This window comes from Mauremys reevesii, linkage group 4 (genome assembly GCF_016161935.1).
Source record: "Mauremys reevesii isolate NIE-2019 linkage group 4, ASM1616193v1, whole genome shotgun sequence".
NCBI lineage: Eukaryota > Metazoa > Chordata > Testudines > Geoemydidae > Mauremys > Mauremys reevesii.
In genome coordinates this window covers 147452828-147524316 of record NC_052626.1, presented here as the reverse complement: position 1 = coordinate 147524316, position 71489 = coordinate 147452828, and the positions used below count along the sequence as shown (strand labels likewise).

The 71489-nt window shown below is 45.7% G+C and overlaps 6 protein-coding genes across 7 annotated transcripts in view; all 6 read left to right on the top strand.

The window, feature by feature from the left end:
- The first annotated feature begins 476 nt into the window (after positions 1-476).
- On the top strand, positions 477-4493 carry LOC120403415 (olfactory receptor 1019-like). 2 transcript variants are annotated; one of them, XM_039534483.1, is made up of 2 exons: positions 477-489; positions 3550-4493. In XM_039534483.1, the coding sequence occupies exons 1-2, from the start codon at positions 477-479 to the stop codon at positions 4491-4493; spliced, it is 957 nt and encodes a 318-aa protein (XP_039390417.1). The 2 variants fall into 2 exon arrangements, with proteins under 2 accessions (XP_039390417.1, XP_039390416.1); XM_039534482.1 differs by lacking the exon at positions 477-489 and adding an exon at positions 2794-2809.
- An 8713-nt stretch (positions 4494-13206) lies between these two features.
- LOC120403454 (olfactory receptor-like protein OLF1) lies at positions 13207-14142 on the top strand. Its single transcript, XM_039534523.1, has one exon. The coding sequence runs from the start codon at positions 13207-13209 to the stop codon at positions 14140-14142; it is 936 nt and encodes a 311-aa protein (XP_039390457.1).
- A 19987-nt stretch (positions 14143-34129) lies between these two features.
- On the top strand, positions 34130-35074 carry LOC120403483 (olfactory receptor 1038-like). Its single transcript, XM_039534555.1, has one exon. The coding sequence runs from the start codon at positions 34136-34138 to the stop codon at positions 35072-35074; it is 939 nt and encodes a 312-aa protein (XP_039390489.1). The 5' UTR covers positions 34130-34135.
- Positions 35075-47704: 12630 nt separating this feature from the next.
- Positions 47705-57058, top strand: LOC120403406 (olfactory receptor 1019-like). Its single transcript, XM_039534467.1, has 2 exons — positions 47705-48295; positions 56120-57058. Exons 1-2 carry the CDS (start codon positions 47705-47707, stop codon positions 57056-57058), a joined length of 1530 nt encoding a protein of 509 aa, XP_039390401.1.
- Positions 57059-65339: 8281 nt separating this feature from the next.
- LOC120403442 (olfactory receptor 1019-like) lies at positions 65340-66278 on the top strand. Its single transcript, XM_039534512.1, has one exon. It carries the CDS (start codon positions 65340-65342, stop codon positions 66276-66278), a length of 939 nt encoding a protein of 312 aa, XP_039390446.1.
- Positions 66279-70948: 4670 nt separating this feature from the next.
- Positions 70949-71489, top strand: part of LOC120403446 (olfactory receptor 1019-like) — a 939-nt gene continuing 398 nt past the window's right edge. The window contains exon 1 of the mRNA XM_039534516.1: positions 70949-71489. This exon is cut by the window's right edge and continues 398 nt beyond it. Within this exon, the coding sequence (XP_039390450.1) occupies positions 70949-71489 (541 nt within the window).

Below are 71489 nucleotides of genomic sequence, written 5' to 3'. Positions count from 1 at the left end.
AAGAAATCCAGACTGTTTGTAACTCAGAGTGACCCCATAAAGTTCCTCCTGAATCCTTTGTTAGTAGAAATTAAAATTAATATGGATTGGACCCAGCTGAATGTGTCAAGAGTGGAGCTAAACTGTTTGCCCTTCTCTCTGCCTATTTTAAAAGCCTGGATGGAAACATACCAAAGCCCCTATGGTCGGACCAAATGAGATATAGCAGACACTGTATTAGGCGGGGTTGGTTTTGGAATCAGGGATTATGAATACGGTAGATTTAGAGATAATCAGAAATAAATTGAGCGCTTTATCACAATTACAGGAGAGTCTCCTACACAAGCAGGCAGATGCTAATGTGGATTTAGCACAAATAGGCCTAGGCAATCTGAAAGCGACATGGAATCTGTGGAAATGGTTAAACACCGCCACCTGGCTGCTGTACAAGGAACAGCTGGAATTGGGAAACTGCCTTAGCCATGGGGTGCACTGAGATGCAAATTCTTAGTTTAGCATCACTCGAACATGAAATGTTCTGAGCAATATCAGGAAATGTTAAAGTACTGGAACACCTTTTAAAAAAATGGAAACAATCTTAGATGGGGAGGGATAGCTCAGTGGTTTGAGCATTAGCCTTCTAAACCCAAGGTTGTAAATTCAATCCTTGAAGGTGCCATTTAGGGAACTGGGGTAAAAATCTGCCTGGGGAATGGCCCTGCTTTTAGCAGGGGGTTGGACTAGATGACCTTCTGAGGTCCCTTACAATTCTATGATGCCTATAAGTATGAATGGATACAATATGTCTCCAGCATGATTAAGTCTGAACTGGTACTAGGAGAAATTATTGTCAAAATTGCCCATCAGCAATCTGTGGAGGCAGAGCTATGGAAAGTCAGTCCAAAGCTGGAATGCAACTTGTGCCTAAGTTAACAAATAATGTGAAATTCAAAGCAAAAGCATTATCCCCACATGCTTCCAGCAGTCTTACTGACCAAACTTCTTAGGTCAGGACACCTCCCCCAGTCCAACGGCTGCTTCCTTTATCCCTTCAGATGCAGTGAATCAACAGGCAGAGAAAGAGAGGGAGAGTAAGTGGTGTCTTTTTATAATCCGATCCTCCTTATGAGAAACATTTCCACCTGGTTACCTGGAGACAAAATATCTATGTGCAAGGATGTTTCCTTTCTGCTTTTTCCTCACCTTTTTTATCAGGACAATACTGATCAGCAAATTATGAGTTTTCAAATGATACATTATAAGACATACATTAAAAGTGATTCCCATTACGTTTTAGCATTTGTTTGGGGAGAGGTATTGGAAACCATTCAGGCCAGATCTTTGCTCTCTAGTATAGTTTTGGCTTTTCAGAGTATTCCCATTGACTCATAAGTAGCAAGCAGCACTAGGTTTGGTGGGGGTGCTAAGTGTTTTGAAGGATAAAGACCTTATTTGCAAGCTCTTTGAAGTAGGGATCTCTCTTCAAACACCAAAGCTATGTGTTATTGTCCTGCAGAGCATGTAAAAACGTAATAAGTCAGTCTACTCTGAGTTTTTGAGTTGGTGACACACACAGTGTGAAACCAGGAGAACTTTGCCTGTTTCTACAGGGCTCTGATGCACCTGCACTGTGGGGGTCCTAAACACTCATTTAATTACCCATCACCAACCACTTGATGTTTTACTTCCCTTCATATTTTCAGTGTTGTGACTTGTTTGTGTGTGGCTTTGTTTTGCTGTCTTCTTCTTCCTCCATACCTATGAACTTTTAAAAATGTATATTTTATCTAGGTTTAGTATGCACAATAAATGACCTCGATATTTGTGCTGCACGAAACGTTCAATCTGAACATGGATTTCCTGTTTTACAGAGAAGCACCAAATTAACAATGGAGAGCAGATGGCTGTGGTCTCCTCCTGAGCTCCTCTGGTCATCATGTGGTCTCCATCAAGCACAATGCATGAACCTATCCTTCCTTCCTACTTTGGGGAATAACCTAGCAAGGGAAGGACATAGAATACCATGGTGATTGGCATGTGATAGATAGATAGATAGATAGATAATCTGGAGTAGCTAATCTGGAGTACTGTTACATGTCTTATAGGTTTTACATTTCACCTATTGGGGTTGGGACAATGAGTTGATTCTGAAACAATCAGTATGTTTCAGGTGTATCTAACTTTCTGTTCCTTTGATACCAGACTTGTTGCTAAGACTGGTTGAAAAAAATTTTGAGAAGTTTTTTTGATTGGAAATTGGATTTTCAATTGAACTATTTTTTTTCCATGAAATTATCTTTTCCCTGGAAATTATAAGATTTCCATCAAAAAGACAAACTCCCCTCCTCCCTAAACCATGGCTGTAGGACTCTGGTGATGTTCCAGGGCAGTTCAGCTAGAGAAGAGACCATCATGGATCATGGGGGATGTAGTCCAGCCTAGGAGCCTGGCCCATTCAAGAGATTGCTGGTGTGTGGTATCTGATACACCCCCCGTGTTATTTCCAAGGAAAAAAGCTTTCAGTCTCCACAAACAAATCCCCTTTGTGGATCAGTTCTATGCAGTACCCGGCTTGCAATGAAAACAGCAGGATGAAATATACCCCTAACCTGTAACTCTGGTAGAAATTACATCATTTAATAATACAGTAGGAAAGAGTGGGCTGAATTAATCCCCAGGGCATGAAATACACCAAGGTGGCTTTGGTTCACTGAACCCATTAATTAGTTGTTAGAGCTCTCTGAGCTCAGGTATTCCCAATTGCTTCAGGAATCATGTCTCATAGATCATAAATCTCACCATAAAACTTCCCGAATGCTCCAAACTGGCAGTTTCTGACAATGAGGAAACGCCACCACATCTCTCTCTCTCTTCTCAGCAGGTATGTGCGATTGTCCTGAATTACAGTCTCAGAAACACGCAGACACGATGGTGATCAGCAGGTATTGAATTCAAGACCTCCAGCATTAAAAGCCTCAGCCCCAACTTCTACCCCTTTGGCTAACCGAGTGTCTTCCTTGTTTGGAAAAATAGCCAATTATATATTCACTGAAGCCAGTGCTTTCCAGTGTGTCTCTGGGTTTTCATACGGGCTAAAGTAAATGCCAAAAAACTTTATTAGCACAGTAAACAACTTTACCTGAAACCGACCTGCCATGCCACAGAACACACCTTGCTCAGGGAGGGTGGAAAGATTGACACTCCTTTCCTCTCACCCCTTCTTTAGCTAACAGATAATCTCTTCAGACTAAGATGGTTTTCACCCTGATTGTCTTACAGCAGAGTCACAAGTCACTGTTTGCTGCACAGATTAGTGAACAGGAGTGTCCCTGTGTGGGGTTTGATTAACCTGTGTGTCATTCTATTTATGCAGTGTGTATTTTATCAAACAACTGAAATGACCAGCTGTGAACATCTGGCTCTGTGGACTAAGCTCTTCCCTCAGTGGGTACTGACATCCTTTGAGAAACTGATGTCCATTTATCTTCACTTACTTCATTACAGAGAAGGGACAGGTTTTCTGCACCATCCACCTGCCCACATCTCTGCAGCTGCCTGATCTGTGTTCAGAGGAGATGGAAAAGGGAAATCACTCGGAGGCGACTGAGTTCATTCTCTCAGGACTGACAGATCATCCGGAGCTGCAGGTTCCACTGTTTGGGGTGTTCCTACTGATTTATGGTATCACCCTGTTGGGGAATGGGGGGATGATCTTGTTAATCAGGATTGATCCCCGACTCCACACCCCCATGTACTTTTTCCTCAGTAATTTGTCTTTCTGTGACCTCTGCTTATCCTCGATAATTTCCCCTAAGATGCTGCTGAATTTCTTAGCAGAGAGGAAAAGCATTTCTTACTCTGCCTGCGCTGTGCAATTGTATCTCTTTGTCGCTTTTTCAGATGTTGAGTGTCTCTTGCTGGCTGTGATGGCATATGACCGTTACATGGCCATCTGTAAGCCGCTGCACTATATGGTCACCATGTCCAGGCAGCTTTGTAAACAGCTGGTGGCTGGGGTGTTTGCTGTGGGATTGGTGGATTCAATTATATACACGTGTTTTACATTTCGGCTGTCATACTGCAGCTCCAACATCATCAATCATTTCTTCTGTGATATTCCTCCACTGCTGGCGCTCTCCTGTTCTGACACCCACATCAATGAGATTGTGATGTTTACTTTAGTGTGCTGCATTATAGTGAGCAGCCTTGTAACTGTCCTCCTCTCCTATGTCTATATCACCTCCACCATCCTGCAGATCCGCTCCGCCGAGGGGAGGCACAAAGCCTTCTCCACCTGCAGTTTTCACTTGACTGCTGTGGTCCTGCTTTTTGGCACCTTCCTCTTTACGTATTTGCGTCCCACCTCCAGCTATTCCATGGACACAGACAAAGTAGCCTCAGTGTTTTACACAGTGGTTATCCCCATGTTGAACCCCCTCATCTACAGCCTGAGGAACACGGAGGTGAAGGACGCCCTGAGGAAAACAATGAATAAACTCCTAACCAATTCCTGAATCTGTTTAACTCTGTACTGGTTTAGTGATGGGGAGTGGAAACAGGTGAATTCAATTCCCAGCCCATTGCAATATAATTTCACACAGCCCGTGGGAGTATTGTTCATCATTGTATTGTTATTATTATTAATTTGTTTGTATTCCAACAAGGTCTGCAGGCCACAACTCAGATCAGTGGACAAATCACAGGAAGCATCACAGGTCCAGAAAAAGAGAATAATTTACAAGCTGGTGGCTAGGGGCAGCCACCTAGAGTGTGAGATGCTCAACTTCACGTCTCTGTTCCAGTGGTTATTTAATTGGTTATCCACAGTAGAACAATTTGAAAGGAGAGATTGAGAGCAACCGGATTGCAATAGCACATCCCTCAGGGACATATCCATGTGCATAGTGTGACAGGTTTGTCAAAGAAACCCCTATTGGGACTGTCACCTAATGTGCTGAAATTGCCTCTGATCCTGTTTTCCCTGCCAGCCTGGGCCTCCAGACCCCTACCTTGCTGAGCCAGACACACTAGCCTGCTGCAACACAGACCCAGGGTCTGGACCACACCCCCAAAACTGCAGATCTAGACTGAAACCAGCTCAGCAGGATACATGTCTCCAGTGTGCAGACACCTAGCTCCCAATGGGATCAAAATCTCAAACAAGTCAATTTTAATCTGTATAAAGCTTATACAGGGTAAAATGATAAATGTTCACCCTCTATATCATTGCAAGAGAGATATACAAAACTCTTTCCTCCCTCCCCCCAGTAACAATTACTTACACTGAGTTTATAAATAAACAAAAGTGATTTTATTAAGTATAAAAAGTAGGATTTAAGTGGTTTTAAGTAGTAACAGACAGAACAAAATAATTCACAAAGCTAAATAAAACAAAACATGCAAGGCTAAGCTTAATACACTCAGAAATAAGTTTCAAATGTTAACTTCTCACTCCCGTCGTTACTTCAGGTAAAATCCTTCTCAGGTCCGATGCCTTTTCTGACCTGGGTTTAGTCTGTTCTCACCCACCTCTGTTGTTACAGTCCCTCTGGAAAAGTAACACCTTCCAGATGGATTCCAGTATCAGGTGACATGGTCACATGTCACTGTAAGACGCCAGTGTGACGTTGCACCCCATAAGGCTTTATGGAAATATGCTTATGAATGTAAATATGACATGGTTGGAATATGTTTTATGCTACACATGCCATGTAACATATCCCTGCAAAGATTCTGATCTACTGAATACATTCCTCCTATTTGTATTCCTGTATCATTTTTGTATTCAAAGTTGTGAATATTGGTTATGTACTTGTTTAATTTTAAATAGCCAGAGTGAAGCAGTTGGTCAGCTTCCTGAGAAAAAATTATTCCCAATAAGTGCCCCGTCAAGAAACATTTAAGCCAACAGTGAACTTGGAGACATCAATCCACATGTGAGCTTTCCCAGGCATGTGGCTTGGCTGGTAAGGAACTGAGTCATGCATGGATATGTGACTTGCCCATGTGACTCCAAAACTCCATCTTGGAGTTGGGATTCTACACAGGGGGAGGGAGGGGTGTCCACCCACAAGAGAAACTCTATTTAAACACTTTGGAGACCCTCCATTTTGTCCTTTGGGGCTGGAGAGGCTACCTGAAAGAAACTAGTACAAAGGACAGTAACTACAGAGGGTGTGAGTGATGGCTGGACCCAGACTAGAAGGAGACTAGTCTGTAAAAGGGACAAAGCTCTTAGGAGTATTTGTAACACTTTGTGAATAGTATCAGGTCAATCCAAACGGTATTGGTTTTGACAATAAATTATTAGTCCAGAAGAAATTCACCCATTTCTAGACACCTTTAAGTAATTTCCCAGCGTTGGGACACAAAGCGACATTTGGAGAGGTGACCAACAAATAAAGTGTAATACATTCACCTCAGTTTTTGTATCATATTAAAAAGACCTCTCGGCAGAAACAGCAATACAAACCAGCTGATGCTCTGGCCCTCTGTGTTCCATTTCCACAAGGAAAGACACGGCAACAACATTAATTGCATGTGCTGTGCACACTTGTTGTCCTGGGAGCAAACATGCTCCAGGGATCAAATCTCAAAGTCATCAAACCCAAATTTAACCTCTGCCACCCAAGGAAGCAGCTACAGAGGTTTCAAGGGTAATGTTGGTGTGGTTAGGAAACAGGGAAAAATTAGTCTCTAAGTCTGATTTTAGGGTTCTGAGCAGGTACTGCTTCCCTCCGTCTCAACTCAATGTAAGTAAAGGGAGGTACCACCAAGTCATGGGCAAACAAGTCAGTTTCAGAGCACTTCAGCCTTTAATTGAAATGACAGTGAGACATTCATGGGAGGGGAAGGAAGGAACTATCCTGAGAGGAGAAATTTCAACTTTTCTGAACATATTTACCTATCAAAAGAAGGAAAGAGCTTTACCAAGGGAGGAAGAAGAGTGACTGGAAAAGGAGAGAAAAATAGCTTTAATAGGAAGGGAGAAAACTCCCCCATCTATTCAGGGAATGTCTATACTAAGGCCATTACATTGACTCAGCTATGGTGTGCAGCAGTGCCATAGTGTATATGCTTTTCAAATTGATGGAAAGGTTTTTCCTTCGATGTAGTTAATCCACGTCTCTGAGAGGCAGTAGTTCAGTCAATGGAAGAATTACACTGAGGGTCAGTACAAGCTAACTGCCTCGCACAGAGTGTGAAAAGTTTTCCTGTCCTGTGTGACGGAGCTCTGTTGATCTAATTTTAAGCATAAACCAGGCTTCGGAGAAGCTGCAGATGGAAAAGACCAATTGGGAAGTCTAGTCCTGTCTCCCCGCTAGGGCAGCAGAATCCCCGTCAGTTCTCTTTGGTTTTTTTTTTTTTTTGTTCATGCTAGCTGGAAATATTCCAGCTATCCCAGCATCCCAGGAGAGATTATTCTGTATTCTGATTAAGCTCAGTGTCAGGCTGTGTGTGTGTAGTGGGCACTCTGTCTCTGTGTGTGTGTTTGTTGTGCAGTGGGCACTGTGTGTGTGCATGTGGGGGGGTACAGTGGAGCTGAATGTCAAGTGTAGGCAGGTGCATGTCCCTTGCCCTGCCCACTGCTCAGGCTGGCATCCCCCCTCCTCCCAGTGCAGGGCTCCTTGTCAGATCATAGAATCATAGGACTGGAAGGGACCTCAAGAGGTCATCTTTTCCACTCCCTTGCATTCAAGGCAGTTCGAAGTATTATCTAGAACATCCCTGACAAGTGTTTGTCTAACCTGCTCTCCAAAGTCTCCAGTGGTGGAGATTCCACAACCTTCCTGGACAAGTTATTCCAGTGCTTAGCCACCATCACTGTTGAGATGTTTTTCCTGTTGTCCAACCTAGACCATCCTTGCTGCAATTGAAGTCCATCAGTTCTCGTTCTATCCTTCCTGCCATCCCCCATTGTTTTGCAATTTATTCCTAAACTCTGTGTTATGGGTTGGGTAACAGAAACCCCTTTGGGACTGCCACCGGATGTGCTTAGACTACCTCTGAGAATGTTTTCCCTGCCAACTTGGGTCTTAAGTACTTTACCTTGTTTGAGAGAGACACACTTGCCTGCTGCAAACACAGACCCAGGTCTGAACAAGGTCCCCCACAAGCTGCAGGCTTCACTGAAAACAGCTTAAGGAGTATTCCTGTCTCTAACACTCAGATGCCCAGCTCCCAATGGGGTCCAAACCCCAAATAAATCTGTTTTACTCTGTATAAAGCTTATATAGGCTAAACTCATAAATTGTTTGCCCTCTATAAAACTGATAGAGAGATATGCACAGCTATTTGCCCCCTCCCCCCAGGTATTAATACATACTCTGGGTTAATTAATAAGAAAAAGTGATTTTATTAAATACAAAAAGTAGGATTTAAGTGGCTCCAAGTAATATCAGACAGAACAAAGTGAATTACCAAAAAAATAAAAATATAAAAATAAAACACCCAAGTCTAAGCCTAAGACAGTAAAAACCATACGCAGGTGAATCTCAGTCTCAGAGATGATCCAATAAGCCTCTTTAACAGACTAGACTTCCTCCTAGTATGGGTCCAGCAATCACTCAGACTCCTTTGTACCAGTTTCTTTCAGGCATCTGCTTGGGGTGGAAAGGCTATCTTTTGTGCTAGCTGAAGACAAAATGGAGGAGTTTCCCCAGGGGCTTATATACTATCTCTTGTGGGTCTTTCTCCTTTCCCGTCTCCTATGCAGAATACAGCTTCAAGATGGAGTTTTGGAGTGACATGGGCAAGTCACATGCCCATGCATGAATCGGTTCCTTACACGCTGACGCCAAATTCCCAGGAAAGCTCAGAAGTGAATTGGTGTTAGCTTAAGTTTTTCTTGATTAGGCACTTACAGAGAATAGTCTTTTCTCAAGAATATATCCAGTAGATCATAACCTTTGCAGAGATATGTTACATGGCATATCTAGCATAAAACATATTTTAGTTATGTCATATTTACATTCATAAGCATATTTCTATAAAGCATTATGGGTTGCAACGTCACACCCTGTTTCATGGGCTATAAATTATAGGAAATAAAATTAACAAAATAATCGGGAGGGAGCTGGCATGCTTGGAGATATTTTGTTGTAGCATCTGCAGAGTTGTTGCAGAGATCATCTTTGTTAACCACCAGTTTGGGGAATATCCTACTTTTTGGAGTCTGCCCTGACCTTGGCATTTTCAGTGAGGACTGCCCCAGGCACCTCCTGTTCATAGAAGGCTTAGAAGTCTGGAGTAGGAGTTCTGAGCATGATTCCTGGAGGAAGTAGGGGCATAGTGTTTCCTGGTCACATACCTGGAGTGACAGACTTGGTAGGTTCTGAATAAGGAGATTGTTGGCTGTTGGTTGTTTCTACTGGTGTTCAGAGAAGCAGGACTTTGTGTATATTCTTTGTAACCCCTCACACACAGATTATACCAAAGAATAGAGCTGACTTGTATTATCAATTTTTCCTCCTTATACAATCAACCCTGCAATGCCTCACAGGTTGGCACCACTTAGGAGAAGGGGGCACCAACATGCCCTGGAGCACTGATAATACCAGCCAAGCCTGCACACCCCTGGGGGAAATTTCTGCTAACATAGTGAAGAAAGGAAGAGTCATCACTGGGTCTGCCATGGATCTCCTTGGGGGGAGGTAATGATCACAATGTCCTTGTGCATCTGCACCCATGGATCAGTGCATGGGCCCATCCCTATGGTGTACTCACCCTTCCATGTCAATTGGACACTACTGTCTGTCAGCACCACACCTTTGATGTTACTGGGATAGTTTCTAGGGTGGTGACTGTGACATGCCAGGGTCCAACCCAGACTAATCAGCACCTGCCTGCAACCTTGCAAAGCCTTGCTGAAGTGGCTTCCACCTGGGCCAATCACAAACAAATCACATCCTGAGCATGTGTGTGTAACTGCAGCCTGGCCAGGAATAGTTGGGTTACACTCAGGCTCTCACCACCCTTGGTTATACTGCAGGGTGACCCCAGCACGCTCCCCAGTCTTTGATTTCCCTCCCAAAATGTACACCCTGTGTTGCCCAGTCCCCTCCTGGACAATACAAGTTACATTGTCCATTATTTCTTTAACAGCACTAATATTTATGCAACTTAGCGTCTCAGACACTTCTATTTGAACACACTGGATTAGATAAAACAAAACAAAAAAACACCCCAAAGTTTATTGACTACAGAGATAGTGAGTGCAAATAAGGAGGCACAGAAGTTAACAAATAAGGTGAAATTCAAAGCAAATGTTTCCTCACCACATGCTTTCAGCAGTCTTACTGACCAAACTTCTTAGGTTAGGACACCTCCCCCAGTCCAGTGGCTGCTTCCTTTATCCCTTCAGATGCAGTGAATCAGTGGGCAGAGTCAGAGAGAGAGAGAGAGAGAGAGAGAGAGCGGTGCCTTTGTATGTCTGCCCCTTCTTTTCATAGTCCTCTCCCCGTTTTGAGAAACATTTTCACCTGGCACCAGAAGACAAAATGTCTATGTAGAAGGAGGTTCCCTGCTGTTTTTTCCTCACCTTTTTGGGCTTCCATTGTTTCCGTTTCTCCTTGATGACTTTGGTTACTCTTTAGATAAAAAATGAAGCAGAGCACGCATTTCTTTGTTTGAGACAGACCAGTTTGCCAGCCCGAGTTTGGAACATGTATTAATAACCTGATACTGTGTAATCTTGTAACTTTATGCACCGTAACTCCTCACTTAACATTGTAGTTATGTTCCTGAAAAATGCAGCTTTAATGTAAACAGGGGTGGTTAGGTTCCAGGGAAAAACTTTTTGCCAGACAAAAGATATTATATACATTTAAAAAATATTTTAAAAATCAATTTAATACAGGTATAAGTTTTTAAAACAGTTTTAAAGGAACAGTTTAATACTAAAATCATCATTGCTGAGCAAGCATTGGGAGGTGCCCCTGCCTAACCCAACACGGGCACAGCCCAGTGGCACTGCAGACAATGAGGCAGGCAAGGAGAAGCAGGTTGCACAGCAGCAGCGGGAGCTTCCCCTACTGTGATGCCCCAGGGGTGGGGGGCTCAACACTCGGCCTGCCCATTCCACCTCTTCCCTCAAACCCCCACCCTTAACTTGCCTCTTCTCTCCTGCACGTCCTACCCCTTTACTCCATACGCCCTGTCCTTGCTCCTCCCCCTCCCTTCCCTGCCTCCTAAACACCGCTAACCAGCTGATTGCCGTGGGCGAGGTGGGGGGAGCAGGGTGAAGGCTCTGATCTGTGGGGTCTGCCAGCGGAAGGCGCTGTGGGGGGGCGTATGGGAGCTGATACGGGGACTGCCAGCTGTGGACAAAGCAGGCAGCCAAACGACGTTATAGCGGAGCATTGCACAACTTTAAACGAGCAGGTTCTGTAATGGATCAGGAAAGTAAGATCAAAACAATGTTAAGCAAGAGGACGTTAAGTGGAGAGTTACTGTACATAATCAAAAATATTGTATTAATATTTACGATGAGAGCATGACTATTTCTCGTTGACTCATAGCTTTATTTAGCATCTTGAAGCTGAGCTCTGTGTGCAGATAATATGCAAGCAAGAGGGATAGTTCTGTGAACTGCAGAAATCTGTAGCACTCTGTGGTATCCTCCTGAGCTCCTCTGGTCATCACGTCATCTCCATCAAGCACAATGAGTAAACCTATCCTTCCTACTTTGGGATGTGACCAAGCAAGGGAAGGAGTACTCTTACATGTTTTATGGGTTTTACATTCAACGTATTGGGCCAGGACAATAAGGTGATTTTGAAACCAGGAAAGACTGAGAAGGTATCAGTTACAGCCGCAAACAATTAGTACATTTCACCTGTATCTAACTTTCTGTTCCTTTGATTCCAAATTTGTTGATTTTTTTTATGAGACATGTTTTTCATGGGAAATTAGATTTTCCATTCAACTATTTTTTCCATGAAATTATCTTCTACCTGGAAATTATAAGCTTCCCATCAAAATACCAAACTCCCCTCATCCCTAAACTGTGGCTGCGGAACTCTGATGATGTTCCGGGGAAGTTCAGCAAGAGGAGAGACCATCATGCATCATGGGGGATGTGATCCAGCGTGGGAGCCTGGCCCATAGAAGAGATTGGTGCTGTGTGGTATCTCATGCACCCCTGTGGTATTTCCGAGCAAAAAGATTTCAGTCTCCACAAACAACCCCCCTTTGTTGATCAGCTCTATGCAGTACCCGGCTTGCACTGAAAACAGCAGGATGAAATATACCCCTATCCTCGTACACTGTAACTCTGGTAGAAATTGCATCATTTTATAACACTGTAAGAAAGAGTAGGTCAAATTAATCCCCAGGGCACCAATTACACCAAGATGGCTCTGGTTCACTGAGACCATTAATTAGGTGTTATGGCTCTCTGAGCTCAGGTATTCCCAGTTGCTTTAGGAATCATGTCCCACATATCACACATCTCAGTATAAAACTTCCTGAATGCTCCAAACTGGCAGTTTCTGTCGCTGGGGAAACACCAACGCATCTCTCTCTCTGTTCTCAGCAGGTACGTGCGATTGTCCTGAATTACAGTCACACACACACACGGACACCATGGGGATCAGCAGGTATGAATTCAAGATCTCCAGCACTGAAAGCCTGAGTCTCAACTCCTACCTCTTCAGCTAAAGGAGCGACCTCCTTGGTTGGAAAAAATAGGCAATTACATAGTCACCGAAGCCAGTGCTTTCCATTGTGTCTCTGGGTTTTCATACAGGCTAAATGCCCAAGAGTTTAATTAGCAGAATAAGCATCTTTACCCCAAACCGACATGCCAAACCACAGATCTCCCTTTGCCCAAGGAGGGTAGAAAGATTGACACTCCTTTACTCTCAGCCCTTCTTTAGCTAAGGAATAACCTCTTCAGACTGAGATGATTTTCACCCTGATTCTCTTACAGTAGAGTCACAGGTCACTGCTTGCCACTCAGATTAGTGCATGGGAGTGTTTTCCTGTAGGGCATGATTAACCTGTGTGTCATTGTATTTATGTAGTGTGTATGTTATCGAACAACTGGAATGACCAGCTGTGAACATCTGGCTCTATGGACTAAGCCGTTTCCTGAGTGGATGCTGATGTCCATTAAGAAACTGATCTCCATTTATCTTCATCTACTTCATTACAGAGAAAGGACAGGTTTTTCACACCATCCACCTGCCCTCATCTCTGTAGCTTTCTGATCTCTGTTCAGAGGAGATGGAAAAGGGAAATCACTCGGAGGTGACTGAGTTCATTCTCACAGGACTGACAGATCGTCCGGAGCTGCAGGTCCCCCTCTTTGGGGTGTTCCTACTGATTTATGGTGTCACCCTGGTGGGGAATGGGGGGATGATCTTGTTAATCATAATTGATCCCCGACTCCACACCCCCATGTACTTTTTCCTCAGTAATTTGTCGTTCTGTGACCTCTGCTTTTCCTCGTTAGTTTGCCCTAAGATGCTGCTGAATTTCTTAGCTGAAAGGAAAAGCATTTCTTACACTGCCTGCTCTGCGCAAATGTGTCTCTCTATCATTTTTTCAGATGTTGAGTGCCTCTTGCTGGCAGTGATGGCGTATGACCGTTATGTGGCCATCTGTAACCCGCTGCTCTATACGGTCACCATGTCCAGGCAGCTTTGTAAACGGCTGGTGACTGGGGCATATGCTGTGGGGTTGGTAGATTCAATGATTCAGTGTTTTATATTTCGGCTGTCATTCTGCAGCTCCAACATCATCAATCATTTCTTCTGTGACGTCCCCCCACTGTTGCCACTCTCCTGTTCTGACACCCGCAACAACGAGATTGTGATGTTTGCTTTCGGGTGCTGCATTATAGCAATCAGTTTTGTGACTGTCCTCCTCTCCTATGTCTATATCATCTCCACCATCCTGCAGATCCGCTCTACTGAGGGCCGACACAAAGCCTTCTCCACCTGTTCTTTCCACTTGAACGCAGTGACTCTGTTTTATGGCACCCAACTCTTCATGTATTTACGTCCCCCCTCCACCTATTCCATGAACACAGACAAAGTAGCCTCAGTGTTTTACACGCTGGTGATCCCCATGTTGAACCCCCTCATCTACAGCCTGAGGAACACAGAGGTGAAGGACGCCCTGAGGAGAGCAATGAATAAACTCCTAACCAATTCCTGAATCTGTTTAACTCTTTACTGGTTTAATGATGGGGAGTGGGAACAGGTGAATTCAATTTCCAGCCCATTGCAATGTAATTTTGCAGAGCCCATGGTAGTATTGTTCATTATTGTATTGTTATTATTATTAATTTGTTTGTATTCCAACAAGGCCTGCCGGCCTCAACTAAGATCAGGGCTTTATTAGGGATTATTCCAGGAAAATTCCAGGAAGCGCCTGTTTCATATGTGTGAATATTTGTGATGTGCTTCAGAAACACAGATCTATTTGTATTGGGAAAGTAGAGGGGGGCATCAAATCTATCTCCCTCCGATTTGTCGTGGGTTTGGTTTCATTATGCAGTTGCAAGTATGAAGTGTGTAATTTCTTTGGCTGAACCAAAGGGCTTTTTGCACACCCTCCTGATCCCCTGCAGCCCTTTTTGTCCACTCTGGGGTTGTTGTTGAGATTGTCGCCTGGTTTGTATCCATGCACGTGGAGGAGAAAGGTGATTTCCATCACAATGGCCTTTCTTTTAAGTTAAGGGAGCGACAAAACTCATAAGAACAAGGGTAACATTTCCAAAAGAGAACATGGTGTCTGTGCATCCTTTGTGAGAATCTGCACTGAACTGAATACAAAATAATATGGAGAGGATGAGTTTTGTCTGCCATATAAATTAAACAGAAAGAAAAAGTTATATCAGACACTGGATGTTTATAGCTACGAGGTCTTACTCTTTATTTGGCTGGAAAGTATTATTGACTCTGAAGAATAGGAATTCTGGGAATTGTACAGCTCAGGTTACTGTGAGTGAGAAATGGATAGAGCTGGGCCAATAGCTGATTTTTTAGTTCATGGGTGGTTATAAAAATTGAAAAACAAATTCAGTTCAACCTGAACCAAATCTGAAAACTCCCTAAATGTTTGGCAAACTGGAAAACATTGACAAAATTTGCCTGTGGGATCGAAGGAAATATTTAGCATGACCAGAAATGGAACATTTCTTTTCCTTCCTGGGTACTTTTTAATGTAAAAGCAAAGACACTGACAAAAATGGATGGGAATGGAAGAGACAGTAATGGTGCTGCTTCTCTTGTAGACTTTAAACAAGTGATCCAGGTGGGAGATCCAGGTGGGAGATCCAGGTCAATCCCCCCCCCCTCTGTCTGATGAGGGAGAAGCTATTTGAAAGTGGGTCTCCCACTTTGCCAGGCAGTACCCTGGTGACTGGGCTCTGTTCTGTCCTGCATCGTTCTCAGGACTGGTCTATGCTACCATTGTAAATTGATCTCAGTTACGCTACTTCAAGTTGACCAAGTTAGTCTGACTTACAGCGGTGCCACACCGTGCTATGTCACCGGGAGAGTTACATCACTGAAGTAATGTAACATACATCAGTCGACAGTCTTAGTGTAGCCCAGCCCTGAGAAAGATCCATGATGGAACATAGCGTCTGAGGGAGGTGGAGTACCCACCCATCGACTTAGCATGTCTTCCCCAGACCTGCCCAATCAACACCATTTCATCTATCGCAGTAGTCTCGATTTAACCAGTAGTGTAGATTTGCCCTCAGTCTGTCCTGTTGAAGTTGTTGCATTGTAGATAAAACACAGGAAGAATCACAGGGCCAGAAAGAGAGAATGACTCTATAGACAAGTGGTTTGGAGCACCCACATGCTCAATTTCATGTCTCTGTTCCAAGGGTTATATAATTAGTCATCCACCGTAGAACAACTTTGAAAGGAGAGACTGAGAGCAACCCAGACTGGAATAGCACATCGCTCAGTGGCTGCTCCCTGTAAATACAGGAAACCCAAGTGCACATCTTTACCCAGCACTGAACAGAAGGGGGAATTGAACCTGGATCTCACACCTCACAGGAGAACACCCTAAGTACTGAGCTAAAAATTACAAAGAGAGGGAGCATCACCACCTCCTACTGGTGGCTGCTTCACAACCGGCACCTAAATCCTCCTCACCCACACACATTGTTTTGAGACAAGGCTATTAGGAGACTTTGTAACACATTTGTGAATAGTTTCAGGTCAACCCCAATTACATTGTTTTTTACAATAAATTATGAATCCAGAAGAAATTCATCCATTTCAAGATACTTATGTGTCCCAACGCTGGGAAATTACTCAAAGAGACATTTGGAGAGGTGACCAACAAATAAAGTGGAATACATTCACCTCAGTTTTGTATCATATTAAAAAGACCTCACGGGAGAGACAGCGATCCAGATGAACTGATGCTCTGGACTTCTGTGTTCCATTTCAACAAGGAAAGACACGGTCACAACAATAATTGCATGTGCTGTGCACACCCCTTGTGCTGGGAGCAAAGATGTTCTAGGAATCAAATCTCAAAGTTATCCCAGGAGGCAGCTCCAGAGGTGTTAAGGGTAACATTGGCATGGTTAAAAAAGAGGGAAAGATTGAACTTTAAGGCTGATTTTAGGGTTCTTAGCAGGTACTGCTACCGTCCTCAACTCATGATAAGTGAAGGGAGGGAAAACAAAGAGGTATCACCAAGACATGAGCAAACAAGTCAGTTTCAGAGCACTTCAGCCTTTAATTGAAATGACAGGGAGCCATTCATGGAAGGGGAAGGTAGGCATTATCCTGAGAGGAGAAATTTCAACTTTTCTGAACATATTTACCTCTCAGAAGAAGGAAAGAGCTTTACCAAGGAAGGGAGAAAAGTAACTGGAAAAGGAGAGAAAAATAGTTTTAAGAGGAAGTTGGAAAACTCCCCCATCCATTCCGGGAATGTCTATAATAAAGCCATTACATTGACTCAGCTCTGGTGTGCAGCAGTGCCATAGTGTAGTGGGCACTCTGTGTGTGTGGTTTTGGTGTGCAGTGGGCACTGTGTGTGTGTTTGGTGTGTAGTGGGCACTAAATGTGTGTATGTGGTGCGGGGTACAGTGCTGCTGAATGTCAAGTATAGGCAGGTGCGTGTCCCTCGCCCTTCCCACTGCTCAGGCTGGCATCCCCCTCTCCTCCCAGTGTAGGGCTCTTTGTGAGATCATAGAATTGTAGGACTGGAGGGGACCTTGACAGGTCATCTATTCCAGTGGTTCAAAGCAATAACAGAGAGAGCAAAGTAATTTGTCATACAAAATAAAACAAAACATGCAAGTCTAAGCCTAATACAGTAAAAACTAAATGCAGGTAAATCTCACCCTCAGAGATGTTCCAATAAGCCTCTGTTACAGACTAGACTTCCTCCTAATCTGGGTCCATCAATCACTCACACACATGTAGTTACTGTCCTTTGTTCCAGTTTCTTTCAGTCATTTCCTTGGGGTGGAGAGGCTATCTTTTGTGCCAGCTGAAGATAAAATGGAGGGGTCTCCCAGGGGCTTAAAAAGACGTTCATTTGTGGGTGGGAACCCCTTCCTCTCTCCTTTGCAGAATCCAGCTCCAAGATGAAGTTTTGGAGTCACATGAGCAAGTCACATGTCCATGCATGAGTCAGTTCCTTGCAGGCCGATGCCACATTCCCAGGAAAGCTCAGATGTGGATTGACATCTCTAAAATTTCATTAAAAGCAGCAAAGAGTCCTGTGGTACTTTATAGACTAACAGATGTTTTGGAGCATGAGTTTTCGTGGGTGAATACCCACTTCGTCACATGCATCCGACGAAGTGGGTATTCACCCACGAAAGCTCATGCTCCAAAACGTCTGTTTGTCTATAAGGTGCCAGAGGACTTTTTGCTGCTTTTACAGATCCAGACTAACACGGCTACCCCTCTGATACTAAAATTTCATTGTTAGCTTAAGAGTTTCTTGATTGGGCAGTTACTGAGAACAGTCTTTTCTCAAGAAGCTGACCAAATGCTTCACTGAGGCTACTTAAATTCAAACAAGTACATAGCCAATATTCATAATTTCGAATATAAAAATGATACATGAATGCAAATATGATTACTATATCCAGTAGATTATAACCTTTGCAGAGATACGTTACATGGCCTATCTAGCATAAACCATATTCCAGTTATGTCATATTTACAGTTATAAGCATACTTCTATAAAGCATTATGGGGTGCAACGTCACATTCTGTTTCATGGACTATAAGTTATAGGAAATAAATACAATTAATAAAAGAATAATCGGAACGAAGCTGGCATGCTCGGAGACATTTTGTAGCAGGATCTGCGGAGATACTGCAGAGATCTTCAGTGTTAACCACCAGTTTGGGGAATATCCTACTTTTTGTATTCTGCCCTGACCTTGGGATTTTCACTGAGGACTGCCCCAGGCACCTTTGGGTCACAGGAGGCACAGAAGCCAGGAGGAGGAGTTATGAGTTCCTAGAGGAAGTAGGGGCATAGTGTTTCCTGGGTAGACATGTGGAGTGACAGACTTGGGAGTTTCTGAATACAGAGATTGCTGGCTGTTGGTTGCTTCTACTGGTGTTCAGGGAAGCAGGACTTTGTTTACATTCTTTGTAACCCCTCCCCCACGGATTATACCAAAGAATAGAGCTGCCTTGGTTGATCAATTTTTCCTCCTAATACAATCAACCCTGCAATGCCTCACAGGTTGGCACCACTTAGGAGAAGATGGCACCGACATGCCCCGGAGTATTAGGCTTCAGGCCTGTATGGTAGTATCTATGTGGTAGTCCTAATGTAAAGATTATTAAATTTTATGCCTAGACAGCAGTATTTTTGTATCATTGCTCATCTAAAGATTATTATGCCATATGTCTCCATGGCACTACCTGCGTGGCATTGCTCATCTCAGTATTATTAGGCCACATGCCTTCCGGGCAATACCTGTGTAGCATTATTCACCCAAAGGCCTAATTGGCATTACCCGTGGGTTATTGCTCACCTGCAAGGTATGTCTACAAAGTGTAACTTGGGTGGCATGAGGAGCTAGCCACCATAACTACATGCCTAGCATCTTGATTTGATGTGTACTTGCTGTGGCTACCCCCTGAAGCTGCTTGTACCACTCCAACTACACTGGAAGTAGAGGTGAAATATTGCTGACCTAAAGATGCTCGGGTCACAAACCGACCTGGTGATATCTGTGAGGTGTTACTGCTTATGTAAAAACTATTAGGCCATAAACCTGCATAGAAGCCCCTGTCAGGTATGGCCCACCTAAAGGGTATGAGACCTTAAGCCTAGATGGCAGTACCTGTGTGGTTTTGCTCACAGAATGAACAGTCCTTGTTATGGCTCAAGTGTTTATTAAGGGCAAAATTGATGGCGTTAAAAATGCTGTCAAAATGTCAGTCTCATTTGCACATTTGTTTATATTTTTGCCATTGAGACAAGTTGATCTATGAGGCGGCTCTGCTGGGTTCATCTGGAGTTATGCTGGGAGTGATTATGGCCCACAGTTTTTACTATAAAGCACGTTTTATGTTCAGGTTTCTTACATATTTGAATGTCGTTTATTATAAAATCAAATTCACTCACCTTGTCTACTCAAAACCTTGTCCCTTATTTGTGTATCTCTCAGTGCCCCCTCCTAGCCAGTGGCTTTAGTGCCACAACCTGGGATAAAACTGTATTGTCAATTGTTCTGTCAGGCGGAGTGAGCCGTACGAGACCCAAACAAGAGGAAGTGCTGGGAGTGATGAAATAGCCTGGGCAGTGTGACAGATGTTAGACAGATGTTAGACAGATGTTTGGCAGTCTTATCTTTGCCAAACATACCTCTACATTTTTTCTCCATGGTATGAGAACTGTGGGCCAGATTTATCAGATTACTCTGGCCGTTTTGTGCTCTTCTAGCAAAGCAAAGTATCTAGAAACCTACTTTAGTTAAGCCTAAGGCCTTGTCTACACTTGCAGATGTAGAGCGCCAGGAGTTAAACCAGCCCTCGGAGACAGCAGCTGGGAAAGTGCTGACGTGTGTTCAAACCGTCAGCTGCAAGCGCAGTGGCGTGGTCACATTTGCGGCACTTGCAGTGGCATTCGGAGTGGTACATTATGGGCAGCTATCCCACAAAGCACCTCTTCCCGTTCTGGCACTGAGGCTTGTGGGAAGGGGAGGGGGGCGCGGGGCATCCTGGGTCCTGTCCCACTGCCCCCTGATGCATCACTTCACATCCCAGCAATCCCTGTACTTCTGTCCACTTTTGGTGCCATCTTTCAGCAGTTTTTGTACTGCAGGCTCTGTCTTCCCTTTCGGTCTGCGGGAATGGATCCTGAACTGCTGAGGAATATGCTGATGGGTCTCACCAGCACGTCACAAATTGCAGTCGAGTTACTCCTTAAGCTACAAAGTGACAGTGAGGAATCTGACAAGGATGTCGACTCGCATGACGCATACGACACGAGATTGCTTGTGGCGTTCACGGACATGCTCACCACAGTGGAACACCGTTTTGGGGTTCGGGAAACAAGCACTGAGTGATGGGATCACATCATCATGCAAGTCTGGGATGACCAGCAGTGGCTGTAGAACTTTTGGATGAGGAAAGACACTTTTATGGGACTGTGCACTGAGCTTGCCCGCACCCTGCGGCACAAGGACACAAGATTGAGAGCTGCCCTGCCAGTGGAGAAGTGCGTGGCGATTGCAATCTGGAAACTGGCAACTCCAGACAGCTACCGATGGGTCGCTAACCAGTTCGGAGTGGGCAAGTCAACCATTGGAATCGTGTTGATTCAGGACCATTAATTGTATCCTGCTCAGAAGAACTGTGACTCTGGGGCACGTGCATGACATTGTGGATGGCTTTGCACAAATGGGTTTCCCTAACTGTGGAGGGGTGATAGACGGGACGCATATTCCCATTCTGGCACCAGACCACCTAGCCTCCAAGTACATAAATCGGAAGGGGTATTTCTCTATGGTTCTCCAGGTGCTTGTGGATCACTGTGGGTGTTTCATGGACATTAACACAGGCTGGTCTGGAAAGGTGCATGACGCACACATCTTTTAGAACACAGGACTTTTCAGGAAGCTGCAAGCCGGGACTTTCTTCCCGGACCAGAAGATTTCCGTAGGAGAAGTCAAAATGCCCATTATGATCCTTAGAGACCCCACCAACCCTTTAATGCCATGGCTCATGAAACCATACATGGGGAGCCTTGACAGCAGCAAGGAGGGGTTCAGCAACAGGCCGAGTCAGTGCAGAATGGCTGTTGAGTGCTTTTGGCTGTTTAAAGGCCCGCTGGCGCTGTCTGTATGGGAAGCTGGACCTGGCCGATGACAATATCCCCACGTTTATATCCATGTGCTGTACCCTCCATAACATTTGAGAAGGGAAGGGAGAAAGCTTCACTCAGGCAAGGACAACTGAGGTTCAACACCTGGAGGCTGAATTTGAACAGCCAGAGAGCAAGGCTTTTAGAGGGGCCCAGCATGGGGCCATAAGGATTAGGGATGCCTTGAGGGAGCAATTTGATGCTGAAAGCCACGAGCAATGTTTGGTGCCCTGCACAGGAGTGAAGTGCAGTGGTTCCAATGCTAGTAGCCATCTGTGTTTGCTGTGTATGATGCACTGACTTGCAGTGCCTATTGCTTTCCTGGCTACAGTATCTTTTACTTAATGCAATAAAGAATGTTTCCCAAACCAAAAAATTCATTTATTGAAAAGAAACACAACTGCTTGGGAAACACACATGGCATGACACATCTGTGCTGTGTGGGAGGAAGAAAGGGGGTGGTGTGGGGAACGGGCCAATCACAGATTTGCGTATGTCCTTAGCATATTCAACCTTCCTGTCTGGAGTGCCGTGCAATGAGTGCTGCACTTCAGGCTGGCTAAAATGCATGGTGATGGGGGTTGAGTGCAGTGGGTAAGGGTTGTAGTTTCCAGGGCTGGGCAGTGAAGCTAAAGGTGTTGGAGGCAGCTGGTGGTGATAAGAAACAGGATGTTGGGGAAAGTGGGTTGGTGGTGACATGGGGGTGCAAGGGAAAGAGTTTTGGGACAAGGCTTGTGGGGGGCGCGGGCATGGATCTGCTCCGTATGCAGTGCTATGAGCGCCTGCATCAAGTTTGCTTGGTGCTCCATAATGCTTAGGAGCTGATTCTTGGTTTCTTGCCGGTGAGCCGCATTTTGCTGGCGGACCCTCCTTTCACTCCCGCCACTCCTGAGCTTTTTGATTTTCAGTAAGGGACTGCTGCATGACTTCATGCAGAAGATTCTCCTTGCTTCTTACGGCCCTCCTGAGGCTGTGCAGCCTTTCGGCCGTTGATAACAAGGATGGCTGGGATCTCAGGTTTGCATCTGTAAAGCCAAAATGCAACATTTTACAGAGGCAGCATTGTTCACACCAGACGGAGCAATGATTTGGCCGAACTTAAAGAGAAGCACAGTGCACACAATAGCACAAACTGTCTGTCCCAAGGAGAGCGCACATAACCCACAAAAGCCCCAAAATGGTGAGTAACCACAGGGCTGTACTGTCCTCTGGGGTCCTGTGTCCTGGGGAGAGCCCACAGCTGCAGGGGACCCCTATACTATACACTGTCCCCACATTTTCCACAGGCTGGGTTTCTCCTGAAAGTTATCTCATTGCTGAGGGTGACCTGGGAAGCATGGGAGGGTCTTCTACTACAATGAAGCTTCTGCCCTGCTAATTTCAGTGAATGTTTGCAATGTCTTTGAAACACATTCAGATTTTAATGATGCACAGTGGACCCACTTTAACCACACTTCGAGACTTGCTTGCCAAGTTACGCAATCTCAGTTTGGCAGGCACAAACTTTCTAATCATGCCCACCGGGAGCTTATTAACATGGTCAGAAGCTAATACCGTTTCTGGAGAGATGGGTCAATTACACTAAATTTATTGCCTCAGGTCCTGAGATGGAGGCACCTGGAGATGTAACCTCCCTGGAATTTGCATTTTTGTTTTGTTGCCAGAGCCAGGGTGATTATTTTGAAACCAGCATGCATAATTGCCAAGGTGCATTACCTTGTTCCTCATAGGGGAATTAAGGAAATTACCAGCAGAGAATTCCCTAAGAGGGAACGTACAAAGACAGAAACTAATTATTTGATTTGTAACTGCAAAACTGCACAGAAGATACATTGGAAATTCAGAACTGTTGTTCCAGTGACTATATTAGTATCAGTCAAATATTACTATTACTTCTACTAATGTCAGACCTACATATCCACCTCTCTCTATAGCCCGCATACCCTCTGCCCTCTGAGCTTGTAGACCAGGACAGACACATCTTGATTGGATCCACCTTAATACCATGGGAAAACAGTGAAAGAATGTGGACAGAATAAATATGTTTTAAACTGAAACTTCTATCACAGCCACAGGTTACGAAACAGGCTCTCCCATAGGATAGAATAATTCCCTTCGCTGCAGGAATGATTGGAATATTCCGACTTGTGGCATGCAGGACATGAGACTATCTGATCATTATAACCTTTTCTGGCCTTAAAATCTATGGACCCGTGTACCGACTTAATTTCCTGTTTAAAAATAATGCAAAGAGAAGCCTCTGTGTTTGTAACTATTTGGATGAATTCAGAGCGGAATAAAAAATAAAATTAAAACCAGTTGCTAAAGACAGAAAAGACCATTTTAAACATCCACCCACTCCCCAGATAGACAGCGCACGTCATTTCTGATCTGTAGCAACCCTCCTGGCATTTCTATTTCTATTCCTGGATCCCCTGGCATTCCAGTCCTGTCTAGCTTGTCGCTAATCTGCAGGGTTCTCACACATGCCCCCAGCGCTGCATCAAATCCTAATTTGCATTACCTTGGTTTCCGTTACACTAAATGTATAGAATATGCGCATGCGCACACACACACACACAGAGTCTCTACAACACACTTTGGTGGAGAGGGTAGAGAGCCTGGCATTTGGGGTGCCTGTGGCAGGGCAGGGAGGTGAGCTGTAGTGGGGCAAAGACACAATTGGAGGCTGGGGACCGGTTAGAGGAACATTTAGGGCGCTAGCCTGTTAGATGAGGTGAGTTCATGCCCCTGCCCCCTGTCAATGAGATTTTGACAGTGAATAGTGTTTACATTTCTAAGTGCCCAAAAAACTTTGTGAAAATGATATTGGAGCAACACAACCTACAAAGGGTGTGACACTCTAAGGGTACGTCTACACTACCCGCCCACGAAAGCTTATGCCTAAGGTGCCACAGGACTCCTCGTTGTTTTGGAGTGCACTGAGTTTCTCTGCTCCCACACTACCCTTGTGCATCCGAGAGGCATCACACAGACAAGGGAATGTGGAGCAGAGAGTGGCCAGGGACAGGAGTGGGAGCAGGTGTTATGGTGTTGGGCCCTAGAGATAGTGTAATGAACCTGCTGGCTCATGGTCAGGCCCCACCGCCCACCCCACTCCAGAATTAGCTGGAGGAAAAGGATTGGGCCACAGCTCATTCTGGGAGGGGATCTGGTTCCTGTAGGACCACCAGAGAGCACGGTCTTACCCACGTTCCGCATTGTGACAGTAGAGGGGTCCGTGTGAACAGGAAAGGCAGTGACGCCCAGAGGGCAGAAGAGGATCAGGGTCAGCCAGCGAGCTGCTGAAAGTGGGCACTGGCCGGCCAGAGGCAGCAGCCTGGGAGCTGGCTGTGGAAAAGGAGGACAAGTAGCAGGCAGCCTGAGAGCAGGGCCAGAGGCCGGGGATGAGAAGTTGTAAGCTGAGCATTAAAGCACCCGAGGCTCTCAGAAGGCGAAGTGTTTAATGCGGACCCAGCAAGGGATGGAGAACACAGCAAGGGCCTAGGGCTTGGAGGGCCCACCGTGCTGATCTCTGTGTTCATGGTACATGGAGCTCACTAGAAGGAACTGGTAAAGGTAATAATTGGAGATATACCAATCTCCTAGAACTGGAAAGGACCTTGAAAGGTCATCAAGTCCATCCCCCTGCCTTCACTAGCAGGACCAATTTTTGCCCCAGATCCCTAAGTAGCCCCCTCAAGGATTGAACTCATAACCCTGGGTTTAGCAGGCCAATGCTTAAACCACTGAGCAGCAACACCCACCAGTGGAGTTTCGCAAGGGAGTTTGGAAGGGGAGTGGGAAGGGAGTGGGAACCCCTCGCCGGCCATAACCCCTTCCCTGTAGCCCCCCCTAAAATCCTAAAACCTATAAACCAAACTACATTCCAAAACTACTTTCTGTAAACCAGCCTTTCACTAACTAGGAGACAATGCAGGCAGAAGCCCAGCAGCAGAGTGGGGGCTATCCAGTTTATTGCACTGAGTGTAGCATGTATGATTACCTGCCCTGTGGGCGGGTTGCGTATGTGTGCAGTCGGTGCAAGGAGCTCCTGGCCCTCAGAGACCATGTACGGATTTTGGAGGCCAGGGTGGCAGAACTGGAGGAGCTGAGAGAGGCAGAGAGGTATGTTGATGAGGCCTTCCGGGACACTGTAGAATTGTCCCACCTCCGCTTAGACAGCACCTGTGCTGTTGAGGAGGAAGAAGGGCCCAGGGAAGTAGAGCAGTCAATGGGAGCAGAGGGAAACCTTCCCGTAGTTGGGACCCTCCTTCCAGATGGTGCTGGGGTTGCCTCTCGCACTGAGGTTGCCTCTCCGGGGGAGGGAACTCCAGTTTCTAGGAAAAGGCAGGTGTTAGTAATGGGAGATTCGATTATTAGAAATGTAGATAGCTGGGTCTGTGATGACCGGGAGAACCGTATGGTGACTTGCCTGCCTGGTGCGAAGGTTGCGGATCTCTCGAGGCATCTAGATAGACTTATGTGTAGTGCTGGGGAGGAGCCGGTGGTCGTGGTACATGTAGGTACCAATGACATAGGGAAGGGTAGGAGAGATGTCCTGGAAGCCAAATTTAGGCTGCTAGGGAAGAGACTGAAATCCAGGACCTCTATGGTGGCATTTTCAGAAATGCTCCCAGTTCCACGCGCAGGGCCAGGTAGGCAGGCAGAGCTTCAGAGTCTCAATGCGTGGATGAGACGATGGTGTAGAGAGGAGGGTTCACGTTCATTAGGAACTGGGGAAACTTCTGGGATGGGAGGAGCCTATACAGGAGAGATGGGCTCCACCTAAACCAAAGTGGAACCAGACTGCTGGCGCTAAACATTAAAAAGGTTGTAGAGCAGTTTTTAAACTAGGTGATGGGGGAAAGCCGACTGCTGCAGAGAAGCGTGTGGATCGGACACAGACTTCTCTTAGGGAGAGTCTGATGATAGAGAATCTCCAGGTTATAGTCAGGAGCAGAGGAATGAGAAATATAATGTAAGGGCCGGATCAGATGATGAACAGTCACATAAAAAGAATCTGGCACATCAGAAAAGGCAGGCTAATAAACAGGGACAAGTTTTTAAAGTGCTTGTACACAAATGCCAGAAGTCTAAATAATAAGATGGGTGAACTAGAGTGCCTTGTGATAAAGGAGGATATTGATATAATAGGCATCACAGAAACCTGGTGGACTGAGAGCAATCAATGGGACACAATCATTCCGGGGTACAAAATATATCGGAAGGACAGAACAGGCCGTGCAGGGGGAGGAGTGGCACTATATGTTAAAGAAAGTGTAGATTCAAATGAAGTAAAAATCTTAAGCGAATCCACAGGTTCCATAGAGTCTCTATGGATAGAAATTTCATGCTCTAGTAAAAATATAACATTAGGGATCTATTATCGACCACCTGACCAGGACAGTAATAGTGATGATGAAATGCTAAGGGAAATTAGAGAGGCTATCAAAATTAAGAACCCAATAATAGTGGGGGATTTCAATTATCCCCATATTGACTGGGAACATTTCACTTCAGGACGAAATGCAGAGATAAAATTTCTCAATACTTTAAATGACTGCTTCATGGAGCAGCTGGTACGGAACCCACAAGGGGCGAGGCGACTCTAGATTTAATCCTGAGTGGAGTGCAGGAGCTGGTCCAAGAGGTAACTATAGCAGGACCGCTTGGAAATAGTGACCATAATACAATAGCATTCAACATCCCTGTGGTGGGAAGAACATCCCAACTGCCCAACACTGTGGCCTTTAATTTCAAAAGGGGGAACTATACAAAAATGAGGGGGTTAGTTAGACAAAAGTTAAAAGGTACATTGACTAAAGTGAAATCCTGCAAGTTGCGTGGGCGCTTTTAAAGACACCATAATAGAGGCCCAACTTCAATGTATACCCCAAATTAAGAAAAACTGTAAAGAACTAAAAGAGCCACCGTGGCTTAACCACCATGTAAAAGAAGCAGTGAAGATAAAAAGACTTCCTTTAAAAAGTGGAAGTCAAATCCTAGTGAGGCAAATAGAAAGGAGCACAAACGCTGCCAACTTAAGTGCAAGAGTGTAATAAGAAAAGCCAAAGAGGAGTTTGAAGAACGGCTAGCCAAAAACTCCAAAGGTAATAACAAAATGTTTTTTAAGTACATCAGAAGCAGGAAGCCTGCTAAACAACCAGTGGGGCCCCTTGACGATGAAAATACAAAAGGAGCGCTTAAAGATGATAAAGTCATTGCGGAGAAACTAAATGGATTCTTTGCCTCAGTCTTCACGGCTGAGGATGTTAGGAGATTCCCAAACCTGAGCTGGCTTTTGTAGGTGACAAATCTGAGGAACTGTCACAGATTGAAGTGTCAGTAGAGGAGGTTTTGGAATTAATTGATAAACTCAACATTAACAAGTCACGGGACCAGATGGCATTCACCCAAGAGTTCTGAAAGAACTCAAATGTGAAGTTGGAACTATTAACTAAGGTTTGTAACCTGTCCTTTAAATCGGCTTCGTACCCAATGACTGGAAGTTAGCTAATGTAACGCCAATATTTAAAAAGGGCTCTAGGGGTGATCCGGCAATTACAGACCGGTAAGTCTAACATCGGTACCGGGCAAATTAGTTGAAACAATAGTAAAGAATAAAATTGTCAGACACATAGAAAAACATAAACTCTTGAGCAATAGTCAACATGGTTTCTGTAAAGGGAAATCGTGTCTTACTAATCTATTAGAGTTCTTTGAAGGGGTCAACAAACATGTGGACAAGGGGGATCCGTGGACATAGTGTACTTAGATTTCCAGAAAGCCTTTGACAAGGTCCCTCACCAAAGGCTCTTACGTAAATTAAGCTGTCATGGGATAAAAGGAAAGGTCCTTTCATGGATTGAGAACTGGTTAAAGGACAGGGAACAAAGGGTAGGAATTAATGGTAAATTCTCAGAATGGAGAGGGGTAACTAGTGGTGTTCCCCAAGGGTCAGTCCTAGGACCAATCCTATTCAATTTATTCATAAATGATCTGGAGAAAGGGGTAAACAGTGAGGTGGCAAAGTTTGCAGATGATACTAAACTACTCAAGATAGTTAAGACCAAAGCAGATTGTGAAGAACTTCAACAAGATCTCACAAAACTAAGTGATTGGGCAACAAAATGGCAAATGAAATTTAATGTGGATAAATGTAAAGTAATGCACATTGGAAAAAATAACCCCAACTATACATACAACATGATGGGGGCTAATTTAGCTACAACGAGTCAGGAAAAAGATCTTGGAGTAATCGTGGATAGTTCTCTGAAGATGTCCACGCAGTGTGTAGAGGCGGTCAAAAAGCAAACAGGATGTTAGGAATCATTAAGGGGATAGAGAATAAGACTGAGACTATATTATTGCCCTTATATAAATCGATGGTACGCCCACATCTCGAATACTGCGTACAGATGTGGTCTCCTCACCTCAAAAAAGATATTCTAGCACTAGAAAAGGTTCAGAAAAGAGCAACTAAAATGATTAGGGGTTTAGAGAAGGTCCCATATGAGGAAAGATTAAAGAGGCTAGGACTCTTCAGTTTGGAAAAGAGAAGACTAAGGGGGGACATGATAGAGGTATATAAAATCATGAGTGATGTTGAGAAAGTGGATAAGGAAAAGTTATTTACTTATTCACATAATACAAGAACTAGGGGTCACCAAATGAAATTAATAGGCAGCAGGTTTAAAACAAATAAAAGGAAGTTCTTCTTCACGCAGCGCACAGTCAACTTGTGGAACTCCTTACCTGAGGAGGTTGTGAAGGCTAGGACTATAACAATGTTTAAAAGGGGACTGGATAAATTCATGGTGGCTAAGTCCATAAATGGCTATTAGCCAGGATGGGTAAGAATGGTGTCCCTAGCCTCTGTTCGTCAGAGGATGGAGATGGATGGCAGGAGAGAGATCATTTGATCATTGCCTGTTAGGTTCACTCCCTCAGGGGCACCTGGCATTGGCCACTGTCGGTAGACAGATACTGGGCTAGATGGACCTTTGGTCTGACCCGGTACGGCCTTTCTTATGTTCTTATGTTCTTATGGGGACAATAGAAGCAAAGGAAGAGCTGGACATTTCCTTGCATCGGGCGGGCCCCCATTGTGCCTGTTCGGCACAGCCAGCCCAGATCTTTACAGGTATTTAGGTGCCTAATTCACATTGAAATCAATGGGGCCCAGATATGAAATCAACAGACCTATTAACGTCAGTGGGGCTTACAGCAGGCCCATAGGGAACAGCACCTCCTCCTGTCCAGGTCCAGTCATCTCTGCTGCCTTCTAAGAGGGAGGGGGAACATGACCCTATCTCCCCCCTGCTTCTCCCCCCATTTTGGGGGATAGATCGCAGCCAAATGGGGATTAGCTGGGAGCAATGCTTGGACTCAGAAAGCAAAAAGAAGGCAGTTGTGTCTGATCCACTGCTCACTACAGTGGAAACTTCCCTTGCACTGTCTCCTTAACCCTGCACATTCAAGCAAGGACAATGTGACCATTTGCAGGCATCTACTCCCCTAGAAACTTGGCTGTGCACAAATCCCCAGGCCTAGAAAACATGTCCTGCATCAAAACTATGTGTCCCAATTGTTTATAGGACCCAAGACTTTCAGCACCAAAGCACAGCCCCATACCCCTTGAGTGCATAGTAATTTCTTTTGCTGGTCTTTGTAGTATCTTCTCTTTTTATCTTCTCTAAGGACCAGCCACTAGACGGGGGCAGGGTGCATTTAGCTAGTATGTTACATGCACTCAGAAAGTTTTCCCTGTGCAAAATGCTCCCATAGAACTTTTAATTTACTGGAATCTTGGTGTTTCCAGGTTTAATGGAACATTTCTCTTTCAAAACCTCTTCACATAGAAAGTTTCAAAGGCTGGAGTGACGAGGCATAAATGAACAATAATGGAAAACGCTATTTGCTGAGGCCTAGTCTACCCCAGAAAAGGTTTGCCTGTTTAACTTATATCCATTCTCCCAAAGAAATAACTATATTGGCAAAAGCACTTTTTTCTTTTTACCATTATACCTGCATCTCCATTAGAGGCTGGTTTACACTAGAAACTTAGATTGACCCGGCTTTGTGACTCAGGGGTGTGGGAACATTAAACCCCAAGTGATGTAGTTAAGCCAACCTAAGTCGCCAAGTAGACAGCACTAGCTACCACCTCTCAGGGAGGTGGATTACCTCTGCTGACAAGAGAATGCCTCCTGTCAGCAGTGAAAGTCTTTACCCTGAGGCGCTACAGCGCTGCCACTGTAACAGTCCAGGTGTAGACAAGCCATATGGCTTTGCTGGTGTAGAAATGTTGTTAAAAAAAAATCACACGTCTAACCCACATCGCTATACTGGCAAAAATTTCTAGTGTACAGCTGGCCTCAAGCTGGTCAAATACCAAAACCATAACTTGTGAGAGTTTTAATAAATAAAAGTGCCATTGTCAGCTGGCTATGATTCGTATGGACGTTATAGAGAAGTTAGCCAAAGGAGGCTGTGCGGGTGCAAATTGGCACAGGAGTCACATCCGCTGTGGCTCTGGCCTGTTGACTTCAATTGGACCACTCCAATTTACACCACCCAGCAGCTCCAAATGAGTGATGTCATTCACATCAGCAAAGAATGTGGTATAGAGACTTCAATGGGGCTTCTTTGCTTCACACCACCTAAGGATCTGGCCCACTGACTTCAGTGGATCGAAGCTGATTTATGCCAGCTGGAGATCTGGCCCCATTGAATGACATGGTGTTATGGCCAATGTACATTAGCAGGAGATCTGGGCAATTAACTGGAATAGAGCATTTCTTGTTTACACCTGGTCCACTGGCATCAATAGAGTTATGCTGATGCAGAGCAGCTCGGGCTCTGGCTTTCACATGGCTGGATGGGGAAAACAGTGATGTTTCAAGAACAATAATATGAGTTTGATTCCGATTAGCACTTGCTCCGTTTATGGGTTTGGGTCTGAGGAGCGGGACGAAGGCTAGAAGACTGAAGCTGCTCACTGGAGTCAAGATTTTCAAAAGCGAATTGTGTGTTTGGGTACCCAGCTTGAAGCACCTCAAAAGGACGGGACTTTCAGAAAGCGCTGAGCACCCACCTGTGACGGGTTGGATCACAGAAACCCCCTTGGGAGCTGCCAACTGATGTGCCGAGACCACTTCTACCTCTGCTTTCCTGCCCTGGCAGCTTGGGACTCCAGAGCCCTGCCTGGTTTAAGCCTGCTGCAAACCCAGACCTGAAACCACGTCCCCTAACAGCTGCAGGCTTATCTGGAAGCAGGTTAAGAAATGTTTCTGTCTTTTACACTCAGATAGTCAACTCCCAATGGGGTCCAAACCCTGAATAAATCCGTTTTACCCTGCACAGGGTAAACTCATAGATTGTTCGCCCTCTATAACACTGATAGAGAGATATGCCCAGCTGTTTGCCCCCGCTCCCCCAGGTACTAATACATACTCCGGGTTAATTCATAAGTAAAAAGTGATTTTATTAAGTATAGAAAGTAGTATTTAAGTGGTTCCAAGTAACAACAGACAGAAGAAAGTGAATTAGCAAGTAAAATAAAATAAAACACGCAGATCTATCTCTAATACAGTAATAAAACTGAATACAGATAAAAACCTCACCCTCAGTGGTGTTCCAGTAAGCTTCCTTTTACAGACTAGGCTCCCCCTAGTCTGGGTCCAGCAATCACTCACACCCCCTGTAGTTACTGTCCTCTGTTCTGTATCTTTCGGGGTGGAGAGGCTCTCTCTTGAGCCAGATGAAGACAAAATGGAGCGGTCTCCCAGGGATTTTTAAAGACTTTCTCCTGTGGATGAACACCCCTCTCATTCCCTGTGCAGAATCTAGTTACAAAATGGAGTTTTAGAGTCACATGGGCAAGTCATATGTCCCTGCACAATTATGATCCTTACCAGCCTAGCCACATTCCCAGGAAAGCTCAGATGTGGATTGGTGTCTCTAAAAGTTCATTGTTAGCTTAAGTGTTTCTTGACTGGGCACTTACTGAGAATAGTCTTTTCTCTGGAAGCTGACCAAATGCTTCACTGAGGCTACTTAAAATCAAACAAGTACCTAGCCAATATTCATAACTTTGAGTAAAAAATGATACATGCATGCAAATAGGATGAATATATCCAGTAGATCATAACCTTTGCAGACATCTGTTACATGACCTATCTAGCATAAAATATATTACAATTATGTCATATTTCCAGCCATGAGCATATTTCTATAAAGAATTATGGGGTGCAATGTCACACTCTGTTAACCATGAGTTTGGGGAATATCCTCCTTTTTGCAGCCTGCCCTGACCTTGGCATTAGCAGTGAGGACTGCCCGAGTCACCTCCGGATCACAGGAGGCAGAGAAGCCAGGTGAGGAGTTATGAGCATGACTCCTAGAGGAAGTAGGGGCACAGTGTTTCCTGGGCACAGACCTGGAGTGACAGAATTGGGCGTTTCTGAATACAGAGATTGCTGGCTGTTGGTTGTTTCTACTAGTGTTCAGGGAAGCGGGACTTTGCATACATTCTTTGTAACCCCTCCCCTATGGGATTATACCAAAGAATAGAGCTGACTTGGATCTTCAATTTTTCCTCCTAATACAATCAACCCTGCAATGCCTCACAGGGTGGCACCACTTAGAAGGGGGCACCAACATGTCCTGTAGCACTGATAATACCAGGAAAGCCTGAACACCCATGGGGGATAATTTATGGTTCCATAGTGAAGAAGTGAAGATTCAAAAAGATTTCAGTCTCCCCAAAAAAATAACCCTTTGTTGATCAGCTCCACACAGTACCCAAATTGCACTGAAAACAGCAGGATGAAGTCTACCCCTAATCTCATACTCTTTAACTCTGGTAGAAATAGCATCATTTAATAACACAGTAAGGAAGAGTAGGTCAAATCAATCCCCAGGGCACCAATTACACCAAGGTGCCTTTGGTTCACTGAACACATTTATTAGGTGTTATGGCTCTCTGAGCTCAGGTATTCCCAGTTGCTTCAGGAATCATGTCCCATAGATCACACATCTCAGTATAAAACTTCCCGAATGCTCAAATCTAGCAGTGTCTATTGATGGGGAAAAACCAACACATCCCTCTCTCTCTCTTCTCAGCAGGTACGTGCTATTGTCCTGAATTACAGTCACACACACACACCGACACCATGGTGATCAGCAGGTATTGAATTCAAGACCTCAAGCACTAAAAGCCTCAGCCCCAAATCCTACCCCTTCAGCTAAAAGAGGCGACCTCCTTGCTTGGAAAAAATAGGTAATTAAATAGACACCAAAGTCAGTGCTTTCCATTGTATCTGTGGGTTCTCATACAGGCTAAAGTAAATGCCAAAAAACTGAATTTGCACTGTAAGCAAGACTTACCCCAAACCAACATGCCAGGCCACAAAGCTCCCCTTGCCCAAAGATGGTAGAAAGACTGAGACTCCTTTATTCTCACCCCTTTTGGAGCTTACAAATAATCTCTTCAGACTGAAACAATTTTCACCATGATTCTCTTACAGCAGATTCACAAAACACTACTTGCTGCTTGGATTAGTGAATGGGAGTGTTCGTGTGTGGGGCATGATTAACCTGTGTGTTATTGTATTTACACAGTGTCTATTTTATCACACAACTGGAATGACTAGCTCTGAACGTCCGGCTCTGTGGACTAAGCCCTTCCCTGAGCGGGTACTGATGTCCATTGAGAAACTGATCATTTATCTTCACTTACTTCATTTCAAAGAAGGGACAGGTTTTCTGAACCATGCACCTGCCCACATCTCTGCAGCTGTCTGATCTGTGTTCAGAGGAGATGGAAAAGGGAAATCACTCAGAGGTGACTGAGTTCATTCTCTCAGGACTGACAGATCGTCCAGAGCTGCAGAACCCCCTGTTTGTGGTGTTCCTACTGATTTATGTTATCACCCTGGTAGGGAATGGGGGGATGATCGTGTTAATCACAATTGATCCCCGACTAAACACCCCCATGTACTTTTTCCTGCGTAATTTGTCTTTCTGTGACCTCTGCTTTTCCTCGATAATTTCCCCTAAGATGCTGCTGAATTTCTTAGCGGAGAGGAAAAGCATTTCTTACTCTGCCTGTGCTGTGCAACTGTATCTCTGTGTCATTTCTGCAGATGTTGTGTGCCTCTTGCTGGCTGTGATGGCATATGACCGTTATGTGGCCATCTGTAACCCACTGCTCTATATGGTCACCATGTCCAGGCAGCTTTGTAAACAGCTGGTGGTCGGGGTGTACGCTGTCGGGTTTGTGGATTCAATGATACAAACGTGTTTTACATTTCGACTGTCATTCTGCAACTCCAACATCATCAATCATTTCTTCTGTGACATCCCCCCACTGCTGGCGCTCTCCTGTTCTGACACTCACATCAATGAGATTGTGATGTTTGCTTTCACAAGCTGCATTCAGGTGATCAGCTTTGTGACTGTCCTCCTCTCCTATGTCTATATCATCTCCACCATCCTGAAGATCCGCTCTGCCGAGGGCCGGCGCAAAGCCTTCTCCACCTGCTCTTTCCACTTGACTGTGGTGGTCCTGTTTTATGGCATCCCACTTTTCCTGTATTTACGTCCCCCCTCCAGCTATTCCATGGACACAGACAAAGTGGCCTTGGTGTTTTACACGCTGGTGATCCCCATGTTGAACCCCCTCATCTACAGCCTGAGGAACACGGAGGTGAAGGACGCCCTGAGGAGAGCAATGAATAAACTCCTAACCAATTCCTGAATCTGTTTAACTCTGTACTGGTTTAGTGATGGGGAGTGGGAACAGGTGAATTCAATTCCCAGACCATTGCAATGTAATTTCGCAGAGTTCGTGGTAGTATTGTTCATTATTGTATTGTTATTATTATTAATTTGTTTGTATTCCAACAAGGTCTGCAGGCCCCAACTGAGATCAGTGGACATATTACAGGAGGAATCACAGGTCCAGAAAGAGAGAATGATTCTATAATCTGGTGGCTAGGGGCACTCACCCAGAGGGTGAGATGCTCAACTTCACATCTCTGTTCCAAGGGTTATTTAATTAGTTATCCCCGTTAGAACAACATTGAAAGGAGAGACTGAGAGCAACCCAGACTGGAAGAGCACATCACTCAGGGGCTGGGGTGTTTTCTGGAAATGCAGGGAACACAAGTGCATAGTGTGATGGGTTTGGTCACAGACACCCCCATTGGGACTGTCACCTGATGTGTTGAAATTACCTCTGAGCCCGTTTTCCCTGCCAGCCTGGACCTCCAGTACCCTGACTTGCTGAGCCAGACACGCTAGCCTGCTGCAACACAGACCCAAACTGCAGATCTAGACTGAAACTAGCTCAGCAGGATACCTGTCTCCAGCACGCAGACACCCAGCTCCCAACGGGATCTAAACACCAAATAAAGTAATTTTACTCTGTATAAAGCTTATACCAGGTAAAATGATAAATGTTCACCCTCTATATCACTGATAGAGAGATATTCAGAGCTTCCCCCCACCCTCAGGTAACAATTACTTACACTGCATTAATAAAATAACTTTTGTTTATTTATAAAGTATGAAAGTAGAATTTAAGTATTAACAGACAGAACAAAGTAAATCACAAAGCAAAATAAAACAAAACATGCAAATCTAAGCTTAATACACTCAGAAATCAGTTACAGATGTTAACTTCTCAGCCTCATTGTTACTTCACGTAAAATCCTTCTCAGGTGAGAGGCCTTTTCTGACCTGAGTCCAGCCTGTTCTCCCCCACCCCTGTGGTTACAGTCCTTGTTTCCAGGTGCTTGCAGGTATCTCTGTGGGGTGGGGAGGTCGTCTCTTATGGCAGTAGAAGACACTCATTGTTTGCTTCCCAACTTGATATAGAACTTCCCTAAGGCGGAAAACCTTTGTTTGGAATTCCACCCCCCTCTGGAAAAGTACCAGCTTCAAGATGGATTCCAGTATCAGGTGACATGGTCACATGTCACTGTAAGACCCCAGTCTCCATTCTTCCTGGGTTGGCCCACACATACACAGGAAGGCTTGCAGGTAAACAGAGCCATTCACAGTTCAGTGATTCTGAAGCACCTTTAATGGCCGCCACTTAATAAGTCTACATCTGTAATACAAGTCTTTATCTTATTCTCCTAACTCCAGACATAGAAATAATTTTTGTAAACCAATAGGATGAACACACCTAGTAGATTACAACCTTTCTAATGATATGTTACATGGGGCACTTAGTATAACTCATACTCCAGTTATGTCATTTTCATAAGCATATTTTCATAAAGCATATGGAGTGCAGTGTCACACGTGGCTTTGCCCTGCACTGGACAGAAGGGAGAACTGAACCTGGATCTCCCACCTCACAAGTGAACACTCCATCTACTGGACTAAAAATTACAACAGGAAGGACCACCACTGCCTCCTATGGTGGTTGCACCTAAATCCTCCCCCCCACACACACACACATAATTTTTTGGAATAAAGCTATTAGGAGTATTTGTAACTCATTTGTGAATAGTTTCAGGTCAGTCCAAACGGTATTGTTTTTGACAATAAATTATTCGTCCAGAAGAAATTCACCAATTTCTAGACAACTTTTTGCCCCAATGCTGGGAATTTACTTAAAGAGACATTTGAAGAGGTGACCAACAAATAAAGTGGAATACAGTCACCTCAGTTTTGTATTATTTTAAAATGTCCTCACGGGAGAGTCAGTGATACAGACTAGCTGATGTTCTGGAGCTCTGTGTTCTATTTCCACAAGGAAACACACGTTAACAACATTACTTGAATGTGCCATACAGACCTGTTGCCCTGGGAAAACAGATGTTCCAGTGAGCAAATCTCAAAGCCAAATTTATCCTGTGCCACCCAAGGAGGCAACTCCAGAGGTATTAAGGGTAACGTTGGTGTGGGGAGCAAACAGGGAAAGATTTCAACTCTTAGTCTGATTTTAGGGTTCTGAGCAGGTACTGCTTCTGTCCTTCTCAACTCAGTGTAAGTGAAGGGAGGAAAAACAAGGAGGTACCACCAAGTCATGGGTAAACAAGTCTGTTTCAGAGAATCTCAGTCTTTAATTGAAATGACAGTGAGCCATTCATGGGAGGAGAAGGAGAAATTATCCTGAGAGGAGAAATTTAAACTTTTCTGAACATGTTTACCTATCAAAAGAAGGAAAGAGCTTTACCAAGGGAGGGAGAAGAGTGATGGAAAAGGAGAGAAAAATAGTTTCAAGAGGAAGGGGGAAAATTCCCCCATCGATTCCGGGAATGTCTATATTAAAGCAATTACATTAACTCAGCGATGCTGTGCAGCAGCGCCATAGTGTCGATGTTTCCCACATTGATGGAAAGGTTTTTCTTTCGATGTAGTTAATCCACGTCTCTGACAGGCAGTAGCTAGGTCAATGGAAGAATTACACTGAGGGTGAGTACGATCTGACTGCTTCGCACAGGGTGTGAAAAGTCCACCCTCCCCCTGTACGACAGAGCTCTGTTGATCTACGTTTAAGCATAAATCAGGCAGGGCTGCCCAGAGGATTCAGGGGGACTGGGGTCTTCGGTGGCAGATCCCGGAGCGGAAGGACACTCCGCCGCCGAATTGCTACCGAGTGTCCCAGAGTGAAGCACCCCGCTCCAGGGGCCCTGAAAAACTCTCGTGGGGGCCCCTACCGGGCCCAGGGCCTGTGGCAAATTGCCCCACTTGCCCCCCTCCCCGGGCGGCCCTGAAACCAGGCCTCAGAGAAGCGGTGAATGGAAAAGCCCAGTTGGGAAATCCAGGCCTATCTCCCTGCCAGGGCAGCAGAATCCCCTTCGGTTCTTTTTGTTCAGGAGAGTTGGAAATATTCCAGCTGTCCCAGCTCCCCAGTAGAGATTATTCTGCATTATTCTGCAGTCTGACCGAGCTCAGTGTCAGGCTGTGTGTGTGTGTGCAGTGGGCACTCTGTGTATGTGAGTTTGGTGTGCAGTGGGCACTGTGTGTGTGTGTGTGTGTGTTTGGTGTGCACTGGGCACTGTGTGTGTGGTGGGCACTCTGTGTGTATGTATAGTGGGTACTGTGTGTGCGTGTGTGTGTGTGTTTGGTGTGCAGTGGGCACTGTGTGTGTGTGTGTAGTGAGCACTTTGTCTGTGTGTGTGTGTTTGGTGAGCACTGGGCACTGTGTGTGTGTGTGTGGTGGGCATTCTGTGTGTATGTGTAGTGGGCACTGTGTGTGTGTGTGTTTGGTGTACATTGTGCACTCTGCATGTGCAGGTGGTGGTGGGTAGAGTGGAGCTGAATATCAAGTGTAGGCAGGTGCGTGTCCCTCACCCTGCCCACTGCTCAGGCTGGCATCCCCCCTCCTCCCAGTGCAGGGCTCTTTGTGAGATCGTACAATCATAGGACTGGAAGGGACCTTGAGAGGTCGTCTAGTCCAGTCCCCTGCACTCATGGCAGGACCAAATATTATCTAGACCATCCCCGACAGGTGTTTGTCTAACCTGCTCTTAAAAATCTCCAGTGGTGGAGATTCCACAACCTTCCTGGGCAATTTATTCCAGTGCCTAACCACCCTGACAGTTAGGAAGTTTTTCCTAATGTCCAACCTAAACCTCCCTTGCTGCAATTGAAGTCTATCGGTTCTTGTCCTATCCTCCCCTCAACACACATTGTTTTGCAATTTTATTCCTAAACTCTGTGTGACGGGTTGGGTCACAGAAACTCCTTTGGGAGCTGCCACCCGATGTCCTGAGACTACCTCTGAGCCTGTTTTCCCTGCCAGCTTGGGACTTCAGTACCTTACCTTGTTTGAGCCAGACATGCTTGCCTGCTAAAAAAAACAGCCCCAGGTCTGAACCACGTCCTGCAAAAGCTGCAGGCTTAACTGAAAACAGCTCAAGAAGTGCTCCTGTCTCCAGCACTCAGATACCCAGCTCCCAATGGGGTCCAAACCTCAAATAAATCTGTTTTACTCTGTATAAAGATTATACAGTTTAAACTCATAAATCGTTCGCTACTACTGCCAGTCAGCACCACACCTTTAGTATTATTGGGATATTTTCTAGGTTGATGGCTGTTACATACCAGGGCCCAACCCAGACTAATCAGCAGCTGTGTCACACCTGCCTGCAACCTTGCAATGCCTTGCTGAAGTGGCTTCCACCTGGGCCACTCACAAACAAATCACATCCTGAGCATGTGTGTGTAACTGCAGCCTGACCAGGAACAGTTGGGTTACACTCAGGATCTCACCACCCTTGCTTATACTGTAGGGTGACCCCAATCACTCCTCAGTCTTCGATTTCCCTCCCGAAATGTACATCCTTTGCTGCCCAGTCCTCTCCTGGACAATGCAAGCTACATTGTCCATTATTTCTTTAACAGCACTAATATGCATGCAATTTAGCTTCTCAGATACTTCTATTTAAACACACTGGATTAGATTGATTGACTACAAATATAGATTTTAAGTGAGTGTAAATAAGGAGGCATAGATGTGAGACATGGTTACAAGAAATATAAAGCTACAATGCAACTCGTGCCTAAGTTAACAAATTATGTGAAATTCAAAGCAAAAGTTTCCTCCCCACATGCTTCCAGCAGTCTTACTGACCAAACTTCTTAGGTCAGGACCCCTCCCCAAGTCCAATGGCTGCTTCCTTTTCCCTTCAGATGCAGTGAATCAATGGGAAGAGGCAGAGAGAGAGAGAGAGAGAGCGGTGCCTTTGGATGTCTGCCCCTTCTTTTTATAGTCCTATACCCCTTTGAGAAACATTTCCACCTGGTTACCAGAAGACAAAATGTCTATGTAGAAGGATGTTCCCTGATGCTTTTTCCTCACCTTTTGGGGCTTCCTTTGTTTCCCTTCCTTCTTGATGACTCTGGTTACTGTTTAGATACAAAATTAAGCAGAGCACACCTGTCTTTTTTTTGCCAGCCTGAGTTTGGGACATGTATTAATAATCTGATAGTGTAATCTTATAACTTCACATACAGTAGCTCCTCACTTAACATTGTAGTTATGTTCCTGAAAAATGCGACTCTAAGTGAAACGATGTTAAGCGAATCCAATTTCCCCATAAGAATTAATGTAAATAGGGGTGGTTAGGTTCCAGGGAATATTTTTATTTGGCAGACAAACGGCACTATATACATTTTAAGCAATTTTAAACATGCAATTTAATACAGGTATAAGTTTTTAAAACAATGTTAAAGAAACAGTTTAATACTGCAATCATCATTGCTGAGTATGAAGCAATGGAGATGTCCCTGCCTAACCCTACACAGGCACAGCCCAGTGGCACTGCAGACAATGAGGCAGGCAAGGAGAAGCAGGTTGCGCAGCACCAGCGGCAGCTTCCCCTACTGTGCAAGCACCAGGGGCGGGAGGCTTAACCCTCAGCCTGCCCACTCCACCCCTTCCCCCAAGACCCCACCCTTAAGCTGCCTCTTCTCCCCCCACTTCCTCCCCCTTTACTCCACATGCCGCATCCTCCCTCCTCCCCCTCCCTCCACTGACTCCTGAATGCTGCAAACCAGCTAATTGCCGTGGGCTGGGGGGGGGGGGAGAGGAAGCAGGGGGAAGGCGCTGATCTATGCAGTCTGCCAGCAGGAGGCGCTGCGGGGGCATAGAGGAGCTGATAGAGGGGCTGCCAGCTGTGGACAAACGAGCAGGTTCTGTAATGGAGCGGTGACGTAAGGTCGAAACAATGTTAAGCAAGAAGATGTTAAGTGGAGAGTTACTGTACATTATCAAAAATATTGTATTAATATTTACGATGAGAGCATGACTATTTCTAGTTGACTCAGAGCTTTATTTAGCACCTTAAAGCTGAGCTCTGTGTGCAGATAATATGCATGCAAGAGGGATAGTTTGTGAACTGCAGAAGTCTGTAGCATGCTGTGATCTCCTCCTGAGCTCCTCTGGTCATCATGTGGTCTCCATCAAGCAAAATGAGTTAATCTATCTTTCCTACCTTGGGGAATAACCTAGCAAGAGAAGGACAAAGCATACCATGGTGATTGGCATGCTACAAATAGCTAGATAATCTGGGATACTATTACATATCTTACAGGTTTTACATTCCATCTATTGGGCCCGGGACAACGAGGTGAATCTGAAACCAGGAATGACTGAGAAGATATCAGATAGAGCGCCAAACAATTAGTATGTTTCACCTGCATCTAAGGCCTGGTCTACACTAGGAGTTTATGTCGAATTTAGCAGCGTTAATTCGATTTAACCGTGCAACCGTCCACACCAGGATGCTAATTAGTTCGACCTAGAGGGCTCTTTAGTTCGAATTCGGTACTCCACCCCGACGAGGAGAGTAGCGCTAAATTCGACATGGCTATGTCGAATTAGGCTAGGTGTGGATGCAAATCGAACTTAGTAGCTCTGGGAGCTATCCCACAGTGCACCACTGTGTTGACGCTCTGGACAGCAGTCCGAGCTCAGATGTTCTGATCAGCCATACAGGAAAAACCCCGGGAAAATTTGAATTCCTTTTCCTGTCTGGCCAGTTCGAATCTCATTTCCTGTGTGGACGTCGTGGCGAGCTCAGCAGCACTGGCAGCGATGCAGAGCTCTCCAGCAGAGGAGTCCAGGGAATCTCAGAGTAGAAAGAGGGCCCCAGCATGGACTGACCGGGAAGTCTTGGATCTGATCGCTGTGTGGGGCGATGAGTCTGTGCTTTCAGAGCTGTGCTCCAAAAAACGGAATGCAAAGACCTACGAGAAGGTCTCCAAAGCCATGGCACTCAGAGGATACTGCCGGGATGCAACGCAGTGCCGCGTGAAAATCAAGGACCTGAGACAAGGCTACCAAAAAATCAAAGCGGCAAACGGACGCTCCGGAGCCCAGCCCCAGACATGCCGCTTCTACGAGGCACTGCATGCCAATCTCGGTGGGTCTGCCACCACTGCCCCACCAGTGACCGTGGACTCTGAGGATGGGATAGTGTCGACGGGCAGTTTCTCGGCGATGTTCGCGGATGGGGAAGATGAGGAAGGGTTTGTGGAGGACGAGGCAGGTGACAGCGCTTACAATACTGCTTTCCCTGACAGCCAGGATCTCTTCATCAGCCTCACAGAGATCCCCTACCAACCCTCCCCGGCCGTTAACCCGGACTCTGAATCAGGGGAAGGATCAGTCGGTAAGTGCTATAAACATGTAAACATTTATTTTTTAAAAAACAGGAATAAAAACTATATGAAAAGAAGGTCAATACATATAGGGATTGAACAGAAATCCTCTTGGGACCGTTCCACGAAGCTCTCATAGAGGTACTCGAAAAGCCTCCGCAGGAGGTTCCTGGGGAGAGGTGCCTTATTGGGTGCTCCGTGGAAGCACACTCTTCCGCACCAGGCCATCCTGAGGTACAGTGGGAGCATTGCCTCGACCAGCATGGCAGCATAGGGCCCTGGTCTGTGCAGGGATTCACGCAGCATGCGCTCTCTGTCTCTCCTAGTGACCCGCCTCAGGGTGATCTCACTCGGTGACTGCTGCATCTAATTAGGGGAATTACTGTAATGTTACTATTGTGAATGCTTGACTTTTCCTTTGCATAACAATGACCGTCGTTTAACAGCCACGTGTTGTAGGCTGCAGAGGAAAAACATACAGGGATCTTTCCTGGGGACAGCTGCGAGGGGCTGGAACAGGGTCAGACTTTATGCTTTCCAGATTGCCTGCAGCAGGAGGGCACTGCTATCCATTAACTGTTAAGCAGCCTAAAGTTTACGGCTTACCAGGCCTGGCTGCTACACGGATTCTGCTGTCCTGCCCCGCTTGTCCGATCTCCAGTGCAAGACCCCAGGCAATGAAAGCGAATGCCGAAAATTCGAACTTGTCCAGAGAGCACATGAGATAGGTGCCCTGTATGGTCTTGTTCACAGAAACAGAGTAGACTGTGTTCACTGTTCGCAAACATGTATCTTTGCAAGGAAATCACTTCCTTTTTCCAATCACACAGCTGTGGCTCTTTCCCGAACTGCCCCGGCATCCCCCTCACAGAGGCTGGCGCAGATTAGGCGGCGAAAGAAAAAGACTCGGGACGAGATGTTCGCTGAACTGATGGCCTGCTCCAGAGCCGAGGCGGCCCAGCAGAGCCAGTGGAGGGAGACCCTCTCTCAGCAGCAGCACTCACACAGCGAACAGGAGGACAGGTGGCGGCAGGAAGACCAGCAGGCGACACAAACGCTGCTTGGACTAATGAGGGAGCAAACGGACACGCTCCGGCGCCTTGTGGATGTTCTGCAGGACCGTAGGCAGGAGCAGAGAGCCCCCCTGAACTGTATCTGCAACCGCCCTCCCCCGCCACAAAGTCCTGTCCCCCCCTTATCCAAAATCACGAGAAGGAGGGGCGCTAGGGGCCGTTAAAACTGTCACTCCACCCCAGCAGAGCGCTCATGTACCAAACAGCTCTCATACCCTAAAGTATGAGAATTGCTTCCCTTCCTGGCTTACCCAATCCAAAATCCCAGTTTCATCCCCCAACTGTGTAGTTGAGTATTAAAAATAGTTTGCTGTTCATTACTGTTTCCATCATGTTTCTTTGCAGAAGACTTTGTGTGAAGGGGAGATAGGGGTTTGTTAATTGCATAGGACAACCACCATTAGCAGGGTACAGACATGGGGGCAGGATCAACAGCAGGTCACACACAGAGTGCAGTCACTAGGCACCCGGGTCACTCTGGGAGGTGTATGCTGCCCCAGGGTCCGAGCGCCTGGCATCCACAAATGGCAAGGCAGGCTGCCCTTACCATGCCCTTCCACCCTAGCCATGAACCTCTCCGATGCCCTGAGCCCCAGACAGAGCCATCATCCCCCCACACCTACTCAGCCTTCCCACACACCCCTCACCCCTTCCTGCAAACCCACCCCTTCCTGCACACACTCCTGTAACCGTCCTCCCCCCAGAGACCACTGTAGGAGCAGGAGCCTGTCAGTCCTCGAGTGTAGAAGCGGTCTGTACATCACTGCACACCGTACCCACCACAGTCTGTGTCCCTGTTTGAACCCTTGAACGCGAATTTGTTAGTAAAGAAAACTTTGTTAATTAAAAATGTTCCAATAACTTTATTTTTAAATGTCTGTTGGAAGGGGGGAAACCTGTTGAACGGGGATGTAACCGCTGAAAAAAGTCAATAGTAACTGAAACAGGGGCAGGTTCAGCTTCTCTGTAAAGAGACTGGACAGTCATAGGTTACCCTGCTCTCTGAGGAACCTAGCTTTCAAAGCCTCCCGGATGCACAGCGCTTCCCGCTGGGCTCTTCTAATGGCACGGGTGTCTGGCTGAGCGTAATCAGCAGCCAGGCGATTTGCCTCAACCTCCCATCCCGCCATAAAGGTCTCCCCCTTGCTCTCACAGAGATTGTGGAGCACACAGCAAGCTGCAATAACAATGGGGATATTGGTTTCGCTGAGATCCGAGCGAGTGAGTAAGCTCCTCCATCTCCCCTTGAGACGTCCGAAAGCACACTCCACCACCATTCTGCACTTGCTCAGCCGGTAGTTGAAGAGCTCCTTGTCACTGTCCAGGGCGCCTGTATAGGGCTTCATGAGCCAGGGCATTAGCGGGTAGGCTGGGTCCCCGAGGATCACTGTAGGCATCTCCACATCCCCAACAATTATTTTGTGGTCCGGGAAGAAACTACCTTCCTGCAGGCGTCTAAACAGACCAGAGTTCCTGAAAACACGCGCGTCATGAACCTTGCCCGGCCACCCGACGTAGATGTTGGTAAAACGTCTCCTATTGTCCACCAGTGCTTGCAGCACCATTGAAAAGTAGCCCTTTCAGTTAATATACTGGCTGGCCTGGTGGGCCAGTCCCAGGAAAGGGATGTGAGTGCCATCTATAGCCCCACCGCAGTTTGGGAATCCCATCGCGGCGAAGCCATCTATGACGACCTGGACGTTTCCCAGGGTCACTACCTTTGAGAGCAGTAGGTCAACGATTGCGTGGGCTACTTGCATCACAGCAACCCCCACGGTAGATTTGCCCACGCCAAACTGGTTCGCTACTGACCGGTAGCTGTCTGCCGTGGCAAGTTTCCAGAGGGCTATGGCCACTCGCTTCTGCACAGTCAGGGCTGCTCGCATCCGGGTGTCCTGGCGCTTCAGGGCAGGGGCTAGCAAGTCACACAGTTCAAGGAAAGTGCCCTTACGCATCCTGAAGTTTCGCAGCCACTGTGATTCATCCCAGACCTGCAGCACTATGCGGTCCCACCAGTCCGTGCTTGTTTCCTGGGCCCAGAATCGCCGTTCCAGAGCATGAACGTGACCCATTGCCACCATGATCTCCGTGGCGTGGGATCCCGTGCTTTGTGAGAGGTCTGTGCCACTCTGACACTTCATGTCCTCACCGCGCTGCCGGAGCCTCCTCGCCCGATTTCTCAGCAGCTCACTGTGGAAGAGGTGGACGATAAGGTGCGAGGAGTTGACAACGGCCATAAGTGCAGCGATGATTGCAGCGGGCTCCATGCTCGCAGTGCTGTGGCGTCCGCGCTGTCACTGACCAGAAAAGTGCGGTAACAGATTTCCCGCCGGCGCTTTCAGGGAGAGAGGGCAGGAGTGACGGTTGAATGACGACAGTTACCCAAAACCACCCTCGACACATTTTTCCCCCAGCAGGCATTGGGGGCTCTACCCAGCATTCCAATGGGCAGCGGGGACTGTGGGAACTGTGGGATAGCTGCCCAGAATGCACCGCTTCCAATATCGACGCTTGCCCCGTTAGTGTGGACTCACAAAGTCGAATTAGTGTCCTTAGTGTGGATACACAAATTCAAATTCATAAGGTCGAATCCACAAATTCGACCTAAGTTAAATTGAACTACTCTTGTAGTGTAGACATACCCTAACTTTCTGTTCCTTTGATTCCAAATTTGTTGCTAAGGCTAGTTGAAAATTTTTCTTGAGAAGTTTTTTTCCATGAAATTATCTTTCCCCTGGAAATTATCAGCTTTCCATCAAAATTCCAAACTCCCCTCCTCCCTAAACTGTGGCTGTGGGACTCTGGTGATGATCCAGGGCAGTTCAGGAAGAGGAGAGACCATCATGCACGATTAGGGATGTAGTACAGCCTGGGAGCCTGTAAAATGGAAGAGATTCATAGTGTGTGGTATCTGATGCACACATGTGCCATTTCTGACTTGATATATGAAGTTCTTAACAAAAAGATTTCGGTCTCCACAAACAAACCCGCTCTGTGGATCAGCTCTACACAGTAGCCAGCTTGTACTGAAAACATCAGGATGAAATATACCTCTAGCCTCATACTCTGTAACTCTCTTAGAAATTGCATCATTTAATAACACGGTAGAAAAGAGTGGGCCAAATTAATCCCCAGGGCACCAATTACACCAAGGTGGCTTTGGTTCACTGAATGTATTAATTAGGTGTAATGGCTCTCTGAGCTCAGGTATTCCCACTTGCTTCAGGGATCATGTCCCATAGATCACACATCTCACTATAAAACTTCCCGAATGCTTCAAACTGGCAGTTTCTGTCAATGGGGAAACACCAACACATCTCTCTCTCTCTTCTCAGCAGGTACGTGCTATTGTCCTGAATTACAGTCACACACACAAACGGACACCATGGGGATCAACAGATATTGAATTGAAGACCTCCAGCACTAAAAGCCTCAGCCCCAACCCCTACCCCTTCAGCTAAAGGACCAACCTTGCTTGGAAAATATAGGCAATTACATAGTCACTGAAGCCAGTGCTTTCCATTGTGTCTCTGGGTTCTTATACAGGCTAAAGTAAATGCCAAAAAACTGAATTTGCACTGTAAGCAAGACTTATCCCAAACTGACATGTCAGGCCACAAAGCTCCCCTTGCACAAAGATGGTAGAAAGACTGAGACTCCTTTATTCTCACCCCTTTTTGAGCTTACAAATAATCTCCTCACAGTGAAAGGCTAAAGTAAATACCAAAAAGCTTAGCAAAGTAAGCAACTTTACCCCAAACCGAAATGCCAAGCCACAGAGCTCCCTTTGCCCAAAGAAGATAGAAAGATTGACACTCCTCTACTCTCACTCCTTTTTGAGCTTACAAATAATCTCCTCACAGTGAAAATTTTTTCACCATGATTCTCTTACAGCAGAGTCACAAGTCACTGTTTGCTGCTTGGATTAGTGAACAGGAGTGTTCATATGTGGGGCATGATTAACCTGTGTGTCATTGTATTTACGCAGTTTCTATTTTATTGAACAACTGGAATGACCAGCTATGAACATCTGGCTCTGTGGACTAAGCCCTTCCCTGAGCGGATACTGATGTCCATTAAGAAACTGATCTCCATTTATCTTCACTTACTTCATTACAGAGAAGGGACAGGTTTTCTGCACCATGCACCTGCCCACATCTCTGTAGCTGCCTGATCTGTGTTCAGAGGAGATGGAAAAGGGAAATCACTCAGAGGCGACTGAGTTCATTCTTTCAGGACTGACAGATCGTCCGGAACTGCAGGTCCCCCTGTTTGTGGTGTTCCTACTGATTTATGGTATCACCCTGGTGGGGAATGGGGGGATGATCTTGTTAATCATGATTGACCCCCGACTCCACACTCCCATGTACTTTTTCCTCAGTAATTTGTTTTTCTGTGACCTCTGCTATTCCTCAACAATTTGCCCTAAGATGCTGCTGAATTTCTTAGTGGAGAGGAAAAGCATTTCTTACACTGCCTGCGCTGTGCAAATGAATCTCTCGGACTCTTTTACTGATGTTGAGTGCCTCTTGCTGGCTGTGATGGCATATGACCGTTATGTGGCCATCTGTAACCCGCTGCACTACACGGTCACCATGTCCAGGCAGCTTTGTAAGCAGCTGGTGGCTGGGGTGTACGCTGGGGGGTTGGTGGATTCAATGATAAACACGTTTTTTACATTTCGGCTGTCATTCTGCAGCTCCAACATCATCAATCATTTCTTCTGTGACATCCCTGCACTGTTGGTGCTCTCCTGCTCTGACACCCGCATCAATGAGATTGTGATGTTTGTTTTCACCTGCCTCTTTACAGTGGGCAGTTTTGTGCCTGTCCTCCTCTCCTATGTCTATATCATCTCCACCATCCTGCAGATCCGCTCCACCGAGGGCCGGCGCAAAACCTTCTCCACCTGCTCTTTCCACTTGACTGTGGTGGTCCTGTTTTATGGCTCCCTCTTGTTCATGTATTTACGTCCCCCCTCCAGCTATTCCATGGACACAGACAAAGTAGCCTCAGTGTTTTACACGCTGGTGATCCCCATGTTGAACCCCCTCATCTACAGCCTGAGGAACAAGGAGGTGAAGGACGCCATGAGGAGAGCAATGAATAAACTCCTAACCAATTCCTGAATCTGTTTAACTCTGTACTGGTTTAGTGATGGGGAATGGAAACAGGTGAATTCAATTCCCAGCCCATTGCAATGTAATTTTGCAGAGCCCAAGGTCGTATTGTTCATTATTGTATTGTTATTATTGTAAATTTGTTTGTATTCCAACAAGGTCTGCAGGGCCCAACTGAGATCAGTGGACAAATCATGGGAAGAATCACAGGTCCAGAAAGAGAGAATGATTTTATAAGATCATGGCTGGAGGCACCCACCTAGAGTGTGAGATGCTCAACTTCACGTCTCTGTTCCAGTGGTTATTGAATTAGTTATCCACAGTAGAACAACTTTGAAAGGAGAGATTGAGAGGAACCCAGACTGGAATAGCTCATCATTCAGGGGCATATCCATGTGCATAGTGTGACAGGTTTGGTCACAGAGACCCCTATTGGGACTGTCACCTGTTATGCTGAAATTACCTCTGATCCTGTTTTCCCTGCCAGCCTGGGCCTCCAGAACCTTGCCTCATTGAGCCAGATGTGCTAGCCAGCTGCAACACAGCCAAAGGGTCAGGGCCTCACACCCCAAACTGCAGATCCAGACTGAAACCACCTCAGCATTCAGGGGCGGCTCTAGGCACCAGCGGGCCAAGCGCCCGCTTGGGGCGGCATCCTGGAGAGGGCGGCATTTGGCTCCGGTGGAGCTCCCGCCGGCATGCCTGCGGCAGGTCCACCGGAACCCGGGACAAGCGGACCTGCCGCAGTCATGCCTGCGCGGGTCCCGTCTTCCCGCGGCTCCGGTTGAGCTCCCGCAGGCATGACTGCGGCAGGTCCGCTCGTCCCGGGCTCCGGTGGACCTGCCGCAGGCATGCCGGCGGGAGCTCCACCCGAGCCAAATGCCGCCCTCCCCAGGATGCCGGAGCCGCGGGAAGAGGGGACCCGCCGCGGGACTGGGGAAGGGCGGCGCAGCGCTTCGCGCTGCTTGGGGCAGCCTACTTTGTAGAGCCGCCCCTGTCAGCATTATACCTGTCTCCAGCATGCAGACACCCAGCTCCCAATGGGATCTAAACCCCAAACAAATCTGTTTTACTCTGCATAAAAGTTATACAGGGTAAAATGATACATGTTCACCCTCTATATCACTGCAAGAAAGATATACAAAACTCTTCCCTCCCTCCCCAACCCCATAACAATTACTTACACTGAGTTTATAAATAAACAAATGTGATTTTATTAAGTATAAAAAGTAGGATTTAAGTGGTTTTAAGTCGTTAACACACAGAACAAAGTAAGTCACAAAGCTAAATAAAACAAAACACAGAAGGCTAAGCTTAATACACTCAGAAATCAGTTACAAATGTTAACTTCTCACTCCCATTGTTACTTCAGGTAAAATCCTTATCAGGTCCGATGCCTTTTCTGACCTGGGTCCAGCCTGTTCTCACCCACCCCTGTGGCTACAGTCCTTTTGTTTCCAGGTGCTTGCAGGTATCTCTGTGGGGTAGGGAGGTCGTCTCTTAAGCCAGCTGAAGACACTCATTTTTTGCCTTCCTCACTTCATATAGAACATCCCTTTGTTTGGAATTCCAACCTCTCTAGAAAAGTACCAGTTTCAAGATGGATTTCACTATCTGGTGACATGGTCACATGTCACTGTAAGACGCCAGTCTGACGCACCCGATAAGTATTTATGGAAATATGCTTATGAATATAAATATGACATAATTGTAAAATGGTTTATGCTAGATATGCCATGTAACATATGTCAACAAATGTTATGATCTATTGAATACATTCCTCCTATTTGTATGAATGTATCATTTTTGTATTCAAAGTTATGAATATTGGCTATGTACTTGTTTAATTTTAAATACCCTCAGTGAAGCAGTTGGACAGCTTTGTTAGAAAAGACTATTCTCTGTAAGTGCCCAATCAAGAACCACTTAAGCCAACAATAAATTGGAGATTCCAATCCACATCTGAGCTTTCCCAGGAATGTGGCTTGGCTGGTAAGGAACTCAGTCAGGCATGGACATGTGACTCCAAAAACTCCATTTTGTAGCTGGGATTCTACGCAGGGACAGGGAGGGGTGTCCACCCCAAAGGATACCTGAAAGAAACTGGAATAAAGGACAGTAACCACAGGGGGTGTGAGTGATTGCTGGACTCAGACTAGAAGGAGACTAGTCTGTAAAAGGAAGCTTCCTGGGTCACCTCTGAGGGTGAGGTTTTATCTATATTCAGTTTTCTTACTGTATGAGGCATAGACTTGCGTGTTCTATTTTATTTTGCTTGATAATTCACTTTGTTCTGTCTGTTACTACTTGGAACCACTTAAATCCTACTTTCTGTATTTAATAAAAATAACTTTTTACTTATTATTTAACCCAGAGTATGTATTAATACCTGGAGGAGCGGGGGGCGAACAGCTGTGTAAATCTATCTATAAGTGTTATAGAGGGCGACAAATTCAAGAGTTTACCCTGTATAAGCCTTATACAGAGTAAAACGGGTTTATTTGGGGTTTGGATCCCATTGGGAGTTGGGCATCTGAGTGTTAGTGACAAGAAAATTTTTTAAGCTGCTTTCAGTTAAGCCTGCAGTTTGTGAGACATGATTCAGACCTGGGGGTTTCTGTGATCCAACCAGTCACATTCTTCCTGGGTTGGCGCACAGGAACACAGGAAGGCTTGCAGGTAAACAGAGCCATTCACAGTTCAGTGATTCTGATGCACCCTTAATGGCCTTCACTTAATATGTCTACATCAGTGATACACGTTTATATCTTATTCTCCTAACTCCAGACATAGAAATAATCCATGTAAACAAATGGGATGAACACACTTGGTAGATTATGATCTTTATAATAATATGTTACATGGGGCACTTAGCATAAAGCATATTCCAGTTATGTCATATTCAGAAGCATATTTTCATAAAGCATATGAGTGCTGTGTCACACGTGGCTTTGCCCAGGACTGGACAGAAGGTGGAATTGAACCGTGAGCTCCCACCTCACAGGTGAACACCCCAACTATTGGGCTAAAAATTACAAAGGGAAGGACCGGCACCTGAATCCTCCCCCATCCTTCACGCATTGTTTTGGAACAAAGCTATTAGGAGTATTTGTAACACATTTATGAATAGTTTCGGGTCAATCCAAACGGTATTGTTTTTGTCAATAAATTAATAGTCCAGAAGAAATTCACCAATTTCTAGACACCTTTTTGTCCCAACTCTGGGAAATTACTTAACGAGACATTTGGAGAGGTGACCAACAAATAAAGTGGAACACATTCACCTCAGTTTTGTATCATATTAAAATTACCTCACGTGAGAGACAGCTATCCAGGCCAGCTGATTCTCTGTCCCTCTGTGTTCCATTTCCACAAGGAGAGACACAGCTACAACATTAATTGCATGTGCTGTGCTCACCCATTGTCCTGGGAGCAAAGATCCTCTGCAGAGTAAATCTCAAACTCATCAAAGCTAAATGTAACCTCTGCCACCCAAGGAAGCAGCTCCAGAGGTATTAAGGGTAACGTTGGTGTGGTTAGCAAACAGGGAAAGATTCGACTCTAAGTCTGATTTTAGGGTTCTGAGCAGGTACTGCTTCCGTCCTTCTCAACTCACTGTAAGTGAAGGGAGGAAAAACAAAGAGGTACCACTAAGTCATGGGCAAACAAGTCAGTTTCAGAGCACTTCAGCCTTTAAGTGAAATGACAATGAGCTGTTCATGGGAGGGGAAGGAAGGAATTATCCTGAGAGGAGAAATTTCAAATTTTCTGAACCTATTTACCTTTCAAAAGAAGGAAAGAGCTTTACCAAGGGAGGGAGAAGAGTGACTGGAAAAGGAGAGAAAAATAGCTTTAATAGGAAGGGAGAAAACTCTTCCATTGATTCAGGGAATGTCTAAGCTGAAGCCATTACATTGACTCAGCTATGGCATGCAGCAGTGCCATAGTGTAGATGCTTTTCACATTGCCGGAATGGGTTTTTCCATTGAGGTAATTAATCCACATCTTCGAGAGGCATTAGCTAGGTCAATGGAAGAATTACACTGAGGATCAGTACAAGCTAACTGCCTCAAACATGGTATGAAAAGTTTCTCAGTCCTGTGCCACAGAGCTCGGTTGATCTAATTTTTAAGCATAAAGCAGACGTAAGAGAAGCTACCGATAGAAAAGCCCAGTTGGGAAATCTAGTCCTATCTGCCTGCCAGGGCAGCAGAATCCCCTTCGGTTCTTTTTGTTCAGGCTAATTGGAAATATTCCAGCTGTCCCAGCTTCCCAGGAGAGATGATTCTGCATTCTGACCAAGCTCAGTGTCCAGCTGTGTGTGTGTAGTGGGGACTCTGTGTGTGTGTGTGTTTGGTGTGCAGTGGGCACTGTGTGTCAGTGTAGTGGGCACTGTGTATTTAGTGCATGTGTGTGTGTTTGGTGTGCAGTGGGCACTGTGTATTGTGTGTGTGTGTAGTGGGCACTGTGTATTGTGTGTGTGTGTGTTTGGTGTGCCGTGGGCACTATGTGTGTGATGGGGGATACAGTGGAGCTGAATGTGAAGTATAGGGAGGTGTGTGTCCCTTGCTCTGCCCAGTCCTCAGGCTGGTGTTCCCCCAGTGAAAGGCTCTTTGTGAGATCATAGGACTAGGAGGGACCTCAAGAGGTCGTCTATTCCAGTCCCCTGCACTCATGGCAGGACCAAATATTACCTAGACCATCCCCGACAGGTGTTTGTCTAGTCTGCTCTTAAAAATCTCCAGTGGTGGAGATTCCACAACCTTCCTGGGCAAGTTATTCCAGTGCTTAGCCACTCTCACTGTTGGGATGTTTTTTCCTAATGTCCAGCCTAAACTGCCCTTGCTGAAATTGAAGTCCATCGGTTCTTGTCTTAACCTTCCCCCTCTCACCCATTGCTTTGCAATTTTATTCCTAAACTCTGTTTCACGGACTATAAATTACGTGAAATAAATAAAATTACCAAAAGAATCAGGAGGAAGCTGGCATGCTTGGAGATATTTTGTAACAGCATCTGCAGAGATTTTCAGTTTTAACCACCATTTTGGGGAATATCTTCCTTTTTGCAGCCTGCCCTTGTTACACCCCAAGGCCCCCTTTCTTAGGGAGTCCATTGGGAAGGCATATTAGCATTGTGTATTGCTAATGCTGTTGCTAGCATTGCAAACCTGTTTGGGGAGTGTTAAAGGTGTGTGAGTGGGGAGTGAAAGTTTTTTTGCAGGTACAAAAGGCCAAGTGGGGCGGGGTGGGGGGAGCAAAGAACAGGTTAATTTAACACTGCAGCTAGGAAGCTTAGTTTATAAATAAAAAGCTAACTTTAGCCCGAGACCAGCTGCTATCTGCCAAGACAGAAGGGGGGAAGTTTAATCCCCCCCCGAACCAGCGGTAAAAAAAAAGTTAAACAAAATGCAGGGGCCGGGGGGAAAAAATGGCAAAGGTCAGCCAGGAACAAAGAAATAACTGTTTTACAGCCCTGAAACCCGTTGTTTGGTGAAAGCTTAAAAAAACCATGGAAGACCGGTTTAATCTGGCAGAAAGGGCACCAGAAGCAGAAGTTCCTGAACAGAGCACCCCACCCCCACCCTGAGGAGCCAGAACTTAAAACCCTTCTGAAAGCTGAAGCAATTTGGAGAGCCCAGTGGATTTTTGGATGGCCTGGGCCCAGGACAGCACTACGGTTCACCTTTCCCCCCACCCTTCTCACTTTACACCCAGACTTGGCCAGTCTGGGTTGTGCATGTATAAGTATGAAAGTGGGTTAGGGCTTGGGGCATTGACGTTTTCTTTCTTCCCCTGAGTAACGTGAAAGTGTTCCCAGCACTCTCTGCTGTTGTTTTATTATTTTATCAATAAAGATTTAAAATTTAGACCCTGGGTGTGCCTCGTCATCTCCTCCCCCCAAAAAATCCTGTGGCCCAGCCTGATCAACTGTGGCCTCAGGCAGATTGGTAACAAAAATCTGTCACATCCTGACTTTGGCATTTTCACTGAGGACTTCCCCAGGCACCTCCAGGTCACAGGAGGCAGAGAAGCCAGGAGGAGGAGTTATATGCATGACTCCTAGAAGAAGTAGGGGCATAGTGTTTCCTGGGCACTGACCTGGAGTGACAGACTTGGGAGTTTCTGAATACAGAGATTTCTGGCTGTTGGCTGTTTCTACTGGTGTTCAAGGAACGAAGACTTTGCGTACATTCTTTGTAACCCTCCTCAAGGATTATACCAAAGAATAGACTTTATAAGCTTCCCATCAAAATACCAAACTCCCCTCCTCTCTAACCCATGGCTGTTGGACTCTGGTGATGTTCCAGGGCAGTTCAGCAAGAGGAGAGACCATCATGCATAATGGGGGATGTGGTCCAGCCTGGGAGCCTGGCCCACAGAAGAGATTGGTGCTATGTGGTATCTGATGCACCACTCTGGTATTTCCGAGCAAAAAGATTTGTCTCCACAAACAACACCCCTTTGTAGATGAGCTCTACACAGTACACGGCTTGCACTGAAAACAGGAAGATGAAATCTACCCCTAACCTCATACTCTGTAACTCTGGTAGAAATTGCATCATTTAATAACACAGTAGGAAAGAGTGGGCCAAATTAATCCCCAGGGCATGAATTAAACCGAAGGTGTCTTTGGTTCACTGAATGCATTAATTAGGTGTTATGGCTCTCTGAGCTCAGGTATTCCCTGTTGCTCCAGGAATCATGTCCCACAGATCACACATCTCAGTATAAAACCTCCAGAATGCTCCAAATTGGCAGTTTCTGTCACTGGGGAAACGCAAACACATCTCTCTCTTCTCAGCAGGTACGTGCTATTATCCCGAATTACAGTCACACACACACATGCATACATCATGGTGATCAGCAGGTATTAAATTCAAGACGTCCAGCACTAAAAGCCTCAGCCTCAACTCCTACCCCTTCAGCTAAAGGAACGACCTCCTTGCTGGGAAAAAATAGGCAATTACATAGTCACTGAAGCCAGTGCTTTCCATTGTGTCTCTGGGTTTTCATACAGGCTAAAGTAAAGGCCAAAAGCTTAATTAGCAGAGTAAGCATCTTTACCCCAAAGCAACATGCCAAACCACAGAGCTCACCTTGCCCAAAGAGAGTAGAAAGATTGACACTCCTTTACTCTCACCCCTTCTTTAGCAAAGGAATAATCTCTTCAGATTGATTCTCTCACAGCAGAGTCACAAGTCACTGTTTTCTGTTCGGATTAGTGAACACGACTGTTTGTGTGTGGGGCATGATTAACCTCCGTGTCATTGTATTTGCACAGTGTGTGCATGTTATCAAACACCTGGAATGACCAGCTGTGAACATCTGGCTCTGTGGATTAAGCCCTTCCCTGAGTGAGTACTGATGTCCATTAAGAAACTGACCTGCATTATCTTCACTTACTTCGTTACAGAGAAGGGACAGGTTTCCCGCACCATCCACCTGCCCACATCTCTGTAGCTGCCTGATCTCTGTTCAGAGGAGATGGAAAAGGGAAATCACTCGGAGGCAACCGAGTTCATTCTCTCAGGACTGACAGATCGTCCAGAGCTGCAGGTTCCCCTCTTTGGGGTGTTCCTACTGATTTATGGTATCACCCTGATGGGCAATGGGGTGATGATCTTGTTAATCACGATTGACCCTCGACTCCACACCCCCATGTATTTTTTCCTCAGTAGTTTGTCTTTCTGTGACCTCTGCTATTCCACGATAATTTCCCCTAAGATGCTGCTGAATTTCTTAGCCAAGAGGAAAAGCATTTCTTACACTGCCTGTGCTGTGCAACTGTATCTCTCTGTTGTTTTTGCAGATGTTGAGTGCTTCTTGCTGGCTGTGATGGCATATGACCGTTATGTGGCCATCTGTTACCCACTGCTCTACACGGTCACCATGTCCAGGCAGCTTTGTAAGCAGCTGGTGGCTGGGGTGTACGCAGTGGGGTTGGTGGATTCAATGATACAAACATGTTTTTCATTTCGGCTGTCATACTGCAGCTCCAACATCATCAATCATTTCTTTTGTGACATCCCTCCACTGCTGGCGCTCTCCTGTTCTGACACTCGCATCAATGAGATTCTGATGTTTGCTATCATGTGCTGCACTGGAGTGAGCAGCCTTGTGACTGTCCTTCTCTCCTATGTCTATATCGCCTCCACCATCCTGCAGATCCGCTCCGCCGAGGGGAGGCGCAAAGCCTTCTCCACCTGCACTTTCCACTTGACCGCTGTGGTCCTGTTTTTTTGCACTCTCCTCTTCATGTATTTACGTCCCACCTTAAGCTATTCCATGGACACGGACAAAGTGGCCTCAGTGTTTTACACGCTGGTGATCCCCATGTTGAACCCATTTATCTACAGCCTGAGGAACACGGAGGTGAAGGACGCCCTGAGGAGAGCAATGAATAAACTCCTAACCAATTCCTGAATCTGTTTAACTCTGTACCGGTTTAGTGATGGGGAGTGGAAATAAGTGAATTCAATTCCCAGCCCATTGCAAGGTAATATCGCAAAGCCCGTGATAGTATTGTTCATTATTGTATTGTTCTTATTATTAACTTGTTTGTATTCCAACAAAGCCTGCAGGCCCCAACTAAGATCGGGGCTTTATTAGGGTATTACCCAAGCAAAATTCCAGGAGGTGCCTGTTTCACATGTGTGAATATCTGTGATGTGCTTTGAAAGCATAGAGCTATTTGTATTGGGAAAGAAAAGGGGGGCATCACATCTATCTCCCTCTGCTTTGTAGTGAGTTTGGTTTTGTTATGCAGTTGCAAGTATGAAGTTTATTATTTCTATGGCTGAACCAAAGGGGATTTTGCACACCCTCCTGATACTCCACAGCCCTTCATGTCCTCTGTGGGGTTGCTGTTGAGATTGTCACCTACTTTGTATCCGTGCATGTGGAGGAGAAAGGTGATTTCCATCACAATGGCCTTTATTTTAAGTTAAGTGACCAACAAAACAAATAAGAACAAGGGTAACATTTCCCAAAGAGAGCATGGTGTGTGTGCATCCTCTTGAGAATCTGCACTGAACTGAATACAAAACAATATGGAAAGGGTGAGTTTTCTCTACCATATAAATTAAACAGAAAGAAAAACTCATATCTGATACTAGATGTATGTACCACATCAGCAGGTTAGCTGTGAGTTCTTACTCTTAGTTCTGTTGCAAAGTATTATGGACTCTGAAGAATAGGGATTCTGGGAATTGTACAGCTCTGGTTACTGTGCATGAGAAATGGATAGAGCTGGGCCAATAGCTGATTTTTGATTTCATGAGTGGTTACAAAAAATTGAAAAATTCAGTTCAACCTGAAAGAAATCTGAGAATTCCCTAAATGTTTGGCAAATATAAAACATTGACAAAAATTTCCTTTGGGATCAAAGGAAATATTTAGCATGACCAGAAATGGAACATTTCCTTTCCTTCCTGGATACTTTTCAATGTAAAAACAAAGATAATGTAGGGCCAGACTGACAAAACGGATGGAAGAGGCGGTAAGGGCTCTGCTTCCCTTGTAAACTTTATCCCAGTGATTAGATCACTCCCGTGGGATGTGGGAGATACAGGTCAATTCCCCCCTCTGTCTGATGGGGAGAAGCTATTTGAAAGTGGGTCTCCAACATTGCCGGTCAGTGCCCTGGCGACTCGGTTCTGTTCTGTCCTGCATCATTCTCACGACTGGTCTACTCTACTGCTGTAAATTGCCTCAGTTACGCTACTTCAAGTTGACTAAGTTAGTCTGACTTACAGCGGTGTCCACACCGTGCTATGTCACCGGGAGAGTTACGTAACTGAAGTTGTGTAACATACATCAGCCGACAGCATTAGTGTAGCTCAGCCCTGAGAAAGATCCATGATGGAACATAGTGTCTGAGGGAGCTGGAGTACAGACTTCAACAGGTGAGAACTCTCCCATTGATTTAGCATGTCTTCCCCAAACCTGCTCAATCAACACCATTTCATCTATCGCAGTAGTCTCGATTTAGCCAGTAGTGTAGATATGGCCTCATTCTCTCCCATTGAAGCTGTTGCATTGTGGATAAAACACAGGAAGAAACACAGGGCCAGAAAGAGAGAATGACTCTATAGACTGGTAGTTCGGGGCACTGAGATGCTCAACTTCATGTCTTTGTTCCAATGGTTATTTAATTTATTATCCACTGTAGAAAAACTTTGAAAGGAGAGATCAAGAGCAACCCAGTTTGGAATAGCACATCACTCAGTCGCTGGGATGCTTTTTGTAAATACAGGAAACTCAAGTGCACATCTTTGCCCAGCACTGGACAGAAAGGGGAATTGAACCAGGATCACCCACCTCACAGGTGAACACCCTAACCATTGAGCAAAAAATTATAAAGAGAGGGAGCATCACCACCTCCTACCGGTAGCTGCTTTGCTCCCCATCACACACATTGTTTTGGGAAAAGGCTATTAGAAGACTTTGTAACACATTGTGAAGAGTTTCAGGTCAACCCCAACTGCATTGTTTTTCACAATAAATTATTCGTCCCGAAGAAATTCACCCATTTCTAGACACTTTCATGTCCCAATGATGGGAAATTACTTAAATAGACTTTTGGAGCGGTGACCAACACATGAATTGGAATACATTCACCTCAGTTTTGTATCATATTCAAAAGACCTCAAGGGTGAGACTGCGAACCAGACCAGTTGGTGCTCTGGCCCTCTGTATTCCATTTCCACAAGGAAAGACACGGTCACAACATTAATTGCATGTGCTGTGCACACCTGTTGTCCTGGGAGAAAAGATGCTCCAGGGAACAAATCTCAAGTCATCCCAGGAAGCAGCTCCAGAGGTATTAAGGGTAATGTGGTTGTGGTTAGCAAACAGGGCAAGATTCAACTCTTAGTCTGATTTTAGGGTTCTGAGCAGGTACTGCTTCCATCCGCAACTCATTGTAAGTGAAGGGAGGAAAAACAAAGAGGTACCACCAAGTCATGTCTGTGCATGTGGTGGGGGTACAGTGGAGCTGAATGTCAAGTTTAGGCAGGTGCATGTCCCTCGCCCTGCCCACTGCTCAGGCTGGCATCCCCCCTCCTCTCAGTTCAGGGCTCCTTCTGAGACCATAGAATCATAGGACTGGAGGGGACCTTGAGAGGTCGTCTAGTCCAGTCCCCTGCACTCATGGCAGGAATAAGTATTACCTAGAAGCAGCAAAGAATCCTGTGGCACCTTATAGACTAACAGATGTTTTGCAGCATGAGCTTTCGTGGGTGAATACCCACTTCTTCGGATGCAAGCAGTGGAAATTTCCAGGGGCAGGTGTGTATATATAAGCAGCAGAAGCAAGCTAGAGATAATGAGGTTAGATCAATCAGGAGGATGGGGCCCTGTTCCCAGCTGAGTGTGAAACAAGGGAGGAGAAACTGGTTCTGTAATTGGCAAGCCATTCACAGTCTTTGTTTAGTCCTAAACTGATGGTGTTAAATTTGCATATGAACTGGAGCTCAGCAGTTTCTCTGGAGTCTGGTCCTAGAGTTTTTTTGGAGGATGGCCACCTTAAAATCTGCTATTGTGTGGTCAGGGAGGTTGAAGTGTTCTCCTACAGGTTTTGTATATTGCCATTCCTAATGTCTGATTTGTGTCCATTTATCCTTCTCAGAGACTGTCCAGTTTGGCCGATGTACATAGCAGAGGGGCATTGCTGGCATATGATGGCATATATTACATTGGTGGACGTGCAGGTGAATGAACCGGTGATGGTGTGGCTGATCTGGTTAGGTCCTGTGATGGTGTTGCTGGTGTAGATATGTGGGCAGAGTTGGCATCGAGGTTTGTTGCATGGGTTGGTTCCTGAGCTAGAGTTCCTATGGTGCAGTGCAGTTGCTGGTGAGAATATGCTTCAGGTTGGCAGGTTCTCTGTGGGCGAGGACTGGCCTGCCACCCAAGGCCTGTGAAAGTGTGGGATCATTGTCCAGGATGGGTTGTAGATCCCTGATGATGCGCTGGAGGGGTTTGAGCTGGGGACTGTATGTGATGGCTTGCAAGACAAGCCCAAGAAAGAAACCAACAGGACTCCACTGGCCATCACATACAGTCCCCAGCTCAAACCTCCAGCGCATCATCAGGATCTACAACCCATCCTGGACAATGATCCCACACTTTCACAGGCCTTGGGTGGCAGGCCAGTCCTCGCCCACAGAGAACCTGCCAACCTGAAGCATATTCTCACCAGCAACTGCACACCGCACCATAGTAACTCTAGCTCAGGAACCAACCCATGCAACAAACCTCGATGCCAACTCTGCCCACATATCTACACCAGCAACACCATCACAGGACCTAACCAGATCAGCCACACCATCACCAGTTCATTCACCTGCACGTCCACCAATGTAATATATGCCATCATATGCCAGCAATGCCCCTCTGCTATGTACATCGGCCAAACTGGACAGTCTCTAAGGAAAAGGATAAATGGACACAAATCAGACATTAGGAATGGCAATATACAAAAACCTGTAGGAGAACACTTCAACCTCCCTGACCACACAATAGCAGATTTTAAGGTGGCCATCCTCCAGCAAATTAACTTTAGGACCAGACTCCAGAGAGAAACTGCTGAGCTCCAGTTCATATGCAAATTTAACACCATCAGTTTAGGACTAAACAAAGACTGTGAATGGCTTGCCAATTACAGAACCAGTTTCTCCTCCCTTGGTTTTCACACCTCAGCTGCTGGAACAGGGCCCCATCCTCCCTGATTGATCTAACCTCATTATCTCTAGCTTGCTTCTTGCTTGCTTATATACACACCTGCCCCTGGAAATTTCCACTGCTTGCATCCGAAGAAGTGGGTATTCACCCACGAAAGCTCATGCTGCAAAACATCTGTTAGTCTATAAGGTGCCACAGGATTCTTTGCTGCTTCTACAGAACCAGACTAACACGGCTACCCCTCTGATACATAAGTATTACCTAGACGATCCCTGACAGGTGTTTGTCTAACCTGCTGTTAAAAATCTCCAACAGTGGAGATTCCACAACCTTCCTGGGCAAGTTATTCCAGTGCTTAACCACCCTGACTCTTGGGGTGTTTTTCCTATTGTCCAACCTAAACTGCCCTTGCTACAATTGAAGTCCATCGGTTCTTGTCCTATCCTTCCCCCGCCCCCATTGTTTTGCAATTTTACTCTGTAGTGGGGTGGTCCCCTGCTCCTGCCCTTCAGGGCTTAAAACAGCCCAGGAGAGGGCTATATCTGGGGCAAGAAGCCTGGGCTGATTGAGGGAAAGCAGGCCCAGCTGTGGCCAGGTCCCAATCAGGCCCAGCTGGCCCTATAAGAGTCAGTGAGCCAGGAGACCAAACGGTCTCTCTCTGTCTGTAGAGGGAGATGGGCCTGGCTGCAGGGAGCTAGACAAGGTACCTGAGTGGAGCAGGACTGGGGAAAGGCAGAGGAGCTGGTGAGCTCCTGCCTGGAAAGCCCCAGGCTGCGGCCTAGCATTAGGCCAAGAGGTACTGGGGGTTGCGGAGGACAGCCCAGAGGTAGGCAAAGGCAGCAGGTCCATACTCCTTTCGCTATGATGCGTGGCTGATACTGCAGTCTGCCCCAGTGAACAGGGGCTAGATGGAGAATGGGCAGTAGCCAATACAGAGGCAAAGTGGGGATAGGTGGGTGGGGTTCCCCTGGGAGGGGGAGACCCAGTTAACAGAGGCATCAGGGTCCAGGGAGGGACTCGGGGCCAGAGGACAGGCAGATCACTGGCCTGCAGAGGGTGCTCCGGGCTGGAAATTGAGCTAATTCCCGAAGACGACCAGCAGGAGGTGCCGCAGGGGTGAGTCGGCCCGTCTACATACTCCTAAACTTGGTTTCAAGGACTATAAGTTATGGGAAATAAATAAAATTAACAAAAGAATCGGGAGGGAGCTGTAACATTCCAGGGTCCAACCCAGACTAAGCAACAGCTTTGTCACCTGCAACCTTGCAATGCCTTGCTGAAGTGGCTTCCAACTGGGCCACTCACAAACAAATCACATCCTGAGCATGTGTGTGTAACTGCAGCCTGGCCAGGAATAGTTGGGTTACACTCAGGCTCTCACCACCCTTGGTTATACTGCAGGGTGACCCTAACACACTCCACAGTCTTCTATTTCCTCCCGAATTTTACATCCTGTGCTGCCCAGTCCTATCCTGGACCATACAAGTTACATTGTCCATTATTTCTTTAATAGCACTAATATGTATGCAACTTAGTTTCTCAGACACTTTTATTTAAACACACTGGATTAGATACAACAATAAAACAAAGTTTATTGACTACAAAGATAATTTTAAGTGAGTACAAATAAGGAGGCATAGAAGTCAGAGATAGTTACAAGAAAAATAAAGCTAGAATTCAACTTGTGCCTTAGTTAGCAAATGATGTGAATTTCAAAGCAAAAGTTTCCTCACCATGTGCTTTCAACTGTCTTATTGACCAAATTTCATAAGTAAGGACCCCTCCACCAGTCCAACGTCTGCTTCCTTTATCCCTTCAGATGCAGTGAATCAAGGGGGGAAGAGAGAGAGAGAGAGAGAGAGAGCGTGGTGCCTTGGGATGTCTATACCCTCTTTTTAGAGTCCTATCCCCCCTTTGAGAAACATTTCCATCTGTTTACTGGAAGACAAAAACTCTGTGTAGAAGGCTGTTCCCTGCTGCTTTTCCTCACCTTTTTAGGGTAGGTTTGTTTCCCTTCCTGCTTAATGACTATGGTTACTGTTTAGATACAAAATTAAGCAGAGCACACATTTCTTTGTTTAAAACAGACCAGTTTGCCAGCCTTGGTTTGGAACATGCATTAATAACACGATATAGTGTCATTTTATAACTTCACATACATTATAAAAATGTATTAATATTTGCGGTGAGAGTATGAGTATTTCTAGTTGACTCATAGATTTACTGACCATCTTATAGATGAGCTCCATGTGTCGATAATATGCCTGCAAGAGGGATAGTTTGTTAACTGCAGAAGTCCGTAGCATACTGTGGTCTCCTCCTGAGATCCTCTGGTCACCATGAGCTCTCCATCAGGCAAAAATAAGTGAATCTATCTTTCCGATTTGAGTGAGTAATCTAGCAAGGGAAGGACATAGGATACCATGGTGATTGGCATGCTGTAAATAGCTAGATTACCTGGAGTACTCTTACATATCTTACAGGTTTTACATTCCATCTACTGGGGCCGGGACAATGAGGTGATTCTGAAACCAGGAATGACTGAGAAGACATCAGTTACAGCTGCAAACAATTAGTACGTTTCTCCAATATCTAGCTTTCTGTTCCTATGATTCCAAATTTATTGCTAAGGCTGGTTGAAAATTTTTCTTGAGAAGATTTTTGGTGTGAAATTGGGTTTTCCATTCAACTATTTTTTTTCCATGAAATTCTCTTTTTCCTGGAAATTATAAGATTTCCAATAAAAAATACCAAACTCTCTTCCTCCCTAAATCATGGCTGTGGGACTCTGGAGAAGTTCCAGGGCAGTTCAGCAAGAGGAGAGACCAACATGCATCATGGGGGATGTAATCCAGCTGGGGAGCCTGGCTCATGGAAGAGATTGGTGGTGTGTGGTATCTGAGGCACCCCCGTGGTATTTCCGAGTCGAAATGTTACGTTTTTAGCAAAAAGGTTTCGGTCTCCACAAAAAAATAACCCTCTGTGGATCAGCTGTACACAGTAACCAACTTGCACTAAAAACAACACGATGAAATATACCACTAACCTCATACTCTGTAACTGTGGTAGAAATTGCATCATTTAATAACACAGTAAGAAAGAGTAGGTCAAATTAATCCCCAGGGCACCAATTACACCAAGGTGGCTTTGGTTCACTGAACACATTAATTAGGTGTGGTGTCTCTCTGAGCTCAGGTATTCCTGGTCGCTTCAGGAATCATGTCTCACAGATCACACATCTCAGTATAAAACATCCCGAATGCTCCAAACTGGCAGTTTCTATTGATGGGGAAACGCCAACACATCTCTCTCTCTCTTCTCAGCAGGTACGTGTGATTGTACTGAATTACAGTCACACACACACATGGACACCATGGGGATCAGCAGGTATTGACTTCAAGACCTCCAGCACTGAAAGCCTCAGTCCCAGCTATTACCCCTTCAGCTAAAGGAGCGACCTCCATGGTTGGAAAATATAGGCAATTACATAGTCACTGAAGCCAGTGCTTTCCAGTGTATCTCTGCGTTTTCATACGGGCTAAAGTAAATGCCAAGAAAATTAATTAGCACATTAAGCAACTTTATCCCAAACCGACATGCCAAGCCACAGAGCTCCCCTTGCCCAAAGATAGTAGAAAGATTGACACTCGTTTACGGTCACTCCTTTTTGAGCTTACAAATAATCTCCTCACACTGAAATAATCTTCACCCTGATTCTCTTACAGCAGAGTCACAACTCACTGTTTGCTGCTTGGATTAGTGAACAGGAGTGTTCGCATGTGGGGCATGATTAACCTGTGTGTCACTGTATTTATGCAGTGTGTACATTATCGAACAACTGGAATGACCAGCTGTGAACATCTGGCTCTGTGGACTAAGCCCTTCCCTGAGCAGATACTGATGTCCATTTAGAAACTGATCTCCATTTATCTTCATTTACTTCTTTACAGAGAAGGGAAAGGTTTTCCGAACCATCCACCTGTCCAGATCTCTGTAGCTGCCTGATCTGTGTTCAGAGGAGATGGAAAAGGGAAATCACTCGGAGGTGACTGACTTCATTCTCTCAGGACTGACAGATCGTCAGGAGCTGCAGGTTCCCCTCTTTGGGGTGTTCCTACTGATTTATGGTATCACCCTGGTGGGGAATGGGGGGATGATCTTGTTAATCACGATTGAGCCCCGTCTCCACACCCCCATGTACTTTTTCCTCAGTAATTTGTCTTTCTGTGACCTCTGCTTTTCCTCATTAATTTGCCCTAAGATGCTGCTGAATTTCTTAGCCGAGAGGAAAAGCATTTCTTACACTGCCTGCGCTGTGCAACTCTATCTCCTTATCATTTTTGCAGACGTTGTGTGCCTCTTGCTGGCTGTGATGGCATATGACCGTTATGTGGCCATCTGTAACCCGCTGCTCTATACGGTCACCATGTCCTGGCAGCTTTGTAAAGAGTTGGTGGTTGGGGCATACGCTGTGGGGCTGGTGGATTCAGTGATACACACATGCCTTACATTTCGGCTGTCATTCTGCAGCTCCAACATCATCAGGCATTTCTTCTGTGATATCCCCCCACTGCTGGCGCTCTCCTGTTCTGACACCCGCATCAATGAGATTGTGTTGTTTGCTTTCACATGCTGCATTCAGGTGATCTGCTTTGTGCCTGTCCTCCTCTCCTATGTCTATATCATCTCCACCATCCTGAAGATCCGCTCTGCCGAGGGCCGGCGCAAAGCCTTCTCCACCTGCTCTTTCCACTTGACTGTGGTGGTCCTGTTTTATGGCATCCAACTTTTCATGTATTTACGTCCCCCCTCCAGCTATTCCATGGACACAGACAAAGTGGCCTCAGTGTTTTACACGCTGGTGATCCCCATGCTGAACCCCCTCATCTACAGCCTGAGGAACAAGGAGGTGAAGGACGCCCTGAGGAGAGCAATGAATAAACCCCGAACCAATTCTTGAAGCTGTTTAACTCTGTACTGGTTTAATGATGTGGAGTAGAAACAGGTGAATTCAATTCCCAACCAATTGCAATGTAATTTCGTAGAGCCCATAGGGGTATTGGTCATTATTCTATTGTTATTATTATTCATTTGTTTGTAGTGCAACAAGGGCTGCAGGCCCCAACTCAGATCAGTGGTCAAAACAGAGGAAGAATCACATGGGCAGAAAAGGAGAATTATTCTATAGGATGGGGGATAGGGGCTTCCACTTAGAGGGTGAGATACTCAACTTCATGTCTCTGTTCCAATGATTATCTATCTATCTATCTATCTAAGTTTGAAAGGAGAGACTGAGATCAACTCAGACTGGAATAGCACATCCCTCAGGGGCTGGGATGCTTTCTGGAAATGCAGGAAACCCAAGTGCATAGTGTGACGGGTTCGGTCTCAGAGACCCCCACTGGGACTGTCACCTGATGTTCTTAAATTTCCTCTGCTCCTATTTTCCCTGCCAGCTTAGTCCTCTGAATCCTTTCTTGTTGAGTCAGACACGCTAGCCTGCTGCAACACAGACCCAGGGTCTGGGCCGCATCCCCAACACTGGAGATCTAGACTGAGACCAGCTCAGCAGGATGCACGTCTCCATCACGCAGACACCCAACTCCCAATGGGATCTAAACCCCAAATAAATCCATTTCACTCTCTATAAAGCTTATACAGGGTAAATTGATGAATGTTCACCCTCTATATCACTGCAAGAGAGATATATGCACTACTGTTTGCCCTCCAGTAACAATTACTTACACTGTTTATAAATAAACAAAAATGATTTCATTAAGTATAAAAAGTAGGATTTGACTGGTTTTAAATAGTAACAGACATAACAAAGTAAGTCACAAAGCAAAATAAAGCAAAACATGCAAGGCTAAGCTTTATACGCTTAGAAATCAGTTACAAATGTTAACTTCTCACTCCAGTTGTTATTTCAGGTAATATCCTTCTCAGGGCAGATGCCTTTTCTGACCTAGGTCCAGCCTGTTTTCCCCGACCCCTTTGGCTATAGTCAAAACTGCCCTTGCTACAATTGAAGTCCATCGGTTCTTGTCCTATCCTTCCCCCGCCCCCATTGTTTTGCAATTTTACTCTGTAGTGGGGTGGTCCCCTGCTCCTGCCCTTCAGGGCTTAAAACAGCCCAGGAGAGGGCTATATCTGGGGCAAGAAGCCTGGGCTGATTGAGGGAAAGCAGGCCCAGCTGTGGCCAGGTCCCAATCAGGCCCAGCTGGCCCTATAAGAGTCAGTGAGCCAGGAGACCAAACGGTCTCTCTCTGTCTGTAGAGGGAGATGGGCCTGGCTGCAGGGAGCTAGACAAGGTACCTGAGTGGAGCAGGACTGGGGAAAGGCAGAGGAGCTGGTGAGCTCCTGCCTGGAAAGCCCCAGGCTGCGGCCTAGCATTAGGCCAAGAGGTACTGGGGGTTGCGGAGGACAGCCCAGAGGTAGGCAAAGGCAGCAGGTCCATACTCCTTTCGCTATGATGCGTGGCTGATACTGCAGTCTGCCCCAGTGAACAGGGGCTAGATGGAGAATGGGCAGTAGCCAATACAGAGGCAAAGTGGGGATAGGTGGGTGGGGTTCCCCTGGGAGGGGGAGACCCAGTTAACAGAGGCATCAGGGTCCAGGGAGGGACTCGGGGCCAGAGGACAGGCAGATCACTGGCCTGCAGAGGGTGCTCCGGGCTGGAAATTGAGCTAATTCCCGAAGACGACCAGCAGGAGGTGCCGCAGGGGTGAGTCGGCCCGTCTACATACTCCTAAACTTGGTTTCAAGGACTATAAGTTATGGGAAATAAATAAAATTAACAAAAGAATCGGGAGGGAGCTGTAACATTCCAGGGTCCAACCCAGACTAAGCAACAGCTTTGTCACCTGCAACCTTGCAATGCCTTGCTGAAGTGGCTTCCAACTGGGCCACTCACAAACAAATCACATCCTGAGCATGTGTGTGTAACTGCAGCCTGGCCAGGAATAGTTGGGTTACACTCAGGCTCTCACCACCCTTGGTTATACTGCAGGGTGACCCTAACACACTCCACAGTCTTCTATTTCCCTCCCGAATTTTACATCCTGTGCTGCCCAGTCCTATCCTGGACCATACAAGTTACATTGTCCATTATTTCTTTAATAGCACTAATATGTATGCAACTTAGTTTCTCAGACACTTTTATTTAAACACACTGGATTAGATACAACAATAAAACAAAGTTTATTGACTACAAAGATAATTTTAAGTGAGTACAAATAAGGAGGCATAGAAGTCAGAGATAGTTACAAGAAAAATAAAGCTAGAATTCAACTTGTGCCTTAGTTAGCAAATGATGTGAATTTCAAAGCAAAAGTTTCCTCACCATGTGCTTTCAACTGTCTTATTGACCAAATTTCATAAGTAAGGACCCCTCCACCAGTCCAACGTCTGCTTCCTTTATCCCTTCAGATGCAGTGAATCAAGGGGGGAAGAGAGAGAGAGAGAGAGAGAGAGCGTGGTGCCTTGGGATGTCTATACCCTCTTTTTAGAGTCCTATCCCCCCTTTGAGAAACATTTCCATCTGTTTACTGGAAGACAAAAACTCTGTGTAGAAGGCTGTTCCCTGCTGCTTTTCCTCACCTTTTTAGGGTAGGTTTGTTTCCCTTCCTGCTTAATGACTATGGTTACTGTTTAGATACAAAATTAAGCAGAGCACACATTTCTTTGTTTAAAACAGACCAGTTTGCCAGCCTTGGTTTGGAACATGCATTAATAACACGATATAGTGTCATTTTATAACTTCACATACATTATAAAAATGTATTAATATTTATGTGAGAGTATGAGTATTTCTAGTTGACTCATAGATTTACTGACCATCTTATAGATGAGCTCCATGTGTCGATAATATGCCTGCAAGAGGGATAGTTTGTTAACTGCAGAAGTCCGTAGCATACTGTGGTCTCCTCCTGAGATCCTCTGGTCACCATGTGCTCTCCATCATGCAAAAATAAGTGAATCTATCTTTCCGATTTGAGTGAGTAATCTAGCAAGGGAAGGACATAGGATACCATGGTGATTGGCATGCTGTAAATAGCTAGATTACCTGGAGTACTCTTACATATCTTACAGGTTTTACATTCCATCTACTGGGGCCAGGACAATGAGGTGATTCTGAAACCAGGAATGACTGAGAAGACATCAGTTACAGCTGCAAACAATTAGTACGTTTCTCCAATATCTAGCTTTCTGTTCCTATGATTCCAAATTTATTGCTAAGGCTGGTTGAAAATTTTTCTTGAGAAGATTTTTGGTGTGAAATTGGATTTTCCATTCAACTATTTTTTTTCCATGAAATTCTCTTTTTCCTGGAAATTATAAGATTTCCAATAAAAAAATACCAAACTCTCTTCCTCCCTAAATCATGGCTGTGGGACTCTGGAGAAGTTCCAGGGCAGTTCAGCAAGAGGAGAGACCAACATGCATCATGGGGGATGTAATCCAGCTGGGGAGCCTGGCTCATGGAAGAGATTGGTGGTGTGTGGTATCTGAGGCACCCCCGTGGTATTTCCGAGTCGAAATGTTACGTTTTTAGCAAAAAGGTTTCGGTCTCCACAAAAAAATAACCCTCTGTGGATCAGCTGTACACAGTAACCAACTTGCACTAAAAACAACACGATTAAATATACCACTAACCTCATACTCTGTAACTCTGGTAGAAATTGCATCATTTAATAACACAGTAAGAAAGAGTAGGTCAAATTAATCCCCAGGGCACCAATTACACCAAGGTGGCCTTGGTTCACTGAACACATTAATTAGGTGTGGTGTCTCTCTGAGCTCAGGTATTCCTGGTCGCTTCAGGAATCATGTCTCACAGATCACACATCTCAGTATAAAACATCCCGAATGCTCCAAACTGGCAGTTTCTATTGATGGGGAAACGCCAACACATCTGTCTCTCTCTTCTCAGCAGGTACGTGTGATTGTCCTGAATTACAGTCACACACACACATGGACACCATGGGGATCAGCAGGTATTGACTTCAAGACCTCCAGCACTGAAAGCCTCAGTCCCAGCTATTACCCCTTCAGCTAAAGGAGCGACCTCCATGGTTGGAAAATATAGGCAATTACATAGTCACTGAAGCCAGTGCTTTCCAGTGTATCTCTGGGTTTTCATACGGGCTAAAGTAAATGCCAAAAAAATTAATTAGCACATTAAGCAACTTTATCCCAAACCGACATGCCAAGCCACAGAGCTCCCCTTGCCCAAAGATAGTAGAAAGATTGACACTCGTTTACGGTCACTCCTTTTTGAGCTTACAAATAATCTCCTCACACTGAAATAATCTTCACCCTGATTCTCTTACAGCAGAGTCACAAGTCACTGTTTGCTGCTTGGATTAGTGAACAGGAGTGTTCGCATGTGGGGCATGATTAACCTGTGTGTCACTGTATTTATGCAGTGTGTACATTATCGAACAACTGGAATGACCAGCTGTGAACATCTGGCTCTGTGGACTAAGCCCTTCCCTGAGCAGATACTGATGTCCATTTAGAAACTGATCTCCATTTATCTTCATTTACTTCTTTACAGAGAAGGGAAAGGTTTTCCGAACCATCCACCTGTCCAGATCTCTGTAGCTGCCTGATCTGTGTTCAGAGGAGATGGAAAAGGGAAATCACTCGGAGGTGACTGACTTCATTCTCTCAGGACTGACAGATCGTCAGGAGCTGCAGGTTCCCCTCTTTGGGGTGTTCCTACTGATTTATGGTATCACCCTGGTGGGGAATGGGGGGATGATCTTGTTAATCACGATTGAGCCCCGTCTCCACACCCCCATGTACTTTTTCCTCAGTAATTTGTCTTTCTGTGACCTCTGCTTTTCCTCATTAATTTGCCCTAAGATGCTGCTGAATTTCTTAGCCGAGAGGAAAAGCATTTCTTACACTGCCTGCGCTGTGCAACTCTATCTCCTTATCATTTTTGCAGACGTTGTGTGCCTCTTGCTGGCTGTGATGGCATATGACCGTTATGTGGCCATCTGTAACCCGCTGCTCTATACGGTCACCATGTCCTGGCAGCTTTGTAAAGAGTTGGTGGTTGGGGCATACGCTGTGGGGCTGGTGGATTCAGTGATACACACATGCCTTACATTTCGGCTGTCATTCTGCAGCTCCAACATCATCAGGCATTTCTTCTGTGATA

Coding starts and splice junctions, on each gene's coding strand:
- LOC120403483 (XM_039534555.1), top strand. CDS start 34,136: ATGGAAAAGGGAAATCACTCAGAGGTGACTGAGTTCATTCTCTCAGGA.
- LOC120403454 (XM_039534523.1), top strand. CDS start 13,207: ATGGAAAAGGGAAATCACTCGGAGGTGACTGAGTTCATTCTCACAGGA.
- LOC120403442 (XM_039534512.1), top strand. CDS start 65,340: ATGGAAAAGGGAAATCACTCGGAGGTGACTGACTTCATTCTCTCAGGA.
- LOC120403406 (XM_039534467.1), top strand. CDS start 47,705: ATGGAAAAGGGAAATCACTCAGAGGCGACTGAGTTCATTCTTTCAGGA. Junction 48,296..56,119: donor ACACCCGCATCAATGAGATT/GTGATGTTTGTT, acceptor TGTTCAGAGGAG/ATGGAAAAGGGAAATCACTC.